The sequence below is a fragment of the Lethenteron reissneri genome, chromosome 28 (genome assembly GCF_015708825.2).
Source record: "Lethenteron reissneri isolate LAM-NWPU_2019-01 chromosome 28, ASM1570882v1, whole genome shotgun sequence".
Classification (NCBI taxonomy): Eukaryota; Metazoa; Chordata; class Hyperoartia; order Petromyzontiformes; family Petromyzontidae; genus Lethenteron; species Lethenteron reissneri.
Genome location: NC_083806.1, coordinates 5112198 through 5184286, shown reverse-complemented (window position 1 = coordinate 5184286; position 72089 = coordinate 5112198). Strand labels below are relative to the sequence as shown.

The following is a 72089-nucleotide window of genomic DNA, read 5'->3' as shown; positions in this document are numbered from 1 at the left end:
ATAAATTTGACTCCCATGGTGAACTGGACTCGCATGGTAAACTGGATTTCCATGGTAAACTGGACTCCCATGGTGAACTGGACTCTCGTGGTAAACTGGATTTCCATGGTAAACTGGACTCCCATGGTGAACTGGACTCCCATGGTGAACTAGACTCCCATGGTAAACTGGACTTCCATGGTAAACTGGATTTCCATGGTAAACTAGACTCCCATGGTAAACTGGATTTCCATGGTAAACTGGACGTCCATGGTAAACTTGACTCCCATGGTGAATTGGACTCCCATGGTGAACTAGACTCCCATGGTAAACTGGGCTTTCATTGTAAACTGGACTCCCATGGTAAACTGGACTCCCATGGTAAACTGGACTCCCATGGTAAAATCGACTCCCATGGCCAGGGTTCGGCAGACCAACATAACAAGAAGAATCAACATTTTATTTTTTTTGTTCGAATTCGAGAACACAACTCAATATTTCAAGAGCCGCAATGCGGTCGTTAAAGGGGATCCGCGGGGTTTGCCGACCCCTGACCCCGAGGGTACGTGGCCTACTCTGGCAGGCTGGCCAGACTGCTTCACCCCACCGTGTGCGACCTACCGATCTTAATTACTGTGGTGTACCCATGTATACTGCTGGGCTTGGGGATGGAGAGAGGCAAAGGTGGTGGGGGGGGGGGGGGGTTGGTGAATGGTGGGGGGGATGGGTGGTGGGGAGGAAGTGGTTGGGGAGGGGGGCAGCCCTTTAAACACCCCAGGGGTTCAGCATCTGTCAATTCTTTTTTTTAACGTCGCGCGCAAGCGTGTGTGAGATAATATGATTTCAAGCTATCGCGATTCTCAATCTCACATTATAGATACATTTTAATTCCCCCCCCAAAAACAAAAGCCTCGAGGAAAGGCACAAAAAACCGATAACGGAAAGTAAAAAATATCTATATATATAACATCATACAGTAGACGCATCACCTTCAAAACCATCGTGAAATCCATCTCGCACAGTGTATTTTGTTTTCCATTCGTCCATTGTCAAACGTATCCCGCGGAACGGGACGGACTAAACTAAAAACTATGATTTTTTTATATTCTTAGGTTTTTTCGGCAAAGTCACGTAGGTAAAACATTAAAATTTAAATTAATAAAAGTAAAATAAAAATAAAAAATTACGACGTTTCGGAGGCAACACAAGCTTCCGTCTTCAGGTGGAACCGTCACAGCCCGACAGCTGTATCAATTAATTTACTTTAGTAAATTAGTAAATTTACTTTGCTTGATACAGCTGTCGGGCTGTGACGGACGCTTGTGTTGCCTCCGAAAAGTCGTGATTTTTTATTTTTATTTTACTTTTATTAATTGTATTTTTTTTACCTACGTGACTTTACCGAAAAAAAACCTAAGAATATGAATCCTTGCAGTCAAGAAAGCTTCAAATCTAGAATGATGATTTTTTATTTATGTAACCAGGTCAGGGCCCACTGAGCTACGTAACTTATCTTTTAAGAAGCGATCTGGCCACAAATGATATTTTGACGAAATGGCTTATTACGTGGACATTGAAAGCAGCCAAATACTCTAAACGTGTGTTTCTAAATGTGGAGTGAAGCCCCTGGAGGACCCGGGGATTAAATGCACGCGACCACGGGGAGAGAGACACGCAAACTCCAAATATACAGCAGCAGGCGTCAGGGTCGGGATCGAACCCACGACCTCCTGTATACCAGGCGATGTAGTTAACATCTCCTAGCCACCGTCATGATTTTTATGAGAGAGACGAAAACTCCAAATATCCAGCAGACGTCAGGGTTGGGATTGAACCCACGACCTCCTGTATACCAGGCGAGGTAGTTAACATCTCCAAGCCACCTTGATGATTATTATGAGAGAGAGACACGCAAACTTCAAATATACAGTAGGCGTCAGGGTCGGGATCGAACCTACGACCTCCTGTATACCAGGCGAGGTAGTTAACATCTCCTAGCCACCGTGATGACTATTATGAGAGAGAGACACGCAAACTCCAAATATACAGCAGGCGTCAGGGTTGGGATTGAACCCACGACCTCCTGTATACCAGGCGAGGTAGTTAACATCTCCAAGCCACCGTGATGATTATTATGAGAGAGAGAGAGACACAAACTACAAATATACAGCAGCAGGCGTCAGGGTCGGGATGGAACCCACGACCTCCTATATACCAGGCGAGGTAGTTAACATCTCCTAGCCACCGTGGTGATTATTATGAGAGAGAGAGAGACACAAACTACAAATATACAGCAGCAGGCGTCAGGGTCGGGATGGAACCCACGATCTCCTGTATACCAGGCGAGGTAGTTAACATCTCCTAGCCACCGTGATGACTATTATGAGAGAGAGACACGCAAACTCCAAATATACAGCAGGCGTCAGGGTTGGGATTGAACCCACGACCTCCTGTATACCAGGCGAGGTAGTTAACATCTCCAAGCCACCGTGATGATTATTACGAGAGAGAGAGAGAGACACAAACTACAAATATACAGCAGCAGGCGTCAGGGTCGGGATGGAACCCACGACCTCCTGTATACCAGGCGAGGAAGTTAACATCTCCAAGCCACCGTGGCGCGCTCTCTCTGGTGGGGTATGTGTTCTAGACAAGGCCGAGAGCAAAGCGCACGCGATGTGGTGGTCGCATTGCGTAGAGTCATGGCGTACGGACGTGCGTCAAGGCTTCCTCCCGACTGGTGTTCGTCCTCTGGAGTTGGGGGTCTCGGCAAGGCTGACATTATTGCACGGGAAACGCGGGGAGTCACGTGACGCGCAAGGCATACGCATAGGAGTCGATGCCTTCCTTTTGGTGTGGGTGCCGTTTGTGGACTGGAACACCTTTAAAATCCCTGGTTGAGCCGTTGACTCGTCCCATCATCCTTCCTCGGTCGATAAATTAGGTACCGCTTTGTTGAGAAGTCACTGTTAGCTATGCACTTTTAAATCGAGATTGAACACTCCTTTCTTTGGAACTGATTTTGTGTCCGGTTTGTTGTCCTTCCCCCGCACCTCCGAGTAGCACGGTTGACTACGTACGGTGCGAAAGAAGTTCACTATAGACACATAATCCCACACAGAGACCCATAGACTCAAACAGAGACCCATCATTTGTCGTCCTTCCTCTGCACCTCCGATTTGCAGGATTGGCTACGTACGGTGCGAAATAAGTGGTTGTCCTACGTATTCTCTCCGCATCCCCCGCCATAGGAACGTGTAATTTCCACAACGGGCTGAGCAGGCTGGTAACCAGGAGGAGATAAACACCAGCGACTCAATGCTCGTGTGAGTAAGAAATCGATTTTAACCCTCCCACCCCACCCCACCCCAACGCTCCGTTTCCCAACGAGACTGGCATTGCGACAACGTGTCGGTCAAGGTCACTTTGGCCAAGGTCAAAGGTTAGGAACCATCGTCAAGCAGCGCAAGGTCACCGGTTTTGTGGAGGTCACAACGGGCCCCGTCATGCTTGTGTGACTTACGCGACCCGTGTGCATTGTGCCGTGGCGCTGGACTTCTTTCGCACCGTACGTAGCCAACCGTGCTAATCGGAGGTGCATGGGGAAGGGTCTGTGGTGATGCCACTGATACCGCTGAGGTGGAAGAGAGTCGGGCCGAGGGCGGGGATCGAATCGAATCGGATTCGGAACAGGTTCGGGTCGAACCTCTCGACTTCTGGATCGCAAGTCCAGCCTGTCAACCAGAATCAGAATATGTATTTATCCCGGAGGAATCCGATGAGCTATGAAGCCCTTTATCGTGAAACCTATCCATTAATCATACTGCCAAACAAAATCAATAACATTATTTTTTTTAAATTAATTATATTGTTGGCTCGGATGTAATAATATTATTATCATTACTGTATTGAAGTTCCAGACCCGTAGTTGTTCTTTTTTTTATAGTCAAGATTTCAGCAACAACAACAACAACAAGCACAAGAAGAGTCATTCTTTTTGCGAATTCGGTAAACAGCCAACATCTTTCAATAACCGCAACGCAGTGCTTCAAGAGCCGCACGCGGCGTCGGAGCCGCCTCCTGGAATAAAGACCAACATTCTGGTAGACAGAGAGAGAGAGAGGCAAAAGACGGAGAGATCTGCATGCAGATATGAGCTACCGTCGGAGGCCGTAGGACTGCGAGGAGGGCTGGGTGCAGATGCAGCACTTGTCGTCGTAGTAAAAAAAACATTTTAAATAATACGTAGAAAACAGAGGGCACATAGACATAGAGTAGGGAGAGAGGGGGTAGAGAGAGAGGGGGGGGGGGTAGAGAGAGAGGGGGTAGAGAGGGAGGGAAGGGGTAAGAAGGAGGAGAGCGGAGCGTGACATCTTTTGTGAAATCTTTCATTAAAAAAAGGAGCGGTGGGGGGGGGGGCACATGCAGCATTGAAGAAACAAACAAAAGAAACCGAAATGATGAACGAAGCAAAGATCCCGACTACACCGAGCATCTTCTTGTTTCCTCTGATCGTAAAAAAAGAAAGAGAGAGAGAATCACCTGGTCACAGCCACGATCCCGTGTCGCAATGTCCCTTTAACCCCCCCTCCCATCTCTGCACTTCCCCTTCAACTCCCCTGTGCCCCACTCAGTGGATGAGTGTGGTAGGTCCAGGTGGGTCAACTGACTCCCACACCACCGCCACCATATGCTGCAATGCGATTCGGCAATCGATGTTATCTCCGAGTCACGGACACGCAAGCGCTTGTTTAGTATTGGCGACAGCCAGAGACGGTCGTCCCCGATGATTCCTATCTGGTTTGTGTAACCGCGGTGAGCTAGGGATTTAATTGGGGCGAGCGATTTAAACTTTAAACTAAACTAAAATTTTGGGTTTGTGGATTTTGCCATGTAGAATACAAAAATAAAAATCATCTTCTTGGTTCTTTCGGTAAAGTCACGTAGAAGGGAAGTAATAAAATAATAAAAATAAAACATAATAAAATAAAATAATGAAATAATATTATTATTATGTTTTATTTTTATTATTTAATTACTTCCCTTCTACGTGACTTTACCGAAAGAACCAAGAAGATGAATCCCTGCAGTCACGAAAGCTTTAAATCGAAAAATAAAAATGTCTGGCTATAGCAAGCGGTAACTCGACGAAGCGGGATTATCACGCGGACATGTATTTAGCAGCCAAATACTTTGAACGCGCGTGGTAATTCTCAGTGTGGCGGGGGAAAATCCCGGAGGACCCGGAGAAAAATTCACGCGGTCGCGTGGAGAGAGAAATTCAAATACGCAGCAGGAGCCAGGGTTGGGAATCGAACCCACGACTTCCTGTACGCCGGGCGCTACGAACCCGCCTCCCCGAGTACGGTCAACACCGGTGAACCGGTCCCAACACAAACACACAAAAAACAAAAAACAAAGATCCACCGTATAATCTTAAAAACCAAAGAATAATCCCCCGTATAGCCTTAACAGACTATTTGGACAAGTGCTGCTAGCGAGCACCTGGAGTTGGGGCCAACACCACGCCCGGCAGCCTTTGTCTCCCTAGTGGCGATGTTTGCACACCGTACCAGGTACTCATTTGAGGCTGAGTCGACCTAGGGGAGGCCCAGGATCGGTTCAGATAATCGTCACTCGTAATGGTTGGCCGTGAGCGGGAATCGAACTCGGGTGCCCACACGTGTGTGTGTGTATGTGCACACGTGACCACACACACGTGTGTGTGGCCACGTGTACACACAACACGTGTGTGTGCACACAACACGTGTATGCACACAACACCTACGTTGCTACATTCTCTTGCATCCTCTCTCCGCCCCGTGTCGCCCCACCGCCTCTCCTCCGCCACCCTCTAACCCCCCCCCCCCTTCTCCCCCCCTCGCTGTCTCCCCTCCCCACCCTCTCTCCCATCTCCCAGTGACAGCTCTGTCGATACAGACCCGAGCGCGGACCTATAACTAATTACTCGGCTGTCGCAGCGTTCACTGCTGCATCGCGTTATGTGACGGCTGCAGGAGTAGCGTGGTTTTGTTACAAGTCCTGCCAAGCCCGACTCTCCCCCCCACCCCTCACCCCCCACCCATCCACCCCCCCCCCCCCCAATTCAACACAACACTCACTCACTCAACCAGCAGCTCACACGAACACGCAGCACGGCACAGCCGCACGTGTCTGCGGAGTTCTAAACGAAGGCAAAGATAGCCTCGTGTTAGCCTTAGGGGCCGTCCATTAATGACGTCACGCAGCTAGGTGGGGGAGGGGGGGTCAGACATTTGTGACGCTGTGTGACGAGGGGGGGGGGTTGAGAAATGTGACGTCACGTAAAAATGCGCAACTTTAAATAAATATAGACAACACGTTCTACTTAAGTAAATAGACTTTTCAATAAATGTTTTCTCCTACATCAGAGTGCAGCGGTAAATTAAATACGCACTATAATGACAAGAGTTTAAAGCGATTTGAAGCACGTTTTATTTTTTTTGAGGGGGGCAAAGCTTTGTGAAGTCATATTTGAGGGGGGGTCTGACTTTTTGTGATGCCGTGTGACGAAGGGGGGAGGGGTCAAAAATCGTCCAAAATCGCGTGACGTCATTTATGGACGGCCCCTTGACACGAGGCTGAGTCGACCTAAGGGAAACACAACAACAACAACAATCGCTGTTCGCCACGGCGCATGTACCAGGCTAGGTGCACTTTTGAGGCCACAGGCACACATAGCCACACGCACACACAAATACAAAGTTCCCATATAGGATTAGCGAACACCTATGAAGGCCGGTGTGGCACACGTGGGGGGGGGGGGGGGGGTTTGTCTCCCTAGTGGCGATGCTTTTACACACCGCACCAGGTACTCATTTGAGGTTGAGTCGACCTAGGGGAAGCCCAGGGCCGGTTCAGATAACCTTCACTGGTGTTGACTGTGAGCGAGAATCGAACTCGGGTGGCCGGGTTCGTAGTGCAGTGCGCTAACCGTTGCACCACCGCTCCCCTTCCATTTCCCACGTCCCACAAACACACACAGCCACCCACACACACAGCCACCCACACACACACAGCAACTCACACGCACAACCACAAAGACAAAAATCCCCCGTATAGCCTTAACAGACTGTAGGGGCAAGTGCTGTTAGCGAGCACCTATGAAGGCCGGCACGGCACACGAGGGGGTGGGTGGCCAGCACCACGCCCGGCCGCCTTTGTATTTCTAGCCAACCGCAAGCACACACACACAACCACACACAACCACCCACACACAGCCACACACACAGCCACCCACACACAGCCACACACACACAGCCACCCACACAATCACTCTCACACAGCCACACACAGAACCACACACACACAGCCACCCACACACACACAGCCACCCACACACACACAGACACACACACAGCCAACCACACACAACCACACACACACAGCCACCCACAACCAACCACACACACACAGCCAACCACACACCCACACACAAACACAAACACACACAACCACACACACACAACCACACACAACCACACACACACAACCACACACAGCCACCCACACACACACAGCCACACACACACAGCCAACCACACACAACCACAAACACACACAGCCACACACACACACACACAGCCAACCACACAACCACACCCACACACAAACACAAACACACACAACCACACACAAACACAAACACACCCACACACAAACACAAACACACACAACCACACACAAACACAAACACACACAGCCACCCACACACACACAGCCACAGCCACACACACACAGCCAACCACACACAACCACAAACACACACAGCCACACACACACAGCCACACACACAATCACATCCACACACAACCACACCCACAGCCAACCACAAAGACAAAGATCCCCCGTATAGCCTTAACAGACTGTAGGGGCAAGTGCTGTTAGCGAGCACTTACACAGCCACACACAATCACACCCACACACAGCCACACGGCACTGTGTGCGCTAGAGACGCGGTAGTTGACCGCTCAAGGACACAGCCACAGACTCGCGACTCGCGGTGCGAGACGCCGCGTGGATGCGCCGGCCCGAGACCTCGCGACCCCAAGTAACAGCGTCAGCGTCGGGGACGAGAGGAGGGGGGGGGGGAGTTGGATGGGGGGGGACGGGGGCATGGGGGGGGGTGAAGGATTGTGTGGGGCAAGAAGAGGTTAAAGCTTTTAAGATGAAATCTTGACTTAAAGCTTAAGTGACTGCAGCACTGGCGGAGCCAGTGGGGGGAGGGGGGGGGCACGGGACCCCCCCCCCCCAATGATCCGATCGAAGTCCCTAATTTCGATCGGATCATTGGGGTTTATTTGTAATAAATCGGCATTTTGCGACCCCCATTGCCACCGTGTAGCATATTGTTACGTGCCATGGACTCTATGAGATGATAGGAGAATAGTCTGAGTCCATAATTGGCAATAAGTAACGGCAAAGCGGTTCTAAGTGACGCACATAATTGTGCGCAGTTGCGTATACAGGACACGACTTCCCTGAAGGCATCAACACCTTCAGCGAGCGCGATGCCGATCACACAACGTGGTTCGAATTCGACCCCTCGATCGATGGCTGCGCCATCGCCACACATGCATCGATTAAAAAGCGGGGGACAACTCCTGACTTACTAACAACTCCTGACGTACTAACAAGTCCTTACTTACTAACAAGTCCTTACTTACTAACAACTCCTTACTTACTAACAACTCCTTACTTACTAACAACTCCTGACTTACTGACAAGTCCTTACTTACTAACAACTCCTGACTTACTAACAACTCCTGACGTACTAACAAGTCCTTACTTACTAACAAGTCCTTACTTACTAACAACTCCTTACTTACTAACAACTCCTTACTTACTAACAACTCCTGACTTACTGACAAGTCCTTACTTACTAACAACTCCTGACTTACTAACAAGTCCTTACCTACTAACAACTCCTGACTTACTGACAAGTCCTTACTTACTAACAACTCCTCTATAATTTTTCATTCCTGGAGGGGATGCCCCCCCCTTACCTGAAAATCCTTGCTCCGCCATTTTGCTGCAGGAATTCATATTATTTGGGTCTTTCGGTAAAGCCACGTAGATAGAAAAATAAATAATAAATAATAAAAATAACAATATCACGACATTCCGATCGCAACGCAAGCAATCGTCATCAGGTGATAAATACAGCGGAAGAGCTGCCGAGGCAGATATTTTTTTCCCCCACGCAACCTCCACCCCACCCCCCCCACCCCCACCTCATTGTCATTGTCGGCGTACGAATCTCCCCCCTCCACGTGATCACGCAACGCCGCTCGGCCTAGTAGGGGGTCAAAGTCAGAGTAAGAAAAACACACACGCACACACAAAACACACAGGACTCATTCGTCGAGGATTTACATGTCGAGTGCAAATCGTCAACGTCTGGAACAATGGCTCTGCATGCGTTTCTACTCTGCCAATGCTGCATCACCAAATAAGAATCATCATCATCATCACCATCACTTGATGACTTCACCGACGTCACCGCCGTCAGCCGGGAAATCCAGGGACAGATTCTGATTTTGGGAGTCGGATCGCGCTCACGATCCGTGATCTCTCCCGGGTGTTACCCCACCCCCCACCACCACGCCCCGCTAACCGAACGCATTGATGTGTTCACCAGCGATCAGCCAGCCATGGTCAATCCACTGCTGGATTAGAAGGCCTCCGCCACCTCTCTTACAATCCGCCCAAGCCCCCTGCACGCGAGCCGATTTCACGGCTCCGTCTCTCTCACGACGGACGTGGAACCCTCCGACGGGTTCAATTCATCTTCTTGGTTCTTTCGGTAAAGTCACGTAGAAGGGAAGTAATAAAATAATAAAAATAAAGCATAATCAAATAATTCTCACGACGTTTCGGCCACAACGCAAGCAGCCGTCCTCAGGTGAAGACCAGGTCTGTCGGGGAGACAGCGTCTGACAGACCTGTTCTTCACCTGAGGACGGCTGCTTGCGTTGTGGCCGAAACGTCGTGAGAATTATTCTATTATGTTTTATTTTTATTATTTTATTACTTCCCTTCTACGTGACTTTACCGAAAGAACCAAGAAGATGAATCCCTGCAGTCACGAAAGCTTTAAAGGGTTCAATGAAGTTCGCCCAAATGGGTCACATTGTATCGATCGCCGATCCATGCTGGTTTAGTTGATCCACAGACTTACATCGATGAGACCCATGGCATTGCGTACAGAGCCATAGAGTTGCATAGAACCCCGCAGGCTTGCGCACACCAAGAGAACCATGTACGTGGACTTAGCTACGCATCCACAGACTTGCCGTTTAGTCGCGGTTCGCTACTAGCGAAATATTAGTTTTGCATTTTGATAGAATTGCACAGACGAGAGACAGGTAGACGTATCAAGATGAACATTAAGGAAACGCTTGTGTTGCAGTCGAAACGTCGTGAGAATTTTATTGTTTTATATTTATTTTATTTTATTATTTCCCTTATACGTGACTTTACCGAAAGAACCAAGAATATAACATTGAAAATTGTTAAACATTTTAAAATTAAAAACTTTTACAATTTTAACAAATTTTAACTAATTTCATAACGTAAAATTCCGAGCAACAATTGTCCATCTTACCTTTCAGAGTTGTTTTGCATTGCTCGCAGGTGAAATGAGGTGCCCAGGATTTGTCTTGATCCCTGACAGGCAAGCTGAAATATGCCTTGTCGGCCTCACACATCTGAGCAGATGCTTCCACAGAGTACTGTTTCGCTCTTGTCTTGATAAATTGGCCGCAGACAGAGCAAAATGCGTCAGCCGGATGCTTGCAGCCTCTTGATGCCATCTCAGATATGTATCCACTTAGGCCGCTGGAACTCAACTGAACTGGTGGGCTTAAGGCCCCTGTAGTTATACTACTACTTATATTACTGGAAAGTTCTACAATGTTCGAGAAGTTACTCCAAGTTTACTCAGCACTGAATCTATCTGGATTGTTCTGTAAAATAGGTAAATTAAAAAATATCACTGTACTGGTCACAAATGCATAGTTAGTGGATAATAATATCCATTGTGTACTTTTGAGGCATAAGCAATTAGGAAATAACACTTACTACCCAGGAACATTTTTTTTTAATTGTTACACAGTGTTATTCTCGTGATTACCCGTGCGTGGTGAGGAGGAGGCTCTGTGTGTACAATGCGCTCTATGAGGCGGATGATGATGATGATGTTGATAATCCAAACACTTGGACTTATTATCTCCGAGTGGTTAAGGATGCCGGTAATTGCAGGGACCGCGCATTTATCTTTCCACATGACTAAATTGGTCAGCAAAAGCGCAGCGGTTTTTGTGTGTGTCTGTGTGTGTAGCAGGGAGGGGTATTGTGTAGCGGTTATCGCTACGCTGTGCTATGAACCTGGCGACCCGAGTTCGATTCCCGCTCACGGCCAACACCAGTGACGATTATCTGAACCGGTCTTGGGCCTCCCCTAGATCGACTCAGCCTCAAATGAGAACCTGGTGCGGTGTGTAGTTAACATCGCCACGAGGGAGACAAAATCGGCCGGGTGTGGTATTGGCCACCCATCCCCTCATGTGCCGTGCCGGCCTTTCATAGGTGCTCGCTAACAGCACTTGCCACTACAGTCTGTTAAGGCTATACGGGGGTAATTTTTTGCGTGTGTGACTGTGTGTGTGTGTGCTCCCTCCCAGTGAGTCACGCTCAATCGCACAGTCTTTACTGGAGAGAGAGAGAGGGGTGGTAGGGAGAGAGGGGGGGTAGGAAGAGACGGGGGGGGGGCGAGGGAGAATGCTAGGGATTGATAATAGCGCGACTGCGGAACGCATTATCTGCTGGGTGAAAATGTCAAATTCGTTTTAGCTCCTCTGACATCAGCGCCGTTTAAGGCTCCGTCTCTTGATGGGAGGTGCAGAGAGACGCACGCTCGCGTCTCTGACCTTCCCGCATTAAAGAGGCGAGCGTGCTGCTGCTACTGCTACTGATGATTGTTATTATGGTGGTGGTGGTAAATGGTGGTGGTAAATGGTGGTGTGGGAAGTGGTAGTGGAGCAGGTAGCGCGCTGCGCTACGAACTCGGCGATGCGAGTTCGATTCCCGCTCGCGGCCAACACCGGTGACAATTATCTGAACCGGTCCTAGACTTCCCCTAGGTCGACTCAGTCTCAAATGAGTACCTGGTGCGGTGTGTAGTTAACATCGCCACGAGGGAGACAAAATCGGCCGGGCGTGGTGTTGGCCACCCACCCCCTCATGTGCCGATGCCGGCCTTCATAGGTGCTGGCTAACAGCACTTGCCCCAACAGTCTGTTAAGGCTATGCGGTGGATCTTTGTCATTGGTGATGATGACGGTGGTGGTGATGATGATAATGGTGTCGCAAATAAATGTGTGAAGATTATGATGGTGCAGATGCATGCAATAATACATGCTAATTATGCAACTAAGCAAATGCGTGATGATACTGATGATCATGCATATTTGATATGGTGCTGATAATGACGATGATGGTATCATCATACTAACATAATTGACAGATGCACCACCACAAACACACACAAAGACACACACAAAGACACACACAAAGACACACACTACCGCTACACTACCGCTACACTACCGCTCCCCCCCCCCCCCCACACACACGTTCACACACGTACATACGTACACACACACGTACACACACGTACACACGTACACACACGCTGGTCGCTCTGTCGAGAGCTCTCGTTCGGTCCCGGCTTTTGTGGGGAGACCCGAACGGACAGAGAGACAGAGAGACAAAGAGACAAAGAGACAGAGAGACAGACAGAGAGACAGACAGAGAGAGACAGAGAGAGACAGAGAGACAGAGTCTCATCAGTTACACGGCTCCCTGTGCCCGAATATCTCTCTCTGCCACTCTGTCGCTCTGATTCTCAGTTGGACTCACTGTGTGTGTCTCTCTCTTTTCTATTTTTCTATTCTGTATTTTCTCTTTTTTTAGATTTTTTTTCTATTCATTTTTTTGCGTTCATTTTTCCCCCCACATTTTTTTGCTTTTTCTATGTTATTTAGTTTTTGTATGAGTCTCCTTTGTTTTCCCATTCTCCCTTTCTCCGCCCTCCCTCCCTACTTCTGTGCGTGTCTCTCTGTGGGTCTCTCTCCGTGTCGTTCTCTCCCTATCTCTCTCTCTCTGTGTCACTGTGTTTGTGTCTCTATCTTTCGGAGTGATTCTCCCCGCGTGTGTGTGTGTGTGTCTCTCTCTCTCTCGACACACACATATAAATAGTCTCCGTCTCTCTTGCTCGACATCGATTCCTCCTCATCACTCTCCTTATTCCCATCTCTCAATCACGTCTCTTTCTCTCCGCATCTTTCATTCTCCCCGTCACCGACACTCTCCATATTTCTCTCTCTCTCTCTCTCCGTCTCGCACTGTCTCCATATTTAACTCTCTCGCTCTCTCAAACGTTCACTCTCCATTTACCCTTCTCTCCATCTCTCACGCCCCATCACTTTCGCATGTCACTCTCTCTCTTACGCTCCCTCCATCTCTCTCTCTCTGCGACCATCCCTCTATCGTTCACACCACAACCACGTGACTTTTCTTTTGTATTGTGCGCGGTGCTTTCAGCGCCATAGCGCGTCGATTTGTAACGTTTGTTTTCTTTTGTTTGCTGGTGACTGTATTTCATATTGAAATCGCCTCCAGTGCTTTTGCTGCTGGCGGCAATAAAAGTTGTTTAAAAGTCAAAAGTCTATCGTTCATCCTCGTTCTCTCGATCACTCTCTCTCTCTCTGACACCACCCACCGTCTCCTTTCATCTTTAGCTCCCCTCGTCGCTACCCCTCTCCCCACCTCCCATCTCCATCGAGATCCGTCACTCTCCCCGATGTACTTCTTCACTTTCTCCCACTCTCCTCACCATCTCTATACCCTTCTCTCGACGTCTCTCCCCTCTCTTCCCATGTCGCCATCTCCCTCCGATCTCCCTCCTCTCTCTCCATCTCCCCCCTCAGTCGCATATCTCCATCACTCCTGCAATGCTGATGAAATTACGCATTTACCGAAGGCCATGTTGGTAGTGGTGGTGGCCATTTCTCCATTGGCATTCATAATGGCAATGGAGGTTATCATCAGATCCTCAAAATGGGTTGCTGGTGGACAGCGAGTCGACTCTGGTTTTCGCCTCCCTCCACTCAGAGCCTACATGGACGACATTACAACATTGACCACCACTGTCCCATGCACCAGGAGACTGCTCAGAAAACTCGAGGAGAACATCAGCTGGGCCCGTATGAAGATTAAACCATCCAAGTCACGCAGCATCTCGATTGTGAAGGGACTACTCTGTGACCTGAAATTCTTCATCGGAGATGACCAAATCCCAACAGTGTCTGAGCAGCCGGTAAAAAGCCTTGGAAGGTGGTATGATGCAAGCCTGAAGGACAACGACCAGGTGCAACAGCTGCGCAAAGACATCAGTAGTAGCCTACAGTCCATCGACAACACCCAGCTACCTGGAAAGTTAAAGGCCTGGTGTCTGCAGTTTGGTCTCCTACCCCGGGTGTTGTGGCCCCTAGCAGTGTATGAGGTTCCAATCTCAACAGTGGAGAAGATGGAAAGAGGAGCCACGAGCTACTTAAAGAAGTGGCTCGGAGTTCCACGATGCCTTACCACCATAGGCCTCTATGGAGATGGTGTCCTCAAGCTGCCCCTCACCAGTCTAACCGAGGAATTCAAGTGTGCAAAGACCAGGCTCCAGATGACACTGAATGAATCTCGAGACCCAGTGGTGAGCAACAACGCGCCGACCTTGGCAACTGGGCGCAAATGGAGGCCAGGAAAAGCAGTCCAGGAGGCAACAGCAGCCCTCAGACATGCTGACATTGTGGGTCATGTTCAGAAAGGGAGAGGAGGCCTTGGGCTAACTAGCCGTGCTGCTTGGAGTAAGGCCACTGCACCAGAGCGGCGGAAGATGGTAGTGCAGGAAGTACGCCATCAGGAGGAGGCTGCAAGGTGGGCCAAGGCAGTCTCTCTTACCAAACAAGGACAGTGGACTCGATGGGACAGTGTGGAGAAGAGGAAGATCAGCTGGAAGGATCTGTGGGCCATGGAAGCGAGGCGGTTGAGCTTTTCCATCAGAGCAACATATGACATTCTTCCAACACCAGTTAATCTTCACCAATGGTATGGTGAAGATCCGGACTGTGCCCTCTGTTCCATGCCAGCCAACCTCAGGCACATTCTCACAGGGTGTAAAACAAGCCTCACCCAAGGACGCTACACTTGGCGTCACAACCAAGTCCTTAAAAACCTTGCGTCTGCCCTGGAGGACAAGCGAGCTGCCACCAACTCCCTACCACCCCCAGCAGCATCACACCCCTTACGGACGACCTTTGTCCGCGAAGGGGCTAAACCACCGAAGAGTGGCTCTACACCAATAGAGCGAGACCAGCTGCGCTTGGCCCGCGACTGGAAAATGCTAGCTGACATTGGCCGGCAATTGTGTTTCCTCCGGAGATCGCAACCACCACCCTAAGACCTGACATGGTGCTCTGGTCCCGTTCGCTCAAGAAGGTCTTCATCATTGAGCTCACAGTACCCTGGGAGGTCTCAGTAGATGAGGCTTATGAGCGAAAACATCTGCGCTATGCCGATCTAGCTGCCGAAGCACGGCATCATGGCTGGAACACAGAAGTCCGACCAGTGGAGGTGGGCTGCAGAGGTTTTGTGGCAACATCTACAACCAGACTGCTTAGAGACCTGGGAATTAAGGGCCAGAGCCAGCGTTCGGCAATCAAAGCTGTATCGGAGGCGGCAGAAGGCAGCAGTCAGTGGCTCTGGATGAAGAGGAAAGACCCCAGCTGGGCCCCAAAGTGAGAGGGCCAGGAGGTATGCAGTCAACAATGCTTGACTCAGGGAGGAGGACGCCCTTGCCATGCATAGTCCCATGGGATGTTGGCTACCAACAACAAGGCAACTCCTATGACTAATTGGGAATGGGACGCAAGCGTAGGATTGATCACCCTGTCGCTGGCCGCCTTTGGGGAGGGTGTATAGTATGAAAGGCCGAAACACCCTAGGAACCAAAGGGTCACTACTGACGATGCGCTCCCCAAATTTCACCAGGCTCACTGTTCATGAACTCTTGGAAGTGCTTGCACAAAGGATAGTAACATCTCATCCTGTGTTCTTTGGAATCTGAGTAGAAGGAGTAAACATCTTAGGTGGACAGACACGTAATTAGAATCTCTATTTATGGTGGAGGAATCCGATGAGCTATGAAGCTCTTTTTCACAGATGTCCAAAATGGGAAGTTGGTGAAATGTCTGGCGACATTGCGTGTCACCCTTCAACTGTGAGAGCGGCATTATGATGCGGTAGTTAGCGTGCACCTGTGAAGGCCGGCACGGCACACGAGGGGGTGGGTGGCCGACACCACACCCGGCCGCCTTTGTCTCCCCAGTGGTGATGTTTTATACACGCCTCACCGGGTACTCATTTAAGGCTGAGTCGATCTAGGAGAGGCCCAGAAAAAACAGACAAAGATTTCCCGTGTAGCCTGAACAGACTATTGGGGCAAGTGCTGTGAGGGAGCACCTATGAAGGCCAGAACAGCACACGAGGGGGGGTTGGTGGCCAACACCACGCCCGGCCGCCTTTGTCTCCCCAGTGGTGATGTTTTAGGGGCCTTCCATAAATGACGTCACGCACCTGGGGGGGGGGGGGGTCAGACATTTATGACGATGTGTGACGACGGGAGGAGGGGTTGAGAAATGTGACGTCACATCAAAATGCGCAACTTTACATAAATATCGACAACACGTTCTACTTAATTAAGTTGACTTTTTAATAAATGTTTTCTCCTACAACATCAGAGTGCCCAACACGACCAGCACCACCAACACCACCAACACCACCAGCACCACCAGCACCACCAACACCACCAGCACCACCAACACCACCAGCACCACCAGCACCACCAACACCACCAACACCACCAGCACCACCAACACCACCACCACCAGCACCACCAGCACCACCAACACCACCAGCACCACCAACACCACCAGCACCACCAACCACCAACATCACCAGCACCACCAGCACCACCAACACCACCAGCACCACCAACACCACCAACACCACCAGCACCACCAACACCACCAACACCACCAGCACCACCAACACCACCAACACTACCAGCACCACCAACACCACCATTACCACCAACACCACCAACACCACCAGCACCACCAACACCACCAACACCACCAGCACCACCAACACGACCAGCACCACCAACACCACCAACACCACCAGCACCACCAACACCACCAGCACCACCAACACCACCAGCACCACCAACACCACCAACACCACCAACACCACCAGCACTACCAACACGACCAGCACCACCAACACCACCAGCACCACCAGCACCACCAACACCACCAACACTACCAGCACCACCAACACCACCAACACCACCAACACCACCAGCACCACCAACACCACCAACACTACCAGCACCACCAGCACCACCAACACCACCAACACCACCAGCACCACCAACACCACCAACACCACCAGCACCACCAACACCACCAACACCACCAGCACCACCAACACCACCAACACTACCAGCACCACCAACACCACCATTACCACCAACACCACCAGCACCACCAGCACCACCAGCACCACCAACACCACCAACACCACCAGCACCACCAACACCACCAGCACCACCAACACCACCAGCACCACCAACACCACCAACACCACCAGCACCACCAACACCACCAGCACCACCAGCACCACCAGCACCACCAACACCACCACCAACACCACCAGCACCACCAACACCACCAGCACCACCAACACCACCAACACCACCAGCACCACCAACACCACCAGCACCACCAACACCACCAACACTACCAGCACCACCAACACCACCAGCACCACCAACACCACCAGCACCACCAAAACCACCAGCACCACCAGCACCACCAACACCTCCAGCACCACCAACACCACCAGCACCACCAACACTACCAACACCACCAACACCACCAGCACCACCAACACCACCAACACCACCAGCACCACCAACACCACCAACACTACCAGCACCACCAACACCACCAGCACCACCAACACCACCAACACCACCAGCACCACCAACACCACCAGCACCACCAACACCACCAGCACCACCAACACCACCAACACCACCAACACTACCAACACCATCAGCACCACCAACACCACCAACACCACCAGCACCACCAACACGACCAGCACCGGCCGTTCGCCACGCAAGTGACAGTGACCACGGCGCGTCTTCGCCAGGCCAGATGCAACTTCGAGAGAGACACACAGACGACGCACAGACGCAGATCAACACACGCGAGGCCCCGCACGTATCTTGCCCGTAGCCTCTTTGTTGTTGTTGTTGTAATCTTGGTCTTTCTGATGCAAATGTCGCCCTTTTCAGGTGCTCCGAGCGCTCGATGATTGCGAATGGAAACGCGGCGTTGCGCTCAGATAGATGCATGGAACAAAAACAGACACACAGCCACAAAGCGACAGGTCTCCATCAGCCCCACCCCGCCTGTATGGCCTTCAGCAAACTGTTGGGGCTGGCACGGCACACGAGGGGGTGGGTGGTGTTTCGATTTAAAGCTTTCGTGACTGCAGGGATTCATCTTCTTGGTTCTTTCGGTAAAGTCACGTAGAAGGGAAGTGATACAATAATAAAAATAAAACATAATAAAATAATTCTCACGACGTTTCGGCCACAACGCAAGCAGCCGTCCTCAGATGAAGACCAGGTCTGTCGGGGAGACAGCGTCTGAATGAAACAACAGCACGCTTGGAGCGTATATTTAAGCTGGAACGTCGTGAGAATTATTTTATCATGTTTAAATTTTTATTATTTTATTACTTCCCTTCTACGTGACTTTACCGAAAGAACCAAGAAGAAGGGTGGGTGGTGGCCAACATCACGCCCGGGCCGCCTTTGTCTCCCCTGTGTTCAAGTGTTCTACACACCGTAGCTGGAAATTCTTTTTTTATGGCTGAGTCCACCTACGAACGGCTCAGATGTTCGCTCTAACTGTCCTTGGTGGCGAGCGTGAATCGAAAATCGTGTCGCCGGGTTCGTAGCGCTGTGCGCCAACCGCTCACCGCCACAACACAAACAACGCGCACGCCTAGCACACGCTGATTACCATACACGTGAACGGATCACATACATATGTATTTACATGTGCGGCGACGCAAGCACGCGCGTATTAATGCACACGCACTCATGCATAAACAAGCTAAGTTATACAGATGCATATGCATGCATCCATGCTCGCCGATACATATTCGTTCGCATGCAAATGCACTCTCGTCACAAAGATAAAGGTCCCCCTGCATAGTCGTAACAGACTGTTGGGGCAAGTGCTGTATGAAGGCCCCGGGCCCCGCACTTTTTGGGGGAAGTGGAGAGGGGGGGCGATCGCCCCGGGCCCCGCGCTTTGTGGAGAGGTGGAGGGGGTGGGGAGATCGCCCCGGGCCCCGCACTTTGGGGGGAGGTGGGGGGGTGGCGATCGCCCCGGGTCCCGCACTTTGAGCGGAGGTGGGGGGGTGGGGGGGCTCGCCCCGGGCCCCGCACTTTGGGGGGAGGTGGGGGGGGGCTCGCCCCGGGCCCCGCGCTTTGGGGGGAGGTAGGGGGGGGGCTCGCCCCGGGCCCCGCACTTTGAGGGGAGGTGGTGGGGGGTGCTCGCCCCGGGCCCCGCGCTTTGGGGAGAGGTGGGGTGGGGGGCTCGTCATTGCAACATCACAGCATTAGATTATCAGCTCAGGCGGTGCCGCAACCCGTCAGGTGGGGCCCCACTATTTGATTTGTCTCGCACGGCCGCACCGAGGCAACCATTATTGTACATCGCCGGTTCCGCTTGCCTCACGAACGCCGTCCGGCTCGCGGTCTCGAACATCCGACGCCATAGGGGGCGGGCTCCGTCTTTCGCGAAGAACAACAACAAAAATCACCGCTGCCGTTCTTTCGCACCGTTCGTTGAAAACGAATCTCACGGTGGGTAGGGGGGGGCAAGGCACCCCCTGCCCCCCACGCGAGTTACGCAACTAGTTTGTAGGGGGTGGTAGTGGGGGGCGGAGGGGGGGATGGTGCACGCAATGCGTGAGTTGCCCCGGGCCCCTAATCCCCCCGGCCCCCCCTATGACCAGCCCTAATGACAGCTGCCTCCATTGCAGAGCAACGCGTTCGCTGTGCGGCGCAGTGCTCGTGCCAACAACGACAACCTCGACAACCACCAAGGCAGAAATGGTGCGGACTCGCTTGCGATGTGTCAGCTCCCCCCCCACCACCACCACCCCACTCCCCGCTCAATTGATGTCACGCATTTTGCTGGCCCCGTCTCAGTGCAAATCGTCTGTCTGGCTGTGCGTGTCTCGAGGCTTTCATTCAATTACCTCATAAAAATCAAATGAAAAGCCCACGCGTTATTCCGTAACGGCGTGCGGGAGCTTATTTGGCTTCCGTTGCGCCGGGGATATTGCGCGATTTCTTCTCATCAGCATGGCACGTTCATCACTTTGGGCTATAAAACACACAAAAAAAACCCCCGGTAACGTCGCCCGCACGACGAGCCAGCTGCCGTCGTTGCATCGCCTGTGGCTCCGCTCTCTCTTGGCTGTCCCTCACACGAACGGCCGTGTGTGTGCTCGACTCGGCATCGCGCGCGTTTCCAGTTAATTTGGCCGCTATCAACGTCCACGTGATGATGGGCCGCTTCGTTGAGCTATCATTTGTGGCGAGGACGCGTCTGAAAAGGAGCTGCACAGCGCAGCGGTGAAAACAGGAATGACGGGTGACCAGCATTGATTCGAGACAAGTCCTGACTCTGCTGGTTGCTGGTGAGACACTGAATATCGAAACCAATCATTGCCTATAAACATCTCTCAGTTCACCAGGATTGATTCTAGACAAGCCCTGACTCTGCTGATTACTGATGAGACAGTGAATGTCGAAACCAGTCCTTGCAGGAGGGAGTGGGTAGATCGGGGGGGGCGGGGTGGGGGTTACTCAGAACCGGTTCAGATATGATTCGCCACTCATGTTTGCCGTGGTCGGGATGCAACGTATTACTGTGCACGCGTATAAACCGCGCTGACGTTGGGCTGATGAAATGTGCCAGGGTGGTCAAATCAGCACGACTCAGAATCGGCCTCGAAGTTACTCGCCAGGCTCTCAAAAAGCGCAACCGCTGCGCCACCGCTCCGCGCTGACACTTCGCACGCGGACAGCATCAACGGGAGCCGCGCGGAGCTCACCGCGAGATGCCGCCGGAGAGAGCTTGGAGAGAGGAGCGCAGCGGTGATACAATGATGACGATGATGATGAGTCTTATTAAGAACAGTGGGGGGCGGGGAGGGGGGAGTGGGTCGACTGGGGGGGGGGGGGGGACACGCATGTAGGCTCAAGACACGAAGACTTAGATCTCCCGCGTTGTTGTGCCAATAATAGCGAGCACGCAACGAAGACCGGCGCGGCACACGAGGGGTTGGTGTTTGTCTCCCCCAGTGTGCGATGTTTACGCACAGCACGAGCTGTTCTTTTGAGGCCGAGTCAACCTAGGGGAGATCCAGGACCGGTTCAGATTATCCGTCGCTGGTGTTGGCCGTGGGCGGGAATTGAAACCATCAGCACACCCACTGCACACGCTCACACACATGCACAGGCACACACACACACATAGGTACAAATTGATGAACGCATACAGACGAAGATCCCACGTATAGCCTTTGACAGGCTGGAGGGGCAAGTGCTGTTCGCGAGTCGCACCTACGAAGGCCGGAACGGCACGCGAGGCGATGGGTGGCCAGCACCACGCCCGAACGCCTTTGTCTCCCACGTGGCGATGTTTGCACACCGTACCAGGTACTTATTTGAGGCTGAGTCGACCTAGGGGAGGCCCGGCACCGATTCAGATAATCGTCACTGATGTTGGCAGTGAGAGGGAATCTAACTCGGGTCGCCTGGTTCGTAGCGCAGCGCACTAGCCGCTATATTACCGCTCCCCGCTACGCACACACAAAGTCAAAGACAAAGATACTCCATATAGCCTTAATAGACTGTAGGGTCAAGTGCCGTTAGCGAGCACCTATGAAGGCCGGAACAGCACGAGGGGGTGGGTGGCCAGCACCACGCCCGACCGCCTTTGTCTTTACTACACACCGCACCAGGTACTTATTTGAGGCTGAGTCGACCTAGGGGAGGCCCGGCACCGGTTCAGATAATCGTCACTGGTGTCGGCCGTGAGCGGGAATCGAACTCGGTTCGCCTGGTTCGTAGCGCAGCGCGCTAACCACTACACCCACACGCTCACACACACACACCACGCTGCACACGATGGGGGGGGTGCTAACAATCAACATCAACCGCATTGGCCATCTCCTGGCCATGACGCCCGTCTCACCCAACGCGTCCTACGACACCTGGCAAGCCCTCCCACTGCTGCATGGATGGCGGCTCACCCAATCCGAAGTTGCAGTGCTCACCGCCTGAGCACTTTGTCCCGGCTCGCGTGCTTGATGAGCACAATTGGGCCGCGGGCGAAATTGCATTTAAAGATCGGGCTCCTTCATTAGCGGTGTGCTTCCTTGGTTTTTTTGTTGTTGTTTGGGGTTTTTGTCTCCGCTCATCGCTAATGGGGCAGAGGCAATTAGGGCGCCAGATTAGCAAGCGTGGCCTTCCAGTTAAGGAACTCTGGCTGCAAATATTGAGCCACAGAGCCGAGTGTCTTGGTCACGGATTTGTTTATCTGTGCTCCTCCGCCACCATCCCCCCTTTAGGCCTCCTCGCCTGCACGCACAGTCGTATGCATGCGTGTACGTACGTAAGTGAGACTCTCTCTCTCTCTGCGTGTGTGTCCGTCTGTGTGAATCCGTGTCTGTGTTTTGTCTCTCTCTCTCTCAAATTTAGCAAGCTTTGAAAGAACGTAACCAACCAGGTGGGGTGTTGACTGATGTGTTGGCCGACTCTCTGTGTTGTATTGCATTTTATTTCCAAGTTTACTATGTTTGTTTTCTCATTCATTTGTACCTGATGATGGTTGCTCGTGTTGTAATCGAAACGTGGTATTCTATTATTATTATTAAATTTCTTTCTACGTGACTTTACCGAAAGAACCAAAGAGTATGTAAGAATGTTGAACTTCTGTCGCGCTATACGTAGCCAACCGTACTATTCGGAGGTGCGGGGGCAGAACAACAAACTATAGGTCTTCGTGTGAGTCTATGGGTCTCTGTGTGAGTCTATGGGACTCTGTGTGAGTCTATAGGGCTCTGTGTGAGTCTATGGGCCTCTGTGTGAGTATATGGGTCTCTGTGTGAGTATGTGGGTCTCTGTGTGAGTCTATGGGTCTCTTTGTGAGTCTATGGGTCTCTGTGTGAGTCTATGGGTCTCTGTGTGAGTATGTGGGTCTCTGTGTGAGTCTATGGGTCTCTTTGTGAGTCTATGGGTCTCTGTGTGAGTCTATGGGTCTCTGTGTGAGTCTATGGGTCTCTGTGTGAGTCTATAGGGCTATGTGTGAGTCTGTGTCTCTGTGTGAGTATATGGGTCTCTGTGTGAGTATATGGGTCTCTGTGTGAGTCTATGGGTCTCTGTGAGTCTATGGGTCTCTGTGTGAGTCTATGGGTCTCTGTGTGAGTCTATGGGTCTCTGTGTGAGTCTATGGGTCTCTGTGTGAGTCTATAGGGCTATGTGTGAGTCTATGTGTCTCTGTGTGAGTATATGGGTCTCTGTGTGAGTATATGGGTCTCTGTGTGAGTCTATGGGTCTCTGTGAGTCTATGGGTCTCTGTGTGAGTCTATGGGACTCTGTGTGAGTCTATAGGGCTCTGTGTGAGTCTATGGGTCTCTGTGTGAGTATATGGGTCTCTGTGTGAGTCTATGGGTCTCTGTGTGAGTCTATGGGTCTCTGTGTGAGTCTATGGGTCTCTGTGTGAGTCTATGGGTCTCTGTGTGAGTCTATGGGTCTCTGTGTGAGTCTATGTGTCTCTGTGTGAGTATATGGGTCTCTGTGTGAGTATATGGGTCTCTGTGTGAGTCTATGGGTCTCTGTGAGTCTTTGGGTCTCTGTGTGAGTCTATGGGTCTCTGTGTGAGTCTATGGGTCTCTGTGTGAGTCTATGGGTCTCTGTGTGAGTCTATAGGGCTATGTGTGAGTCTATGTGTCTCTGTGTGAGTATATGGGTCTCTGTGTGAGTATATGGGTCTCTGTGTGAGTCTATGGGTCTCTGTGAGTCTATGGGTCTCTGTGTGAGTCTATGGGACTCTGTGTGAGTCTATAGGGCTCTGTGTGAGTCTATGGGTCTCTGTGTGAGTATATGGGTCTCTGTGTGAGTCTATGGGTCTCTGTGTGAGTCTATGGGTCTCTGTGTGAGTCTATGGGTCTCTGTGTGAGTCTATGGGTCTCTGTGTGAGTCTATAGGGCTCTGTGTGAGTCTATGGGTCTCTGTGTGAGTATATGGGTCTCTGTGTGAGTCTATGGGTCTCTGTGTGAGTCTATGGGTCTCTGTGTGAGTCTATGGGTCTCTGTGTGAGTCTATGGGTCTCTGTGTGAGTCTATGGGTCTCTGTGTGAGTCTATGGGTCTCTGTGTGAGTCTATGGGTCTCTGTGTGAGTCTATGTGTCTATGTGTGAGTATATGGGTCTCTGTGTGAGTATATGGGTCTCTGTGTGAGTCTATGGGTCTCTGTGAGTCTATGGGTCTCTGTGTGAGTCTATGGGTCTCTGTGTGAGTCTATGGGTCTCTGTGTGAATCTATGGGTCTCTGTGTGAGTCTATAGGGCTATGTGTGAGTCTATGTGTCTCTGTGTGAGTATATGGGTCTCTGTGTGAGTATATGGGTCTCTGTGTGAGTCTATAGGTCTCTGTGAGTCTATGGGTCTCTGTGTGAGTCTATGGGACTCTGTGTGAGTCTATAGGGCTCTGTGTGAGTCTATGGGTCTCTGTGTGAGTATATGGGTCTCTGTGTGAGTCTATGGGTCTCTGTGTGAGTCTATGGGTCTCTGCGTGAGTCTATGGGTCTATGTGTGAGTCTATGGGTCTCTGTGTGAGTCTATAGGGCTATGTGTGAGTCTATGTGTCTCTGTGTGAGTATATGGGTCTCTGTGAGTCTATGGGTCTCTGTGTGAGTCTATGGGTCTCTGTGTGAGTCTATGGGTCTCTGTGTGAGTATATGGGTCTCTGTGTGAGTCTATGGGTCTCTGTGTGAGTCTATGGGTCTCTGTGAGTCTATGGGTCTCTGTGTGAGTCTATGGGTCTCTGTGTGAGTCTATGGGTCTCTGTGTGAGTATATGGGTCTCTGTGTGAGTATATGGGTCTCTGTGTGAGTCTATGGGTCTCTGTGAGTCTATGGGTCTCTGTGTGAGTCTATGGGACTCTGTGTGAGTCTATAGGGCTCTGTGTGAGTCTATGGGTCTCTGTGTGAGTATATGGGTCTCTGTGTGAGTCTATGGGTCTCTGTGTGAGTCTATGGGTCTCTGTGTGAGTCTATGGGTCTCTGTGTGAGTCTATGGGTCTCTGTGTGAGTCTATGTGTCTCTGTGTGAGTATATGGGTCTCTGTGTGAGTATATGGGTCTCTGTGTGAGTCTATGGGTCTCTGTGAGTCTATGGGTCTCTGTGTGAGTCTATGGGTCTCTGTGTGAGTCTATGGGTCTCTGTGTGAGTCTATGGGTCTCTGTGTGAGTCTATAGGGCTATGTGTGAGTCTATGTGTCTCTGTGTGAGTATATGGGTCTCTGTGTGAGTATATGGGTCTCTGTGTGAGTCTATGGGTCTCTGTGAGTCTATGGGTCTCTGTGTGAGTCTATGGGACTCTGTGTGAGTCTATAGGGCTCTGTGTGAGTCTATGGGTCTCTGTGTGAGTATATGGGTCTCTGTGTGAGTCTATGGGTCTCTGTGTGAGTCTATGGGTCTCTGTGTGAGTCTATGGGTCTCTGTGTGAGTCTATGGGTCTCTGTGTGAGTCTATAGGGCTATGTGTGAGTCTATGTGTCTCTGTGTGAGTATATGGGTCTCTGTGTGAGTATATGGGTCTCTGTGTGAGTCTATGGGTCTCTGTGAGTCTATGGGTCTCTGTGTGAGTCTATGGGTCTCTGTGTGAGTCTATGGGTCTCTGTGTGAGTCTATGGGTCTCTGTGTGAGTCTATAGGGCTATGTGTGAGTCTATGTGTCTCTGTGTGAGTATATGGGTCTCTGTGTGAGTATATGGGTCTCTGTGTGAGTCTATGGTTCTCTGTGAGTCTATGGGTCTCTGTGTGAGTCTATGGGTCTCTGTGTGAGTCTATAGGGCTATGTGTGAGTCTATGTGTCTCTGTGTGAATCTATGTGTCTCTGTGTAAGTTTATGGCTCTATGCGTGAGTCTGTGTGTCTCTGTGTGAATATATGGGTCTCTGTGTGAGGCTATGGATTTCTATGTGAGTCTATGCGTGTTTGTGTGAGTCTATGGTTCTCTGTGTCTCTATGTGAGTCCATGGGTCTCTGTGTGAGTCTGTGGGTCTCTGTGTGAGTCTATGGTGGTGGTGGCGTCACCACCACCAGAGCTTGTGCAAGGCTCGGTGCATTTTGAGTTCCGTCACACACAAAAGGCAAAAGGCTGTCGCGGCGAGCGGTGTTTAGCGACACACACACATACACCCAATCAAAGACAAAGATCCCCTTCATAGCCTCAGCAGACGCAGACTTTTTGGGGCAAGTGCTGTAAGGGAGTAGCACCTATGAATGCCGGCACAGCAAACGATGTCGTTGGATGGCCAGCAACACGCCCGTCCGATGTTGTCTGACGAGTGGCGATATTTACACATCGCACCAGATACTCGATGTTTTGTTTTTTTTACCAGGTAAAACCCAATAAGCTATAGAGCTCATTTTCAGCAGCGACCTGCCCACAAGTGATAGCTCAACGAAGATGCTCGTCAGGATAGCAGCCAGCTTATCTAAACGCGTGTTTCTAAATGTGGACGGAAAACCCGGAGGACCCAGAGCAAAAATCCACGCAACCGCGGGGAAGAGCGAGCACCTGAAAACTCCAAATATACAGCAGGCGTCAGGGTCGGGATCGAACCCTACTCACTTGAGACTGAATCGACCTAGGGGAGGTCCAGGATCAATTTAAATAATGATCACTGGTGTTGGTGGCCGTGAGCCAGGATCGAACTCTGGTGGCCGAGTTCATAGCGCAGCGCTAGTCACTGCGTCCGTGCCAGCGACCCCCCCAAAAACACAGACAGATAATCCTCGTATAGCCTTAACAGACTGCTGGGGCAAGTGCTGTTAGCGAGCATTCTATCAAGGCCGAAACGGCGCACGAGGTGGGTGGAGTGGCCAGTACCACGCCCGGCCGCCTTTGTCTCCCGAGTGGCAATGTTTGTACACGCAAACATTCACATACAAACCTATAGACATGTGATAAAAAAACCCCGTATAGCCTTAAGAGACTGCTGGGGCAAGTGCTGTTAGCGAGCACCTATGAAGTCTAGAACGGCGCACGAGGGGGTGGGTGTCCAGCACCACGCCCAGCCGCCTTTGTCTCCCCAGTGGCGATGTGTTTTACGCACAGCACCAGGTACTCATTTGAGGCTGAGTCGACCTAGGGGAGGCCCAGGACCTGTTCAGACAAATCGTCACCGGGTGTTGGCCCTGAGCGGGAATCGAACCCGGGTCGCGAGGTTCGTAGCGCAGCGCGCTAACCGCTACATCACCCCCCCCCACACCCCCCCCACACCCCTCCCACCCCCCCGCCCCCCCCAACCCCCCGCCCCCCACACACTGAGTAACATGCACTCTCTGCGTAATGTTCACGCTCGGAGGCAATTAACGTCCTGCCCTCGTCTCTCGCCTGCAAACCCTTAAGCGTGTTATCACGTAATTAAATCAATTACATAATTAGAGATCGTCCGTCCAGCAAGGGAGCTCAGCCATCCGCTTCTGCTAATTATTATTTTTTTGGTTCCAAGGCGGGGTAGGGGTAGGGGGACGGGGAGATAAGTCACCACGTGGCAGGTCTAATGAATTAAGTGTTATGACGCGAATCGTGACAATGTGAAGATTACAACAGCAACAACAAAAATCCGCAGCATTAAAATAAACATTCACTCATGGACACATGGGGAAGGGTGGGGGGGGGTGGTGGAAAGGTCAAAGGGTCAAATTCACATTGTCACAAAGACAATGATTAAGGTTCCCCGGATAGTTGTTAATGAACTGTTGTGGGGAGTGGAAAGTGCCGTCATAGCGAGCACCGATTCTAATTAATGACGGCACGGCACACGAGATGGGATCTAGGGGGGGCGGAGTGTGGTAAGGCTCACGCCCGGCCACCTTTATCTCCCTCGATTGCGATTTCAATAATTGTTTCGTGTATCTTTACACACAACGCCAGGTAGTAGTATTTTTAAGACTTAGTCGACCTGGAGGGAGTGGGGGGGCATTCTACCCGGGTCAGATAATCCCCGCTGTTTCAGTTTTCGGCTTCATGTATTAGGTGTAGCCCTGTGAGCCATGCGTCTCTTGACTCGGGTGCAACCGCAACAAACAGAAACATGAACAGAGAACATTTTAAAGTGACTACTTGTAACAAAAAAAATCCAAGAAAAAAACAGTAAAGTCTTCTCGAAAAAAGCACCGCATATCAACGCTGTGTGCAAAAATCCCAGTGGGATGAAAGTCAAACAATAACAACCATAAGACAATTCATATTAAAGTTATCAAGCTAACTCTGTACTTTCGCCAAGCGCCTGGCATCGGAGCACAATGCACTTCAATCGCTACCTTCTGGAATTTCTTAAACAAATCTCTTGCACTCTTACCACGATGTCCATCTAGTTTGCCCCCCAAGCGAAGACTTCATCACTGTCCATTGAGGCTATGGGTCGCGTCCACGTGGGCCAGAGGACGTCACGTCCCCCAAGGAGATGGAGCGGGGATATTCGGCTCGTGTGGATGGATCATCGCACGGAGTGACCTTGAGGTATCGGCGGGAATAAGCTGTACTTATACAATTTGTGTTTATGTACCCCGCACAACCACATACAGCCTGCGGCGGGCCTGAACAACCACAGCCTGCGTCACCCCCCAACAACCACAGCCTGCATCACCCCCCAACAACCACAGCCTGCAGCACCCCCAACAACCACAGCCTGCAGCGTCCCCCAACAACCACAGCCTGCAGCACCCCCAACAACCACAGCCTGCAGCGTCCCCCAACAACCACAGCCTGCAGCACCCCCCAACAACCACAGCCTGCAGCAGCCCCCAACAACCACAGCCTGCGGCGGGCCTGAACAACCACAGCCTGCGTCACCCCCCAACAACCACAGCCTGCATCACCCCCCAACAACCACAGCCTGCAGCACCCCCAACAACCACAGCCTGCAGCGTCCCCCAACAACCACAGCCTGCAGCGTCCCCCAACAACCACAGCCTGCAGCACCCCCCAACAACCACAGCCTGCGGCAGCCCCCAACAACCACAGCCTGCGGCACCCCCCAACAACCACAGCCTGCAGCACCCCCCAACAACCACAGCATGCAGCAGCCCCAAACAACCACAGCCTGCAGTACCCTCCAACAACCACAGCCTGCGGCACCCCCCAACAACCACAGCGTGCAGCACCCCCCAACAACCACAGTCTGTAGCACCCCCCAACAACCACAGCCTGCAGCACCCCCCAACAACCACAGCCTGCAGCACCCTCCAACAACCACAGCCTGCGGCACCCCCCAACAACCACAGCGTGCAGCACCCCCCAACAACCACAGTCTGTAGCACCCCCCAACAACCACAGCCTGCAGCACCCCCCAACAACCACAGCCTGCAGCACCCTCCAACAACCACAGCCTGCGGCACCCCCCAACAACCACAGCGTGCAGCACCCCCCAACAACCACAGTCTGTAGCACCCCCCAACAACCACAGCCTGCAGCACCCCCCCAACAACCACAGCCTGCAGCACCCTCCAACAACCACAGCCTGCAGCACCCCGCAACAACCACAGCCTGCGGCACCCCCCAACAACCACAGCCTGCAGCAGCCCCCAACAACCACAGCCTGCAGCAGCCCCCAACAACCACAGCCTGCAGCAGCCCCCAACAACCACAGCCTGCAGCAGCCCCCAACAACCACAGCCTGCAGCACCCCCAACAACCACAGCCTGCAGCAGCCCCCAACAACCACAGCCTGCAGCACCCCCCAACAACCACAGCCTGCAGCACCCCCCAATAACCACAGCGTGCAGCACCCCCCAACAACCACAGCCTGCAGCACCCCCCAACAACCACAGTCTGCAGCACCCCCCAACAACCACAGCCTGCAGCACCCCCCAACAACCACAGCCTGCAGCAGCCCCCAACAACCACAGCCTGCAGCACCCCCCAACAACCACAGCCTGCAGCACCCCCCAACAACCACAGCCTGCAGCACCCCCCAACAACCACAGCCTGCAGCACCCCCCAACAACCACAGCCTGCAGCACCCTCCAACAACCACAGCCTGCGGCACCCCTAACAACCACAGCGTGCAGCACCCCCCAACAACCACAGCCTGCAGCACCCCCCAACAACCACAGCCTGCAGCACCCCCCAACAACCACAGCCTGCAGCATCCCCCAACAACCACAGCCTGCAGCATCCCCCAACAACCACAGCCTGCAGCAGCCCCCAACAACCACAGCGTGCAGCACCCCCCAACAACCACAGCCTGCAGCACCCCCCAACAAACACAGCCTGCAGCACCCCCCAACAACCACAGTCTGCAGCACCCCGAAACAACCACAGCGTGCAGCACCCCCCAACAAACACAGCCTGCAGCACCCCCCAACAACCACAGCCTGCAGCACCCCCCAACAACCACAGCCTGCAGCACCCCCCAACAACCACAGCCTGCAGCACCCCCCAACAACCACAGCTTGCAGCACCCCCCAACAACCACAGCCTGCAGCACCCCCCAACAACCACAGCCTGCAGCACCCCCCAACAACCACAGCTTGCAGCACCCCCCAACAACCACAGCCTGCAGCACTCCCCAACAACCACAGCGTGCAGCACCCCCCAACAACCACAGTCTGCAGCACCCCCCAACAACCACAGCCTGCAGCAGCCCCCAACAGACTGGTCAAGTAAATCCTCACGATCCACTCGCACAGCGTGCGGTGGGCCTTTATCCAGCAGTGGATTTAAGCACCAAAAAACACTCGAATACTAATGTAATGGACAGAGCACGGCTCTCCCTCAGGGCAGCAGTGGAGACAGCGCGGCTCTCCCTCGGCCAGCAGTGGAGAGCACGGGGGTTCTGCCTCACTCACCCATCTCCACTGAGCTGCATGCGATTGTGCGTGAGTGAGTGTGAGTGAGCTGTGTGTATAAGTGAACTGTGTGTATGAGTGAGCCGTGTGTGAGTGGATTGACCGTCAGCTCTCCGTGGCTGCGTCTCCGGCGCTGTGGCCGTGAAGTTGCTGCTTCTCGGGCCTCCGAGGTGCAGGGGCGCATCATAACAACATGAATTGGGCCGCTCGCGGTCACGTGACAGCACTTCGACCAATCCGGGGGCGTTAATCACAGTCACAGAATGACAGAAGGACAGATCTGGGCTATTATATATGTGTATTTATATTTGTTTTTTGTGACCTACTTACCTTTTCTCTATTTTGCACTCCGATCGTTTTTTGCGCGTGTGTATTGTTTGTTGATGTAACTTGCTGACCTGCTCCTCGGGCACTATGGTGGCGAGAGGTTAACTACCTCGCCTGGTATACAGGTAGGGCGTGGGTTCGATCCCGACCCTTAAACACCTGTTGTATATTTGGAGTTTGCGTGTCTCTCTCTCTCTCCCCGTGATCGTGTGGCTTTGTCTCCGGGTCCTCCCGGTTTCCCCCCTCCACATTTAGAATCAACATCACGCTTTTAGAATATTTGACTGCTAGAAATGTCCACGTGATGATAAACCACTTCCTTGAGCTATCATTTGTGACACCCAGGTCGCTTATGAAAAAGAGCAAAATAACAGTTCAGTGGGCCTTACGTGGTTAATTTAAACATATTTTAGTTTACTGGACATCTGTGCAAAAGAGCTGCATGGCTCATCGGATTAGAACGACGCTCTTAGACTATTTAGATTATCTTGAAGCTGTACATGTTCAAATGCTGAGCCCCTTTGTTGAGCTATGATGTGTGGCCAGGTCGCGGTTGAGCAATACGTTAATACCTCAGTGGGCTTTGTCTGGTAGGATGGCGATGGTTTTGTGCTGTGCTGTGTTCGTACGTTATGAGATCTCTTTTACCAGTGGCAAAATATAGTAGTAGGTTTTTACCCTTTTAAACTGGTACAAAACTGACACCTTTATTCAAGGCATCATGTTTGCAATAACCACAACACAAGTAGTCAAAAAAGCAAAAAAAAAGAAGCAACTCTGATAATGATAATAATATGCACTGTCCTTGAAGTTGATTGGTCCACACCCGAGACGGCTTTCTTTAGAGCCTAGTCCCCATTGGTGTTGGACCAGATGACACCAGAAGGCGTACAACTCAAACACAGTGCAATATCAGAGTCTTGAGAGCTCGGGGTAAGGATTTACACTATGAGATCTCTTTTACCAGTGGCAAAATATAGTAGTGGGTTTTACGTGTTGGGTGATTTGTTCAAATTGCTTGTACTTTGCACTCCTATCATGAATTTTGCATTGATTGTTGTTGTGACGTTCTCACCCCGTGCCTCTACTGGACATCTGTGCAAACAAAAATGGCTTCAGAGCTCATAGGATTCCTCCAGTATAAAATAAATAATCATTGGAAAGATGTGATTAACCATGCAAAAAAGATTTAACTACACTTATTTGGCCAATCTTATTTGACAGATAACTATTACAGGTTTACCATCTTTAGTGGTTGTCTCCTTGTCACAGATTGAGTCACAACCCGTACCTCTCCATAACAAAGGCTCACCCTCTTAAGCCTCACCTTACCATATGAATAAAAAGTGTGCTGTACTTGGCCCTTCCCCCCCCTCTCCAACCATTATATAAACGGAGTGGTAGCTCCTGCAATCTCTCATTTACTTGATACAGCTGTCGTGGCTGTGACGGTTCCACCTGAAGACGGAAGCTTGTGTTGCCTCCGAAACGTCGTGATTTTTATTTTATTTTACTTTTATCAATTTTAATGTTTTACCTACGTGACTTTACCGAAAAAACCTAAGAATATAAATATTCAGATTCTAAATAAAGCCATGATCCTGATATCACATCTCTCCATGTGAGCCGCGTCCTTTCTCAAAGACGTGCGGCGATTATCGCCTCCCTTTGCTTCCAATTCAGCTCTATCTTTCTATCTCTCAACGATATTCATTCTCGAGACTTATCGTCCCCAGTGGCATCCAATTGGTTCGAATCGCTCATCGCGTAGCTCTGTTCGCCGTCTTCCCCGCCTCCGTGTGGTTACGAACAATATCCCCAGTTGAAGCGATACACCATGAGAACAATCGCCAACGTAACGGAATAATGGAAAGTGTACGTTTCCCAACTTCTCGTAATTGGCGCAACCGAGATCCACCGGATACATTGCGCCTTGTAAATTGCAATGATTATTATTATTATTAAGATTTAAGTCTTCCGGGAAACAACTCGGTTCGAACAAATCGCACAGAAACTCACAACCGTTGGTGCAGTTCCTTTAGAGCCATCAGCAGTTCCTATAGAACTGAAATGCGGTCATGTTGTCTTAAGGTCACCGTCGCATTTACTTTGACAGCTTGGGTGGGAATTGGAGGCGGGGGTGGCTATCATCCAACGGTGGATTCATTGAGGACTCTACTGCTACTGCTGCTGTTGCTGCTGCTGATGATACTGATGATGCTGCTGCTGATAATGACGATGACACACTACACTACATTGTCAACTCACGCACTCCTCACGCACTCACTTCTCGGAAGCCTCGCCAACTTGTTCCTCAAAGGCGCTCCATCGATCTTTACGGTGGGGTTCACGCACACAAAAAAGAAACACATTCCCATGCATTTAAATGTTTCATTAGAGATTAACGACGCAGGGCGGCTCCTCCGGGACCGTGACCCACTCCCGTCGCAGGGAGGGGGGGGGGGGGTCACTATTCTACGGGACCGTGACCCCCCCCCCTCCTCACTGCACGTGGGGGTGGGGGTCTGTCTCTCCACTCGGAGCGCATGAGTACACGTGGTTACTAAACCATGTTGATGGACGTGTGGCAAGTCACTCAGAAGCTGGTGGGTTCAAACTCCAGTTAAACTAAATGTATTTATTTATCTTCTTGGTTCTTTCGGTAAAGTCACGTAGAAGGGAAATAATAAAATAAAAAAAATAAAACATAATAAAATCATTCTCACGACGTTTCGGCCACAACGCAAGCAGCCGTTCAGCTGCGGACGGCTGCTTGCGTTGTGGCCGAAACGTCGTGAGAATTATTTTATTATGTTTTATTTTTATTATTTTATTACTTCCCTTCTACGTGACTTTACCGAAAGAACCAAGAAGATGAATCCCTGCAGTCACGAAAGCTTTAAATCGGTATTTATTTATTTTTCAACAGAAGACCCCACTGAACTCTGTAGCTCTTTTTTTCAGAAGCGACCTGGCAATCGCAAATGATAGCGACTCAACGAAGTGGCTTGTCACGTGGAAATGTACAGCAGTCAATAGGTGAGTTTTAAGACCGTGATTAAAAAAGAGCGAAACAGACTCAAAATCCCCAATTTGAACCGGAGAAGGCGATTCGACAATGGCAGGAGCGTGGCTGCTGAAGGCTCCGTCTGGTTTGCGTTGGGTTTGTGGCTCCCCCTTTGGTGATATCTGCAACACCGCGCCAGGAAATCGCTCAGGGCTGCATCCACCTTCAGGGGAGAGGCGCACGACCGGTTCAGATAATTATCATCACCAAATGATCGTCGGCCGTGTGAGCGCGAATCGAACTCGGGTCGCTGTATTGGTATATTGGTAGGGTAGTTCAGCGTGCTAACCACTGCGCCCATACACAAACAAAGACAAAGATCCCCCTTTAGTCTTAACATACTTTTGGGCCAAGTGCTGTTAACGACCACCAAAAACAGAGTTTCCGAGCGAGCGCTGTTCGCGAGCACCTGTGAAGACCGGCACGGTAGACGACTTGGTTGGTGGCCAGCCCCACGGCGATGTTTACACGCCGCACCAGGCACTCGTTTGTGTGTCTGGTGAACTTCTTTCGCGCCGTACGTAGCCTGCCGTGCTCGCTGGAGGTGCCGGGGTGGTGGTGGGGACAGTTTGAGGCCGAGTCGACCCAGGGGAGCGCCGTGACCTGTTCACACACATACACACACAGACACACACATTTACAACAACAACCGCCATACGCCACTATGTGGCGGTGACGTCACCACGACGCTTGTGCCAGGCCATGTGCACCTTGAGGCCACGTGAAGTGTCGAACGCCCGCTGGCAGGAGGTCACGGGGCAGACCCAGGTGCCACGGGTCGCCTGACTGAGATGACTGAGATGACTGGCTGATGCACCACCTGTGCCCCCTACTGTGCCAACTTTCTGTGCTTTAGCCACCCGGCGCTCCGCTCGTTGTTGTGAGCGTCGCTCCTCTGCCCTCCGTTGTTGTTGGAGGGCGACTGCCTCCAACTACCCAGTTGCGTCCTTCACGAGCCTCCTCCACTGAGGCCAATCTTGACAGCGCTGGTACCAGTCATCGGCAAGTCCGCTCAGTTCCACGTCCTCCTGTACCACATCACTCCATCTCTTCTCTAGCCCGTGCTGCGCCCGTTTATCCCCCTCGATCCGGCCGAACAAAAGCTGTTTAGGCATGCGGTGGCTAGGCATGCGGGCTACATGACCCAGCCAACGCAGCCTTGCCTGCCGGAGGAGCTCACCGATGGGACTTTGCCCAGATCTTTCAAGAATTTGTGAGCTCCTCACACAATCCAGCCTGGTTAAACCCAGAATGGATGGTAGGCAGGCCAGCCTAAATGTTTATAACCGGCGAAGATGCTCCATTAGGGGGGTCCACGTTTCGCAAGCGTACAGAAGGGAGGGAATGACTGTGGCCGAGAAGACCTGAAGCTTCGTGCGGAGCGACAGACCAGGCAGCTTCCACACAGCGTTACGCAACCGATGAAAAGATATTGCCGCTCGACTGATTCGGAGTGAGACCTCTGCTGCCAAACCGGAGCTGATCATGAGCACACTGCCCAGGAATGGGAAACTCTCCACTTTCTCCACAACTGTTCCATCACCGATTGGGAGTTGTGGGGGTGGAATGTCCGATGGTACAAATACCCAGGCAGGTGTTTAGTTTTGGTGGGGTTGATGTTAAGGCCCAACCTCTTAGTGGCAAGTTCCAGTCTCAGCAGCAGCGTCTCCAACTTCCTCATCTGAATGAGCAGCTATTACCAAATCATCGGCATACATAACGTGGTTGACCAATAGGGAGCCATCCCTTGACCGCACCCGGGCATCGATCAGCCTCCCATTATATCTGTACCAAATGGAAATTCCCCTAGTACAGCTATTGAAGGCTTCACGAACTACGTGGTCAAAATAGTTAAATAATATGGGAGCCAGAGGACATCCCTGTCGCACCCCAAGATGTAGAGGGAATGGCTCTGACTCCCGGCCACATAGTTTTACCCGGGCCCGCTCACCATCATGAAGGTCCTTAATTATCATGAGCAGACGGTCAGGGACTCCGAAAGCACGAAGAAAAACCCAGAGCCCAGGCCTACTGATGGTATCATAGGCCTTGACCAGGTCAATAAAGCAGAGATGTAGGTCTTGTGGGAATTCTCTACACCTCTACTGTAGCACCATCTCGCTTGGAAGATCATCTCTGCCCGGTGCCTTTCCTGGTCTCAGACTCTGGATTGCCTTCAGTACTTCCTCAACAGATGGCACCTCAGTCAGCCACTCACAGGGGGTGACTTCTTATTCCAATATTTGAGGCACTGCAGCCTCAGCAGGGTCATCCCCACTTTGTGCCACAATGTGTTCCTGGCTGAGGGATTTTCCCTCCCCCAGGACCTCACAGAAATGCTCAGCAAATCTGCAAACCTGTTCCTGGAGGTCAGAGATTGGATGACCGTTTTTTCTCCTAATGATGGTAATAGGTATGGCGTTGCCGGTTACTTTTTGATGGAGTTAAATAGGGATTTGTGATCGTGGGCCACTGAGGAAGACTCCATCTCCTTAGCAACCAGCGACTACCACCCATGCTTGCAGCACCTCACGGCTCTCCGAACCTCCGAGCGAAGGCTGCGGTAAGCCTCCTCATTTTCTGATGTGGGATGCTGTAGACGATTAGAGTGGGCCTGTCGCTTTTTCTCAACCATCCTGAACACCTCTTCTGTCAGCCAGGGTCTCTGGGGTGGTCTTGACCGGATACCAAAAGCAGCCTTTGCAGCTGCATGAATCACAGTCCTAAACCTCGCCCATTTACCCTCAACGACAGGAGGAGTGGGGGACGATGCCAACCCCAGCCGCAAGCGATGATGAAATTCTCACTTGCAACTTTCATCAGCTAACTGAGACCAGGCCACCTTAGGTTGGAATGGGGTCTTGGGTGTACACCCATCACCGGAGTGGAAGAATGGCAGGCGCATCTAACAGATGACTAGTCGATGGTCAGAGGGCAGATCAGCTCCGCCGTAGGTCCTGGTGTCAAGGGCTCGCATCCGCTGATCCGTCACTATGTAGTCCAGCAGATGTTCTTGCTTGGACCCGGCATGCATCCATGGTGTTGTGTGGATGCGCCAATGCTGGAACAGCGTGTTGTAAATTACAAGCCCATGGGCTGCACAAAAATCTAGCAGCCTCCTACCGTTGTTATTGAGCTGATCTGGCCCATGCCTTCCAATCACTCCAGACCAGGTGCCAGCATCATGACCAACTCGGGCATTGAAGTCACCCAACAAGATGACTCTATCCCGAGGGGCCACTTTAGCCAGCACCTGTGACAGGAGGTCACATAAGGAATCTGACTCGTCGGCCTTGCATGCATCCCTCCACGGATGTTCGTCTTCGGTGGGGGCATAAGTAACCATGACCACCACTCCTCGCATCCGGTTGATGGGAAAGCGAGCCCAAAGTAGCCTGGGGCTTACAGCTTCCCACACCTCACCACCACGCTCCCACGCCCCCTTCATTATTTTGTTCAGAAGAAGAGCCACACCCTGTTGTTTGGCAGTCTCCTGCCCCCAGTAGAGGACTGTCCACCCCTCATGGATGACAGGAGCCAGTGCCGGTCCATCGGACCTCCTGAATGCCACAGAGATCCAGGTGGTACCGGTCCAGCTCCCGACAGAGGAGTGGCAGCCTCTCCTCCGCAGTGAGCTTTCGAAAATTCCACGTGGCCATCTGTAGTGGATTGTCGTTCTTTCTGGAGGAGCCCCGAGGGTAAAGATTCAATCTCCTGGCTCTGCCAGATGGGGTTTGGCCAGGAGACGTCACAGATTCCTGGCCCTCCGGGGCCTCCGGCACAAGCTTATTAGTTAGATTTTTTAGTCGTGGTTAGGTGGTAATTTATTAAAGGTGCAGGGGTTACCAGCCCCTCGCACCCATCCAGAGCCCCCATTTAGCCACTGTAATGGTCACAGACGCCATGAGGAGAGAGGGCCAATCGGAATTGGCCCTCCCCCCACAACACTGTCCACGACAGCGTTTCCCGTCCGGCACCGCGAGGAGGTCGGGGGTTGTGTTTGCACTCCGATCATACACATACACACAAATACACACATACACACACACACATGCACACACATACATACACACACACACATACAAAAAAAGATCCCCCGTGTCGCCTTTACAGACTGTAGGGGCAAGTGCTGTTAGCGAGCACATATGAAGGCCGGAACGGTACACGAGGGGGTGGGTGGCCAGCCCAACGCCCGACCGCCTTTGTCTCCCAAGTGTTGATGTTTACACACTGCACCAGGTACTCATTTGAGGCTGAGTCGACCTACACACACATACACACATACACATAGCAATCGCCATTCGCCACTAAGTGGCGGTGACGTCACCACGACGCTTGTGCCAGGCCATGTGCACCTTGAGGCCACGTGAAGTGTTGAACGCCCGCTGCCAGCGGGCGTTCGACACACACGCGCACACACACAGATACACAAACAAAGATCCCCCGTATAGCCTGAACAGACTGTAGGGGCAAGTGCTGTTAGCGAGCACCTATGAAGGCCGGCACGGTACACGAGGGGGTGGGTGGCCAGCACCACGCCCGACCGCCTTTGTCTCCCTAGTGGCGATGTTTACACACCGCACCAGGTACTCATTTAAGGCTGAGTCGACCTAGGGGAGGCCCAGGACCGGTTCAGATAATCGTCACTGGTGTTAGCCGTGAGCGGGAATCGAACCCGGGTCGCCAGGTTCATAGCGCAGCGCGCTAACCGCTACACTACCGCTGCCCACATATACACACACGCACACACACAGATACACAGATACACACACATATACACACACACGCGTACACGGGCACGCACACAGATACACACACATATACACACACACGCGTACACGGGCACGCACACACAAATACATACATCACCGTGACTTATTCACGCCGAAATTGCCTCCGACAGCGGCGAGCGAGACATCTGTCATTACATCCGCATAATTAAGGTGGTGATGGCTCAGAGCTGTTTCATATCGCTTCACAAAGACGGCGACCGAGCGAGCGAGAGGGGGGGGGGGCGAGCGAGAGAGCAATTTAAACGCTCACTTTAGCTCCATATATAGATACCAAAGAATGTTATATTTTTTTATTTTTTTATCACGCGGCGGTCCAATCCACCACCCACCCATCGCCTTAGCCGCAATAAAGAGATGTAATGTGATTTTAAATCAGTTCACGTAACAGCAGGTGCTGCGTGGCTTACTACATCTGCAGGATCGTGAGGAGGGCGGCGGAGGCTTGGGGTGGACTTCATCCAGCAGTGGGTTGATCATGGCTGCTGCTGCTGATGATAATAATAATAATGAATGTGGAAGGAAAACCAGGAGGTGCCGGAGAAAAATACACGTGACCACGGGGAGAACATGCTATGAGAATAGTCAGCCACCCTCTCTATACGTGATGCAGGGACTCCTCTGCTTACGAACATTCGACTTACGACCCTTCAGGGATACGAACAAACCTGTCCCCCATGTCCAGTTGCCTGTCCAGACCGCGAGTCGTAAGTTGAACTGTCGCGCAATGGATGGCTGTTGTGACATCTACGTCTGCAGAACGTGAAGAACCAGTGCCATCTATATGTTCCAGAGATTATATAGCTTCTAAATCCATTCCCCCGTGTTTAGTGTACACACCGTACAACATGGTTGGAATCTACATGGGTATAGTTGGACTTACGAACAAATTGACTTACGAACAGACCTCTTGAACCGAACTCGTTCATAAGTCGAGGGGTCCCTGTGTATTTACGTGCATAAGCGATTGATTTGTTTTCTGTGTTGAACCGTTGAGGGGTTGGTGCAGTGGGGGGAGGGCATGTTTTCTACGGAGTGCTCTTGCCAAGAACATCTGGGGAACCCAGCAGCGGCAGCATCGGCGGCAGCAGCAGCGCGCCTTGAACTCGCCCGACTCTGCTGGCGATGATCCAGTCAACATGCAACGGAATGAAAAACTCACCCACCGCCGGGTCTCCTGCACACTCCGCGTGGCGCAAGGAGCCAGAGCCGCCCCCCACCCGACCTCCAACACCCCACCCTCCTCCCCCCTATCGAGGAGTTACCCACAGTTGACCCCGCTTCACTCGACCCGAGCGAACGAACGGAGATGCGGGGTACGCCGTGCAGGCGACGGGGATGTTGGGCAAAGCGGGGAGTTGTGAGTGGCGGGTATTGACACTTTGACAAACCGCGTCTCGATGTTGCAACCGCCGCGCCCGGAGATCGAATCCACCCGACAACCTTTCGCGACATTGCGCAGTCCCACGTGCCCCAAACTGTCACCGTTCTCCCCTGCTGCAGGTTCCCTCGCCCTCGTGTCTGGCAGTGAAGGTGGTGGGGGAGGACTGGGTGGGCGTGGGAGACGGGGCGAGGGGGGAGGAGGGTAATGTTGGAGGAATCTGTTCATCTAAAAACCCGAACTCGTCGCGTCTTGTGACGTTTGGTCGTTCAACAACAACAAAAATACATATATAGAGAGAAAAATATAAAGAGAAAAAAAATGTAGAGGAACAAAAATATTTAAAGAGAAAAAATATAGAGAGAAATAAAATAGAGAGAGAAAAACATATATCGAGAAAAAAATATATAGGGACAAATATTTCTTGAATAAAAAATGTATAGAGAGAAAAAATAGCGAGCCAGCCGTAGTAGATACGTCTCGACCCCGCCGTAATGCCCCGGGGTCACGGCGCGCGCTCGCTCGCTCGCCCTCGCACCCACAGCCCTGCCACGCGTGGGTGAACACGTTCAGGGGCCCGCGTGGATCATCGCTGCGGGAGGCGACGGGGATGGGGACACGTGAGGGTACAGAGGTTGGAACAGCGCGGCCGTAGCAAGGGGAGCCACGGTGCCGAGATGTTCACGACGTCGCCTGGTATACAGGAGGTCGTGGGTTCGATCCCAACCCTGACGCCTGCTGTACATTTGGAGTTCGCGGTGTCTCTCTCTTTCTCTCCACGTGGACGCGTGGATTTTTTTTTCTCCAGGGGCCTCCGATTTTTTCTTCTACCTCCACATTCAGAATCAATGTCCACGCGTTCGTAGGATTTGGCTGCTGCTTTTCATTTTTTTAAAATAATTTTCATACTTTATATTGGTAACAAAAAAAAATGCCGCTGTACATTTCCACGTGTCAAGCCACTCCGTTGACCCATCGTTTGTGGCCAGGTCGCTTCTAAAAAAACAAGAGCAACGTATCTCAGTGTGCCTGAACTGTTCGTTTTTGTTGTTTTTCAAATGTCAATTGTTTTTTTCGGGTTGCCTGCACACGTAGCGCGTGTGAGGGCCAAGTAAGTTAAGCGAGTGCATTGGTGAAGGCGCAAATCTCATAACACGAGGACGACGCGGGCTCTTGGGGGACTTGCAATCGTGACGTTGTTGCGTTAAGGAGTCACCACGTGCTCCTGAAAATTGACGGGTTGATTTTGCCGTTGTTACTTAATTCGATCATTATTAACGTTCGATTAAATGTTGCCACTTAATCATACTTTGGTTGTCGACCCCTTGACTGAGGTTATCATGAGTGTACCCTTGTACTATTAAAATCATTATTATAATCAGCCAGCTATATATATAAAATCTATGCCTCGAGTTTGCTGGCTGCCTGCCTGCTGCCTGCAGGGTTCCGATCCACTACAACGACAGATCTATTGCTAGTGGATGTTGCGGACCGTTGCAACGGAAGCTAGCTGGGTAACTGGCTGCACGGGATTTGTTTTTGTTTATTTGTCAGTGTAGCGATGAAACATTGAGTCGAGGTGACCCCGCGGGAAAAAAAGATGAAAAATAATAATAAGTTCGGAATACGTTTAGTAATAATCATCATCATGATGATACGAGATTGAGAGATAGACCGAAGAGGTCGGAGTAACGAATACAGGAGGATGACTCACGGTTCATTTCCAATTTTCTCTCCACTTAGCAATTTGTTCGATCCTATTAATGTAATTCTGTCGCCAGGATATTCATTAAAGTCTAGGGGATATTAAAACAACCTCACAATACACATTATATTTGCATCTGTATTATGACACCAGAGACAGAGAGGACGACTCAGAGAGAAATAGAGCGACCCAGAGAGAGAAAGAACGACCCAGAGAGAGAAAGAAAGTCTCAGAGAGAGGACGACTCAGAGAGAGAGAGGACGACTCAGAGAGAGGACGACTCGGAGAGAGAGAGGGGACGACTCAGAGAGAGGACGACTCAGAGAGAAAGAGAGGGGACGACTAAGAGAGAGGACGACTCAGAGAGAGAGATAAGACAACTCAGAGAGAGGACGACTCAGAGAGAGAGAGGGGACGACTCAGAGAGAGGACGACTCAGAGAGAAAGAGAGGGGACGATTCAGAGAGAGGATGACTCAGAGAGAGAGAGAGATGAGACGACTCAGAAAGAGGACGACTCAAGAGAGAGAGAGGACGACTCAGAGAGAGAGAGAGGACGACTCAGAGGCGCGAGGAGGAGGTTGCACAGACGACGAGCGGGGGAGCCAGCAGCAGCCACGCGGTGAGCAGCCAGCGGTCAAATCCCCCCCCCCCCACCCCAAGCTCTGCGGTTCTCTATATATGAAGGTGTTGTTGGTCAATAAATTAATTGTTTAGTCACGTGGAAGGAAACCGGAGCGAGGGGAAAACACTCTATCTCGTACAAATGGAATAGTTGGAGCCCACGTTGTTGTTGTTTTTGCTGTGTACCGTTTTGTCCTGGCAGAGAACAGGGGGCTAACGACTTCCCCTCCACGCTCACGGGAAGGGAGTTTCACAGCCCATCCGTGTGTGAACCGCCAACCCTGGCTGCATGCACAGTCCCGGATCACAAGCGGCCACGTGCGTAGCTACCACCACCGCTAACCGGCTGCATTGTACTCCACACACGCCTTCTTGGTTTTTTTTGTAATCCACTGCTGGATGATTGCCTCCCCGCGCCACTGATGTTAGCCGTGGCTGGAAATCGAACCGAGGCAGTCGGTGTCATCAGCGGATCGCAGGGCGGGTGGGGGAGAGGATTGTGTTTGACCATGCAAGCAAAGTCCAATCTTCCGGAAAGAAAATAAAATATATATTTTTTTCCCGAACTCAGCCACAGATTCACGCGTCCTCTCGATCGGCCTTAACGCCACACTCCGCGTGATTGTTCCTGGATGCGACGCGTTGCGTCCTATTTGACGGCCGACGAGAGAACGTCACCTTTTTACTCGTCGCCGTCGTCAAGGTTACGGATTAACCCGTCGAGGGCTCTTGGATGGGTCCCTAGCAACTCAGAGCTCCTCCAACTGCCATTTGGACCATTCCGATGTCCCGCTGGGTGCTGTAGCCTCGCCAAGAGACCCCCCCCCCCTACTCCACTTCCTTCACTCCCCCCCCCCCACCTCCTCCACCGTGGCAACTATTAAAGACAGCACTGCACACGTGTCCGCCCAGGGCTCACCGAAGTGCATTGGCTTCCAGTTGCCGAACGAATACATGATAAGGTTGCACTCACTCCACACACACACACAAATAAACCACAAACACATTCCTGCGGAGGGAGCTGGTAGGAACGTTGGGTTGCTCGGTCAATGGGCAGGGTCAACGGCGGCGTGGTGTATTCCGCAAATATGCCCGACTGTGAGGGCGGGCACAAGCCGGCGTGGGTAGGTTAAACGTTGAGTTTTATAAGGGCACCACGAGGTGACCAGCCCCTTCCCACCCAGCCCCACCCAGCCCCACCCAGTTCCTTCCCACCCTCCCCCCCAGCCCCTCCCCACCCTCCCCTCCCCACCCAGCCCCTCCCTCCCCACCCAGTCCCCTCCCTGCACGACGAACGGACACAATAATCCCCTGTGGGCTGGTGTAACCAGAGGTTCCTACCAGTAAAACATTGCTGATTTCGGCAAAGAGCATGAGCCCACAATCAGGCGAAACTCCGGTCGTCTTCCTCGCAGCAACAGCAGCAACAGCAGCAACAGCGGCAGCTTTTGGCTGCTCAGCCATCGAAACAAAGACGGTGGCCACCGCATCGCGCTCCTCTCAGATGCGCTTCTGCGGCCGTCTGGAATGCTCTTCCGTGCGATATTGGGAAGCCCCTGGGAGCCATGCAAACTTTTCAATCGTCATCTACGTTGAACGCTCATTTCTTTAGAACTGCCTTATGTGTCCTTACCACCCCACACATTCCATTAGCACGGTTGGCAACGTACGGTGCGAAGGAAGTTCAGTTGTACACACATAAAAGAATAATCGCACCACCAGCCTTGCGAACGGGGAATCGGTGTTGTATTTCGATTTAAAGCTTTCGTGACTAATAAAAATAAAACATAATAAAATAAAATATTTTATTTTATTATGTTTTATTTTTATTATTGTATTACTTCCCTTCTACGTGACTTTACCGAAAGAACCAAGAAGATCAGTGTTGTATTGTGCGTGTGTTTTTGTTGTTATTCCTGCGGTTGTTGTTGTTGTCATTCACTGTGATGATCTAAAGGTGCTTTGTCTATTTGCCAGACAGCCTCGCGGGGGGTGTGTGTGGGGGGGGGGGTGTCTATTTCTCAGCTGCGCGCGCTGTGGGAGAGGTGGGGGGTCGTGGTGGTGGTGGTGGGTATCGTGAGAGGGGGTGGAGGAGAAGTCTCTATTCTGCGCTTTGTTCAAGGGGATGAGAATACCGCAATTCGCGTGCTCGTCCGATGAAGGCACTCAGCCTGGGCGAGCCAACGTGGGAACGGAAACGTTTCATGGACTGCGAGTTCATGCGAAAGTGTCGGAGTGAGGCTGGGCAATGTCTGGCTAAACAGCACTCGTCCCGACAGTCTGTTAAGGCTATACGGGGGATATTTGTCTGTGTCTTTGCTGTGTATGAGGGGGGGGGTGGTGGGGGGCAGTGGTTATCACACTGAATTCGATTCCCCCACGCGGGCAATGCCAGTGACTCTAGATTTGAAGCTTTCGTGACTGCAAGGATTCATATTCTTATGTTTTTTCGGTAAAGTCACGTAGGTAAAAAAAAAAGTAAAATAAAAATAAAATAAAAATCACGACGTTTCGGAGGCAACACAAGCTTCCGTCTTCCGGTGGAACCGTCACAGCACGATAGCTGTAATGTTTTACCTACGTGACTTTACCGAAAAAACCTAAGAATATGAATGCCAGTGACGATTATCTGAACCGGTTCTGGGCCCTTCCCTAGGTCGACTCAGTCTCAAATGCGTGGCCGGTGCGGCGTGTAAACATCGCCACTGGGAAGACAAAGGCGGCCCGGGCATAGTGACGGCCACACCACCCACACGTGTGCCGTGCTGTCCTTAATAGGCGCTCGCTAACGGCACTTGCCCCAACAGTCTGTTAAGGCTGCAGATCCGAGGTTAGATGAGGGGGAGAAGAGAGAAGGATGGAGAGTGCCAAAGTGAGGCACACGGAGGAGGAGCGGCGTCTGTTTTCACAGTGGGCGTGGTGCTGGGGGAGAGGGGAGGGGTTCAGAGTGGCCCACACAGAAGTCACGTGATTGAAGTGAGGCTTGAGCTGATTTAGAGAGAGAAAGAGACATCCGGATTATTTATATAGAGAAATATGGCCCGAATAGCCACTCTAACACGCGCGTGGCTGTACGTCCCCGTGTCAAGCTGTTCTCTCGCTGGAGGTGTATAAACTCTCTCTTTTTATTTTACAAATGAGCCCTAGGTTTGACAGAACGGGCTTGTGTTTAAGAGTGGTGGTGGGGGGTGGGGAAGCGATTTGTTTGAAATTTACATTCCAACGTTGGGCGCGACATTGTGTGAACATTGTGTGTGAAGAGGGCAGCAGTTATGGGGCTTTATGGGTAATCAAAGAGGGCTCGTTAAACGACAGCGATGGGGTTTTGCTCTGCGCCAGCCGGGAACGAGTTTAGAGAGCGCAGTGCGCGTGAGTCACTCAAGGGTGTCACGCTCGCGCGCTCACGCGCAGACACACGCGCGCATAGATAAAGCACCCCCGTGTAGGCTGCACAGGCTAGCTCGGGCAAGTGCTGTTAACGAACGAACAGCAGCCATCAGTTGCTTCTAAACTAAAACGTAACATTTCAATTTAAAGGTTTCGTGACTGCAAGGATTCATCTTCGTGGTTCTTTCGGTAAAGTCACGTAGAATGGAAATAATAAAGTAATAAAAATAAAACATAATAAAATAATTCTCACGACGTTTCGGCCACAACGCAAGCAGCCGTCCTCAGGTAGAGAACAGGTCTGTCGAGAAGACAGTCTCGACAGAGAAGACAGAGTCTCGACAGACCTGTTCTCTCCGACGCCTGCTGGATTGGTGGGGGGGGGGAGCGGCTAGGACAGAGGCTGACACGGCAGCCCTGGAGTTTGCCCCATCGGTGCGGGAAGCCCACGGGGCTGACTTGACGAGCAACACGTGAGATCGATCACGTCAAGAGGCGTAAGCGCAGGGTGCGCGTTCTGGACTCATCGTTTGTAATTGCCTATACGGGGCTCTATACAACGGCGAATTTGGGGGGAGCGACTAAGGGGGGGGGGGGCGAGCGGGGGGGGGGGTTCGTTTATCAAAAGTCTATTTAAAGCAGGGGTGGGAAACCTTTTTGTTTGCCAAGGGACATTTAGATATTTATCACATAATTCGCGGGTCATACAAAATGATCAACTTAAAAATTATCCTGTTATATTTGGTCAAACATTTAATTAACTCACACCCCTAATGTGATGGCTGGAACTGCGTCTCTTTGGCGAGGCGTGTGATGATGTTAGCTGGTATTGATGATGTTGCTGCTACTCGCAACTGCTCTTCCAGGTTTGCTCCGAGATTGATTGAATTTCGAGTCCCGCCTGCGCTTGCCTTGGCAGGGCCACACCAAATGATTTCGCGGGCCTTATACGGCCCGCGGGGCCGGACGTTCCCCACCCCTGATTTAGATAAACTGATATACAGCGATATTTATTTCCTGCACCTCCGATTAGCATGGTTGGCTACGGGCGGTGCGAAAGAGGTTCAACATACATTCACATTTTGAATGCGCAGCGCACAATACACGCAGTGTACGGTCGCGAATTCTTGTTGTGTTGAACATTGCCCCATCGTGAACGTGGAGTGCTGTTGCCTACAACGTTTGGCAACCACACGATGTTGTATTACTAGTGCAGCATCATGTTTCTTAACAAGCCTGCCGTAGCCGACGAGAGTGTGTCTCTTCAAACGAATCCTAGTGCCTGGCGCTGGTCTGGATTGCCAACAGGCTGATGGACGAGCACAATATTTGTATTTATTTATTTTTGTGGAGTGAAGAGCGACGGTCTGGTCGTTCCTTTGATGACAACTCACGCTGGCATGCAATACAGGGGTCATCTCGCTATCGGCTCTGGTGTCTAGACGGCTTCCAAATCACCTGTTCACTCACTCACCCAGACGCACAGCCACCCAGCTTCTAAGCCACCCAGCCACTCATCCAGCCACCGAACCACACAGCTTTCTAATCACCCAGACACACAGCTACTCAGCTGTTCACTCATCCAGCCACCCAACTACTCAGTTGTTCACTCACCCAGACACACAGCTACTCAGCCACCCAGCCTCCCAGCTTCTAAACAATCCAGCCAATCACCCAGACAGTCCACTCAGCTGCTCATCCAGACACAAAACCACTCACCAATCTAGGCACCCATGTCTCTCTCTTTCTCAACCCCGCTTTCCCATCCCTTCCTCTACCTCCAGTCGGCAAAGGGACCCACCCCTTAAGTGGTCTCTGACAGCTGCTGTCTCTCGCTCGCATTGATTGGCGTGTGCGCTCGTGGCTTGTACACGTCTCCGCGTCTCCGTGCGTCTCTCTGCGTCTGTCTCACTCTCTAGTATCTTGCTATCAACGTGATGTCTCCCCCCGTGTCTATTCGTCTCTCTCTCTCTCTCTGTGTTTATTTGTCCATGTCACCACCTCACTGCCCCTCACTGTGATTGACAGACGCCCCACGTGGCTGCTTAAGTGGAGCGCGTCACGCGCCCACGTGTCTCCCACTTCTGAATAATCAACGCATTCATCCTCATCGTTAATACGCGGCGCACAGCACGTGCGCGTTAATCTCTCCATTACCCAGTGACATCTCCGCCGCCGCTTAAATCAAAATCAGAATTCTTCGTGTATCCTGGAGGAGGGATCCGATGCGTCATATGAAGATGTGTTTCACAGATGTGCTGTGGAGGCGGGTCAGCGAGTTACAGGAACAAATGTATTAAGGCACCAAGGCCCTTTTACAGAGAAAATGGTTCCGTGTGTATACATTAATTTCTATTTAAACGCTATTCACGTCCTTGTGGAGAATATACTGAGTCTCAAGACTCTTTTGCGAGGATGGTCTTGCCAAATATTTTTTTTGCAGTGAGCGATGTTGCTGCCGCTGCTGCTGCTTGTGATCCCAATTGAGTAATTAGCAGGAATTTTTTTTCAATTCAGCGTTGGGCTGTTTGTCCAACATCAGTTACATCGCGCGAGTCTTTATTTATTGTTTGCTAAAATAAGGGAACAATATAAACAAGTACCGGATACAATTCGTCTCCGTCTCATATCGGTCACCTGCGCCTAAACAACATTAAACCTGGGTGTTTTTACGTTTTAAATCCTTTATATTAAGTTCACTTGCTTGCTTGCTTGCACGCTTACGACCGTGCAAATCTTTCGGTCGTTTTTTAACCCACTTCCCGTGATCCAATCGAGCTGACATTTTGCACACAGACTCGTTGTGCGTGACAATTTATTTTCGTGAAATTTTTTTTCCAAAATGTTACACTTTTTAGGAAAAAAGAAATTATATTTAATTACCAATTGCTTAATGGTGGCAGGCAATCATCTGACCCATAGGTGGCAGCCATCTCAAGCCAGAGGACGAGAGGACTCTAGCCGCCACGCATATAAAGGATTTATAGTGAAAAACTTTGTTTTTACGGGTTAATTTCTACTTTTCATCCTATCAGCCCTCTTCGGCGCAAGCAAATCTTCTGCACCGGTTTTCGACGTCAAAGCTAATGTCGGTGAGCTGTCAGATGTTAAAAAAAATATTACTCTGCTGATGAGGCACTAAGTGTCGAAACCGGTCCAGAGGTTACTTGTGTAGTGACATAGAATGAGTCGCTAGAGTACGTAGCATTGGATGCTCGGTGAGAGGATGATTATGGGTACGGCAGCCCTGTCTGCCAGTGAGACACGTGGGCAGAGTCTGGAACCTTCTGATGAGAGCCAGAAGGAGGCGTGGCCTAGAGCAGAGCCTGGGCGTGGCCGAGGGACGGAGCCAGGCCTCGCCCGGGAAGAATAAAAGGGAGGCTCCGACACTCAGTCGGGGCTGTCGTCTGGGAAAATAACTCGTCCTGCTGCCCTCGTCCTCGGCTTCATCCTCCTCCGCGTCGCTGGCCGGGTAGCGTACGGACTGTGTGTATATATATATATATATCTCCTGTGACTATATGGAACGGATTAAAGGATGTGCCTCCAAAGCTTAGTGTGTCCAGATTGATACACGACACGTGTATTGAAACACTGCTGCTCATGATACACGTGGTGAGACAAGCTGTCTGGAGGCGTTGTTTGTGTTGCACTTAAACACTGACGCCCACGTCCCGACCGAAGATCCTCGTGGGTCGTTCCTTCCCGCCGCGTTGCCGATGATTCCCAAAAACCGTGAAGCTGAACGCTGCGTTAGGGATGTAACGATTCGCAGCCACGAATATGCCAACCATCCCAACCATCACCCCATGTCTGGGAGATTCTATTGATTTTCACATTCAGTGGAGCGATTCCGTTTGATTATAATCGATTGTTTTATTTGTGCAGAGCGGCTGCAGGAGTCAGCAGTTCGTGCTGTCGACGACTCCTCGCCGCTGTTCATACATCCAAGCTCAAATCTCCCCATCATCATCATCACAATAATAATCATCATCAACAAATCGACAGTATGTAGCATCATTATTAGTCATGGTCTATCCACTGCTGAATGAAAGTCCTCCTAGCATATCCATCATTATCATTATCATTAAATAAACAGCATCCATCATCATCATCACGAGCCATAATCTATCCACTGCTGAATGAAAGTCCTCCTAGCATATCCATCATTATCATTAAATAAACAGCATCCATCATCATCATCACGAGCCATAATCTATCCACTGCGGGATGAAATCTTTCTCATCATCATCATCATCATTGTCGTCGTCGTCATCAAATCATATCAGCACCATAATCGTCATCCCGACACGCTCATCACTATCATCCCATCAATGTCTGTGCACTAATCGCCTTCAAATCCTCGCCCCACTCCTCACCGCCTGGCAGATTCCCCCGTCTCCCCCAAAACCCCTCCCCTCCTCCCCCCCCCCAACCGCCCGCATCTCCCGTGATGCATAACACCGTCACCTCTCAAGGTGACTCTTCCAAAAACTCCTGGTCCCCGTCTCGCCGACGCCGACGCCGATATATTTTCATATTCGCCGCGCTCCGGTCTTCCCACCTGTCCCGTGTCCCCCCCCCCCCCCACTACTGCCTCAGATTAATGCGGCCTTGGGTCTCCTCGTCCGGGGAGCATCGGGACACGTGGCTCAGCCCGCTCCTCCCTGATTGATGCCCCCCCCACCCTGCCCGCCTGCCCCTCCACCCCACCGCCGTCACTCGCTGGAGCCAGTGCCGGATTATCCCAGGAGCAAAAGTAGCAGCTACATATCTAGTGGCTTACGGGTTCTGTACTTTCAAGGGCCCCGCGCTAAATGCTTCCGAGCTATCAATTCCGGTTCAGTGATTCTGCACTAGCTCTATTGCTACAGTACTATACCGCCTTCACCTTTTATAAACGACTCGGTGTTTAAGGTTTGTTATTTGTTATATTATCTGGCTGTATAGCGAGTGAAAAAAACAATGACTTTACTATGCAAGTTAAAAAAGAATGTGTTTTAATATTTACATGTTTTTTTTGTTTATTTAGGGACCCTTAATAACATATGCTACAGGCCCCGCACTAGCTTAATCCGGCACTGGCTAGAGCGCAGCAGCAGTGGGGGCGAGGGCGATCGTTGTCACCCAGCGAGTGCGCCCAGGGCCCCACCGCGGGGGGAGTCCAGTGGCTCAGGCACCGAGAGGCCTCACCGGCCACTCGGCCACCACGGCGGTGGGTGTTGAACCCGGACACTCGCAGGGCCAGGCTTAACGTCACCCTTCGGGGGTTCGGCGTTAATCGCCGCTGGCACTTCAGAGCGAGACGAAGGCTCCCTTACTGCAAAACAAGAGCGACCACGCGGACAATTAGCCTCCTCCGCACATCTGTCAATCCAATTGTATTTTTGTATGCGGAGAGACGGATTTTAGCGGACGGGGTGGGGGGGGGGGAGTAGGTGTGGGGGGGGGGGGAACCAGGGCGCAATTCCGTGTGGAGTGGAAGTCCGCACCGGACGTACAGAATCAGAGTGTGTTCTTTATAGTGGAGGAATCCGAAGAGCTGTGAAGCTCTTGTTCACAGGAGGAGGGCAGGGCTCAAGGTGAGCGGCAAGGAGAGAGGAGGAGGAGAAGGGATGACCGGGACAAGATGTCGGGGTTGATGAGAGGGTGATGATAATGATGAAAGGATGATGGTGATGATGATGAGAGAGTGATGATGATGATGAGAGAGTGGTGGTGATGATGAGAGAGTGGTGGTGGTGATGATGATGAGAGTGTGGTGGTAATGATGAAAGGATGATGGTGATGATGATGAGAGAGTGATGATGATGATGATGAGAGAGTGGTGGTGATGATGAGAGAGTGGTGGTGGTGATGATGATGAGAGGGTGATGATAATGATGAAAGGATGATGGTGATGATGATGAGAGAGTGATGATGATGATGATGAGAGAGTGGTGGTGATGATGAGAGAGTGGTGGTGGTGATGATGATGAGAGTGTGGTGGTAATGATGATGAAAGGGTGATGATGCTTGGGTGATGGTGATGATGATAGGTGATGGTGATGATGCTGAGAAGGTGATGATGATGATGATGAGAGGGTGATGATGATGCGAGAAGGATGATGATGATGAAATGGTGATGATGAGAGGGTGGTGGTAGTGGTGGTGATGATGAGAGGGTGATGGTGGTGATAATGATCATGAGAGGGTGATGGTGATGATGATGAGAGTGTAGTGGTGATGATGATGAAAGGGTGATGATGCTTAGGTGATGGTGATGATGATAGGGTGATGATGATTATGATGATGATTAGAAGGTGATGGTGATGTAGAGGGGAGGAAAGCCAGGGAGACTAGATAAGGAAGCAACGAGCTGAAGTGAGCTGCAGAGCAGCGTCTGTTTTTTAAAGTGGGAGTGGTTACCACTTTCATAAATCACGTGATTTACTGGAGGCTTGAGCTGATTTAGACATAAAAATTCGTGTATATATATACGGATGCTTTGTAAAGAGAATATTAAAGTTTAATACATACATCACGTACCTGCGCGCGCGCGCGAGCCCCGCGGGGGATAACAGACGAGGGCACGTGGCCGGCGCGATTAAGCCGTGGATCACCTTCAAGAGGCGACGCTACATTCTCAGCCTGCTCCCCGCCCGGGACCCACGCGGAGTAATGATTGGGGAGGAAGTTGGCCTCACGCCGCTTTGTGCTGGGAGCGGTGGCGCAGCGGTTGTCGCCAGGACGCCATTGTCCACCCCGGTGGCGATGTTGTACACACACACACACAGCGCCAGGTACTCGCTTGAGACACACTCGACTCTGATGGAGGCCCCAGGTAGCGGTTCAGATAATCGTCACTGGTATTGGCCGTGAGAACGATCTCGTGTCGCCGGGTTTTTAGCCCCTTCCATAGGAGGTCGTGTGTTCGATCCCGATCCTGACGGCTGCATATTGGGAGTTCGCACGAGTATTGCGTTGCTATATATATCCACGCGATGAAAAGCCACTTCGTTGAGCCATCATTTGTGTGGCCCAGTCGCAAGCTTCACCGTTGTGAAGCTTGCTGCGTTTGCAGGGGGTCCTTCCTCGTCAATTCTACCCCCATTCAAAACCCCGTTCGCCAGTTGGTGCTTAATTTCACGATACATTTTGTGATGTTCAATTCCTCATCATCCACTGGGACCCGCAAAGCTTTTGCCGCCGTTCGTGACAAACCCCCGTGGGAAATGTTTGTTTTTGTGTTGTTGTTGTTGATGTTGTTGTTTACTTGTTCCGATTCTGAACGAGTAAACGTGCGCATGCTGCGTGCGCGGCAAACGTTGGACGAACGTTCGCGAACGCAAGACCCGCGGACGTGACGCCAATCGGGTTCATTGTAGGGGTCACGTGGGCCGTGCGCTGTGTGGATATGACTCGTGGGGTTTTTTTTTGTTGTAGCACCCAGATTTACGTTGGAGCTCGTTGAATAGCATCGACTCGCGTGGAATCCCATAAACTTGAACAGGATCAATAGACTTACATAGAAGCCGTAGATTTAAATAGGAACAATATATTTGCATGGGGGCCTGAGACTAAAATGCATGGGGCCCCATAGACTTACGTGGGATCAATGCTGCACACGTGCATATATATATATATATATATCTCGCCCACATAATTACATAGAGACCCAGAGACACACATGCGGTGTTTTTTCTGGAAGACTTTGTTATTTTTTCCAGGATTTTTCTGTTGCGTGTAGTCACTTTAAGATGGTTTATGTGTATGTTTTGTAGCGGTTGCACCCGAGTCAAGAGCCGCATGGCTCACAGGGTTATTACCTAATTAATGAAACTGAAAAGTGAAACTTGCGTAAAGACCAGCATACTCACATAGGATCGATCTACTTACGTAGATTTGCACAGGACCCATACATTTACATGGGGACCATAGACTTAACAATAGGACACGTAGACTTAGGTGAGACCAATACACGTGTAGTGATATGGAATGTGTCACTGTGGCGCATAGCGCTGGTTGCTGACACAGAAGGGATCGGCAGGTGTAGCAGCCCTGTCTGCCAGCAGGATGTGATGAGCCGGAGAGAGGGAGGTGAGGCAAGGGGGGCAGAGGGGATAAGCGTGGTAAAGTCAGGACCTCCGCTGGCAACCTAAAGAAACTTCAAAGACTACAAAATAACCTAGCACGCGTCGTTATTGCCCACACTCATCCCCGTCTCGACTCACTAGCTTATCTCCGTGCTCCCAACTGGCTCCCCATCGCCAGTAGGGTCACATACAAGATCGCCTGCCTCTGCCACAATGCCTTCATATCCGCCTGCCCGCCGTACCTTTCTTCATTATTGACAACTTGCAGCTCAGCACACGGCAGATGGCCTGCGCAACGCGACTCACGACCTCCTCTTGATACCAAGATCCAGGATGGTCATCGTGTCTATGCACCGCTTCTCGGTGGCAGCCCCAACAGTTTGGAACGATATCCCTTTGCACATTCGCAGCATCACCTCAATCGCCTCCTTCAAGAGACACTTAAAAACTCACCTCTACAATCATGCTTTCGAGCGACTCTGAGCTTGGCTCCGCGCCTCTGAGTTGCGGCCACTACGTCTGCAAATTTGCGTGCGTTACAAATTGAACTATTATTATTATTAAGTGTGGTAAAGCCCGTGTACCTTCTAGTGGGATCCAGAAGAGGGGCGTGGCCGAAGGCGGAGCGAGGCCACCCTGGATGGATAAAAGGAGAACCCCGAGGGGGGGTTCGGGGCTGTCGGTTGGAGTTGAACCGTCGTGCTGCTGGAGTGGCCGTCACCGTCTTCACCTCCTCGGCGTTGTTGGTCAGGCAGCGTGTTAGCTGTCCTGACCGTAGTGCAGTTACTCCTTGTGCCTGTGAAGGCCGTAATAAATACAGTGCCTCCTACTATTAGTGTCTCTGAGTGATTCACTACACACAGTGGACGGCACGTGGCATTTATAGTAACACACGACCTGCGCAGATTCACACTCAAGAGAGGCAGGGTCAGGGTTGCAGTCTCCGCTTCCGTAACAAAGACAGCCGGTCAATCAACCTACCTGAGCGGTACCATCCGCCCATAGGTACCATCACGACACCCACGTGCTCATTCCACCATGGAAGTGGTTTCTCAACCTTTATTTTGGCTACCGATACCCCCCCCCCCCTCTTGTTTTTATTTGGTTTCAACCAGTTCTGAGAAATACACGTGTAGTGTAATAGCGGCGGCTGGTGGACAGCAGCGGCAACTGTGTTGGACAGACAGCGCACACGTCGGTGAGGGTGTGGGCACGGTGTGTGTTGGCAGAGCGGAGGAACTAGGGCAAGGGTCACGGAGGACCCCGTCTGGAGGCCCCTGGAACCTGCTGGCGGGTTCGAGAAGGGAGGCGTGGCCAGGGAGGAGCCAGGGCGCGCTGGGAGCATAAAAGGAGACGAGAGCGGGAGCTCGAGGCTGCCGGTACTGGGAGTGGACTCGTCTCGTCGTTGCCATCGTCACGTCGCTGTTCACCATTGGAACCTCATTTGCCAGTAAAAAATATGATAATTGTTTTTTTTTACCCTTTTATCTGGCAACAAAACTGACACCTTTTTTCACGAGGAGTCATGTTTGCATAGACCACGATACCTGCAGTCATAATGCAAACAAAAAACATAACCCCGAGCTCTCATACTCTGATGGTGCATTGTCTTTGAGTTGTGTGCCCGGGTACGGGTAGGGTACGGGTATCGGGTGCCTGATTGCGACCTCTGGGATGAAGCCATGTTGCAGGCGCGGGTGGGTTGATTCTAGGAACTTGAATTGTGAGAAGAGACAAGACGTTGGGAAATGAGTGACAGTTACTCACCAGTGACTCACGGTCTACCCGTAGCCGTACCCGGCCGCACCAGGGTCGCAAACGGGTACCCATACCCGTACCCGGCCGGGTACGGGTAGCCGGGTATCAGGTAGGGTACGGGTATCGGGTGCCCGATTGCGACCTCTGCCAGGGGCTCCCTGGAGCGATTGTCAAGCTCCTGCAGCCGACCTCAACTGATAGATCCCGGGCTCGCCGTGCGTTCAGCTGGCTCGCGAGGAGAGCGACTGGTATTCCGCTCATGTGCCTCCTCTATCTTCTTCTCCCACGATGAGGACCGCCTGCTTAGTTCCTCTAGACCAGAGGATGATGTCCGGTCTGAGGCTTGATGCTCTCTTGACCCTGAGGAAGTGGATGAAACAAGGTGGCCTGGGTTTTTGAACATCAATATTTAAAACCAATTGTTTCTTTTGTGAGGTTATATCCTAACTAGCTAGCAACTGCAAGCGAAAGAAAAAAATCAACGGACGCTCTGCATGCGTGTCGTCAATTGTTCGCGCTCGCTGGTTACTCTTGGAAACCCGCGCTGTTTAACGATCAATGAATTTATAAGGGTCGTTAATATCGTTCTAGATTACCGTGTGGATAAAAAAATATTTTATCGTAGTCATTTTATATTGGCAGATTCATATATGAGTATTCACCAATTACTCTCACGCATGATACAATTTCACGCGTTCATAAATCAACACCTTACCCCCCAGGGGTCTGCGTACGCCCGGCTGAGAGTCACCGTGCTACGGTGAACCTGCCGAGTGAAATCCACTCGGCGACTTAGGGAGACAAGAACGGCGGTGTTCGTCTGCAGGCCCCGTAGTCTGGAACAAGTCCGCCTGACAACTCGTCTGCTCAACCGTGACAATTTGTGCTTTTAAGAGCGAACTAAAAAAATATATATATTTTTTCATCTTCCGTTTGGTTTTAATTTAGGTTTTGTTTTCTATCGCTGCCATCCGTGCTTCTGTCTCAGCATTATTTTTTTTGCTGCATATGCCGCGTTAGAAATGTGGTATTGATTGACTGATGAATAGACATCGTAAGGTTGACATGAGCCTGCCCTTGTATCGGAGCTCCTGACTCCCCCCCACACACTTCTCTCCCGCCCCCCAGCCCCCGCAGCCCGCCCCTACCCCCCACCCTGGGAGAGAACCTGCCGTCCTTCATCCTGACTGCATTGCGAGCCCAATGATTCTGGGTCTGCATAATTGTCGTGAACACAGGGAATGCGTATTAATCAGTGGCGAGATGCTTTCTCCTTTGTCTCGTATACAGGAGGTCGTGGGTTCGACTCCGACCCTGACTCCTGTATATTTGGAGTGGACGTGTCTCTCTCTTTTTTTTACGATCAAAGGAAACAAGATGATGCTCGGTTCTCGATTTGAAGCTTTCGTGACTGCAAGGATTCATATTCTTAGGTTTTTTCGGTAAAGTCACGTAGGTAAAACATTACAGCTGTCGTGGCTGTGACGGTTCCACCTGAAGACGGAAGCTTGTGTTGCCTCCGAAACGTCGTGATTTTTATTTTATTTTACTTTTTTAATGTTTTACCTACGTGACTTTACCGAAAAAACCTAAAAATATGATGCTCGGTGTAGTCGGCCTTTGCTTCGTTCATCATTTCGTTGTTTTTTCGGTTTTTTTTTCAATGCTTTGCTTTATGTGCCCCACCCCCCTTTTTAAATGAAAGATTTCACAATCTCTCCCTCTCTCTGGTCGTGTGCATGTTCTCCGGGTCCTCCCGGTTGTTCCCACCACATTTAGAATGAACATCACCACGCGTTTAGAGCATTTGGCTGTTATTCATTTCCATGTCATAAGCCACTCCGTTGAGCTATCATTTGTGGCAAGGTCGCTTCTAAAAATAGATATATGCTATGTAGCTCAGTGGGCCTTACCTGGTAAAAAAAAAGATAGTTAATAGTTTATAAACTGCAATCCATCAGAATATGCATCATGCATCTGGCTCGCTCGGTATGCAAAGCGGGCGAGCGAGCAGTCGGCCAGGAGACTCAACGGATCGTCAGTTCAAATGCTGGGTAGAGGTTTCAAGCAGCCCATGATGTCACCCTCGCAGGGAAAGTCAACGGTGTTCTGTGGAGAGACTCGCGCCCCGCCATAGGAATGTGGAATTTCCACCACGAGCTCGGGGCCAGGCGAGAATTTTGCAAACGAGCTCAGTGAGTGCGCGTGTGTTCGAGTATACCTGTGCGTTGGGAACGGTAGTGTAGCGGTTAGCGCGCTGCGCTGTGAACCTGGCGACCCGGGTTCGATTCCCGCTCACGGCTAACACCAGTCACGATTATCTGAACCGGTCCTGGGCATCCCCTAGGTCGACTCAGCCTTAAATTAGTACCTGGTGTGGTGTGTAAACATCGCCACTGGGGAGACAAAAGGCGGTCGGGCGTGGTGCTGGCCACCCACCCCCTCGTGTGCCGTGCCGGCCTTCATAGGTGCTCGCTAACAGCACTTGCCCCTACAGTCTGTTAAGGCTATACGGGGGATCTTTGATCTTTGTGGGGAACGGAGACGCAGTGGGTAGCGCACTGCGCTACTGAACCCGGCGACCCGAGTTTTGATTCCCGCTCACGGCCATCAACACCAGCGATGATTATCGGAATCGGTCCTGGGCCTCCCCGTAGATTGACTCAGCCTTAAATGAGTGCCTGATGCGGTGTGTAAACATCGTCACTGGGGAGACAAAGGCGGTCGGGCGTGAGGTGCTGGCCACCCACCCCCTCGCGTGCCGTGCCGGCCTTCATAGGTGCTCGCTAACAGCACTTGCCCCAACGCTCTGTTGAGGCTATACGGGGCGGGGGGGGGTTCTTTGTCTTTGTGTTGGGTGGGCTATACGTACTCGAACAACGCCGTGGAGAATATTTCTCCGATGTCACTAATTTGAATCATTATTACGTTTGGTTTGATAACGTCTAAGGGGTGGGGGCGGATGAGGGGATTGATGGGGGGGAATTGAACGGGGCAAGAAACATAAAGAGGATTGGGGAAGAGAAGGGGGAGAGAAAGGGGAGAGAAGAGGAGAGAAGAGCAAGAAAAAAATAAAATAGAAAACAGGGGGAACATAGACATAGAGGATGGAGAGAGGGGGTAGCAAGAGAGGAAGGGGGTTAGAGAGAGGGGGTACAGAGAGAGGGAAGGGGTAAGAAGGAGGAGAGCAGAGCGTGAAATCTTTCGTGAAATCGTTCATTTAAAAAGGGGGGGGCACATAAAGCAAAGCATTGAAAAACATAGAGAAGGGGGAGAGAATGGGGAGAGAAGGGGGAGAGACGGGAGAGAGAAGGGAGAGAGAATGTCCCTGAAGCGCATTGACCTCGTTGCCGGAGTCTTGATCAGGGCCAGAGCGCTCGATGCGAGGGAAGATGAACGGAGGAGAGACGCTGGGATCCCGGTCCCCTGGTGCGCGCTCGTCAACTAAATGAGCACGCGCGTGGGGGAGCGGTGGTGCAGCGGTTAGCGCTAGGCCGGGCTACGAACCCGGCCACCCGAGTTCGATTCCCGCTCACGGCCAACAACCACCACCGGCGACGATGATCTGCACCTATCCCGGGGCCTCCCCTAGGTCGACTCAGCCTCAAATGAGTGCCTGGTCCGGTGTGTAAACATCGCCACTGGGGAGACAAAGGCGGCCGGGCGTGGTGCTGGCCACCCACCGCCTCGTGTGCCGTTCCGGCCTTCATTAGGTGCTCGCTAACAGTACTTGCCCCTACAGTCTACAAGGGGGATCTTTGTCTTTGCTCGTGGGGAGCGGTGGTGCAGCGGTTAGCGCTACGCTGCACTACGAACCCAGCCACCCGAGTTCGATTCCCGCTCACGGCCACCACCAACACCAGTGACGATTGTCTGAACCGGTCCCGGGCCTTTCTTAGGTGGACTCAGCCTCGAATGAGTGCCTAGTGCGGTGCCTAAACATCGCTACTGGGGAGACAAAGGCGGCCGGGCGTGGTGTTGACTTCCCACTTCCTCGTGTGCCGTGCCGGCCTTCATGGGCTCTCGCTAACAGCACTTGCCCCAAAAGTGTCTTAAGGCTGTAGGGCAGGGGTCGGCAACCAAAATAACAAGAAGAGCCATTTCTTTCCAATTCGGTACAAAATTCAGTATTTCAAGAGCCGCAATGCATCTATGTACACTACGTACATATCGTCAAGAAGCAGCCCGTAAAGAGCCGCATGCGGCTCCGGAGCCGTAGGTTGCCGACCCCTGCTGTAGGGGGATCTTTGTCTTCGTGTAAGGTAAACAAAGGACATTGTTTAAATACGTAACCTTGCGCATCTGCAGTTTCATCTTGGAATGCAACTACCCACGCCTGCTGCATCAGTGTGCATATATATATGCGTGCACACACAACGCAACCAGTCACTAATTTGAGGCTGAGTCGACCTAGGGAGGGCCCAGGACCGGTTCAGATAATCGTCACCGCTGTTGACGGTGAGCAGGGGAATCGAACTCGGGTGTCCGAGTTCGTAGCGCAGCATAGCGCTAACCGCGCCACCACCGCTCCCCATACGTGTACTCACACACACACACGGGGAAATGAGCAAATGTTTGTCTTTAAAAGAGATCATTCACCCCGCGGGGAGGTTGCTCGGTCTACATGCGAATTGCTGACATCGGCTCTTCGTAAAAGCGGTGTGCATTGTGTACAAAGGTATATCGAGATATATATATATATATATTTATATATTTACTCCATCCCATTATTGTCTTAGACTCATTCTCGGACTTAATTATTTCCCGCGTGCGATACCCCATTGAGCTCTAGCGGGTTTGTTTCCGGGACAGTGTCTATCGTGTGCCTGTCGAACTTCTTTCGCACCGTACGTAGCCAACCGTGCTAATCGGAGGGTTACATGCTGACTTGAAGATAATCAGAATCTGTATTTAGACTGGAGGAATCCGACGAGCTATGAAGCTCTTTTTGTCGCAGGTGTCCAGGTATGAATTCACCCACTCACTCACTCGTTCACTCCTTCACTCACTCACACACTCGTTCACTCCTTCACTCACCCACACACTCGTTCACTCCTTCACTCACTCACTCACTCGTTCACTCCTTCACTCACCCACACACTCGTTAACTTCTTCACTCACTCACTCACTCGTTCACTCCTTCACTCACCCACACACTCGTTCACTCCTTCACTCACTCACAAACTCGTTCACTCCTTCACTCACCCACACACTCGTTCACTCTTTCACTCACCCACACACTCGTTCACTCTTTCACTCACTCACTCACTCACCCACCCACTCACTCACTCGTTCACTCCTTCACTCACTCACTCGTTCACACACCCACACACTCGTTCACTCATTCGTTCACTCTTTCACTCACTCACTCGTTCACCCACGCACTCGTTCACTCATTCACTCACTCACACACACGTTCACTCCTTCACTCACCCACACACTCGTTCACCCACCCCACTCACTTACCCACTCCTTCACCCACCCACACACTCGTTCACTCCTTCACTCACCCACACACTCGTTCACTCCTTCACTCACCCACACACTCGTTCACTCACTCGTTCACTCTTTCACTCACTCACTCACTCGTTCACCCACCCACCCACACACTCGTTCACTCACCCACTCACTCACTCACTCGTTCACTCACCCACACACTCACTCACTCGTTCACTCCTTCACTCACTCACACACTCGTTCACTCACCCACTCACTCACAAACTCGTTCACTCCTTCACTCACTCACTCACTCGTTCACCCACTCACTCGCTCGTGTAGGTGCCAGCGAGCGCTCGCTCGCCTGCTGACACAACTCGAGGTTCGACTTAATTCCTCCTCCACGGACACCCCCCGCCGCCCCCTCCCTCGCCGCCCCCTTCCCCTCCGTTCCGTCGCGAGATTGTCACGCTCAAAGGATGAAGGCGCAGCCCTGCAACTGCCCGTGTCCGCCACTGCTGCTGGCGCAAGAGGCCCCTTCACGTGCGGGAGACCTTAACAGCCCCCCTCGCGATCGACGGGGCTGTGACATTGGTCTACTCTTCCACGCTGGCCTCGTAAGAGGTGGCGTTACCCACACGTTACCCCACCCACGCGTCGCCTGCCGATCGCATTAACAGTGGATAGGGGGCGGCGGGGTGACGGGATGGGGGGGGGGGTGCTTTGTAAGAAACTTGCTCCATTGAGTCAGCTGCCGATCCGGGAGATCGAATCTGCAACGCGCTCATCGTTACATCACGACCACTAGCAGCCCAGAGCAATAGCCTACGCGCAGTATTTGGTAATAGGCGACGTTTCGGGCAATGGCCCTTCTTCACGGCACGTAAGAAAGACAACACCGGTCTGCAGGGACCATTCGGGTTTAGTTTGCTCGTTGGGGCAAGGTTCGTGACGATCGTGTTGAGTGCGGTAAAAAATAACTCGCATTCTCCTCTCATCCCACCTTCTCCTCCCCTATCTCCCGACCCCCCTTACCCCCCCCACCTCCTCATCCTCCTCCCCTTGATCTTCCACCTCCTCCTCACCCTCTCCATTCCCATCAACCTCATCCCTCCCTCCCTCCCTCCTCCTTCCTCCCTCCTCCTCCTCCTGCTGCTCTTCATCATCCTCCAATAAATTCTCCGAGTGGCGATGTCGCCCCGTGTTGGAGTTTGCGCGGATTGAGTTTCGCGCGCACAGCCGGGGGTTGCTATCGCGAAACGAAATCGAATTTGGCTCTTTATTCCGTACGCAACATTGAAACAACAACAATAACAACAACAATAACCGGAGCAAAGTTATTTCGTCAAGAAAACATTGACAGAATAAGACGGCACGGAGAAAGCGACGAGAAGAAGAGGATGCCTCGAGAGAGAGAGAGAGAGCAGAGAGAGAGGAGACAATTTGAAATATATTTTAAATCAATATTAACGGTGGCAATTGTAGCTGACGTGTAACGCTTTCTCGTGGAAACATAACCTCACCCATTGTTTCCACTGAACCTAACCAACTGCCTGAATACAAATATGTATGTAAATATATAGATATTGAAGGAAGTTGATGAAGAACATCGTCAAATGAATGCATCTATACAGCATGGCCGTAATTATAACAAATATTGGGGGGGTACACATCTCCCCCAAGATTCAAATATGCTCAAAATGTTCCTCCCCAATATATTGCTATGAAAAATAATTGCTATGCTATGTAAATAAAAACAGCAATTTGTTTAACCTTGGCCACAATATCTGGACTTGTCTTCATATAAATCAATGCATAGATTTCTGTTCATATGATGATTGTGGTTATGGTTAGAATTTATTAATCCCTAATCTCTGTCATTACATACAATGAAACAAGAAATGGTACAAAAATATATAAACAGAGAAATGTAATACAATACACTATTAGACATTATTGTAAAAAATAAATAAACATTCCATTCCATGTATTAGTGCATTTTTTTTATTTTAGGTAGGGAATGAGTTTTCAAATTTATATATTTTTTCTTAGTTAGGACCCCCAGACACCCTAGAAGATTTGGTCCCCCCCCCAATGTTGACTCCATGGCTACGGCCTTGCTATACAGGCACACGTCTGAAATGTTCACAGGTCAGTTTGAGTGGATACTGCCAATGACTCCAAAAACAAAGACCGCCCGTATAGCCTTTAGAAGACTATTGGGGCAAGTGCTGTTAGCGAGCACCTACGAAGGCCAGAACGACGCACAAGGGAATGCATGTGACCAACGCCACGGCCGGCCGCCTTTGTCTCCCTTGTGGCGACGTTGACACGTGTACACGTCGCGCAAGATACTCGTTTGAGGCTGAGTCGACCTAGGGGGGAGGCCCAGGACATTGTTCAGAAAATCGTCACCGCTTTCGGCGCCCCTGAGAGCGGGAATCGAACTTGGCTCGTACAGATTCGTGGCGCAGCGTGCTGACCACTACGCTACCGCTGCTGCCTCTATACCCAATACCACCACGGCGCCTGTGCCAGGCCAGGTGCACTTTGAGGCTATTAAATGAAGTGTCGAAGGCTCGCTGGCTAGGACGGGGTCACGGGACAGACTCAGGTGCCATGGGTCGGCTGAGATGATCGGTAGATGCACACCAGCTATGGCCCCTACTGCTGTATTTTAGCCCGCACCGGCGCTCCGCTCGTTGTTGTGAGCGTCGCTCCTCTGCCCTCAGTTGTTGCTGCAAGGGCGACTGCCTCCAACTGCACAGTAGCGTCCGTCACGAGCCTCCTCCACAGAGGCCGATCTTGACACCGCTGGGACCGGTCGTCGGCATAAGTCCACTCTGCTCCATATCCTCCCGTACCGCATCAGCTCCATTTCTTTTCACCCCCCCCCCCCCCCCTTTATGCGGCCAAACAGAAGCTGCTTGGCCATGCGGTCGCTGGACATGCGGGCTACACCAATCACACACACACAAAGATCCCCTGTCTAGCCTTAACAGACTGTTGGGGCAAGTTCTGTTAGCGAACACCTATGAAGGTTTGCCGGCACGGCAAACGAGGGGTGGGTGGCCAGCACCACGCACGGCCGCCTTTGTCTCCCTCGTGGCAATGCTCACACATCGCACCAGGTACTCATTTGAGGCTGACTCGACCTAGGGGAGGCCCAGGACCGGTTTAGATAATCGTCACCGGTGTTGGCCGTGAGCGGGAATGAAACTCGGGTCGCCAGGTTCGTAGCGCAGCGCGCTAACCGCTACACTACCGCTCAGACACACACATACACACCCACGCACAGGTACACACACACATACACACACACACCTCCATACACATACACACACACACCTACACACATCTACACACATCTACACACACATACACACACATATACACACCTACACACACACACCCACACACACACCTACACACACACACCTACATACACACATACACACTTACACACGTGGCCGAGCCGTCAATTCACGCGGCGTGCACCGCGCGTGACCATTTCCATGTGAGCGCAGTGCAACCAAATCGCTCTCGCGTCACTCACTTGACTTCTGTTGTTGTTGTTCCGCAACCGTTATAAGACAATTTTCGCGGAAACACGCGTCCGACTGGGGCTGCCTTATCACCGTGCACTGATTTTCTTTGTTTATTTCTTAGCAGCAGCAGCGGCGGCAGCAGCAGCGGCAGCGGCAGCAGCAGCAGAAGAGCAAAACAGTCGGGGAAACTTTAATTGCGATGGGCCAGGCCGAGGCGAGTAATGCTATCGCTGTGCGAACACCTGTGCACGAGAGCCCATCGCGAGTCCGTCTGTCGCCTCCGTGACATTGCTCGAGGGTTGTTGCTGCTGCGTGGTGTGCGAGCCCACGCACGAAGACGAACACCGCTACCCACGCCACCCACACGCACAGCCTTCAACAGACTTGTTGGGTGGCAAGTGCTGTGAGCGAGTGGCAGCGAGCCAAGTGAGCCCGGCACGGTCACAACGGAGCAGCAACCGGGTACCTGATACCCGTACCCTACCCGATACCCGGCTACCCGTACCCGGCCGGGTACTGGTACGGGTACCCGTTTGCGACCCTGGTGCGGCCGGGTACGGGTACGGGTAGGCCGTGAGTCACTGGTGAGTCACCGTTTGTCACTCATTTCCCAACGTCTTGTCTCTTCTCACAATTCAAGTTCCTAGAATCAACCCACACGCGCCTGCAACATGGCTTCATCCCAGAGGTCGCAATCGGTTACCCGTACCCTAGCCGGGTATCGGGTAGGGTACGGGTACGGGTACCCGTTTGCGACCCTGGTGCGGCCAGGTACGGGTACGGGTAAGGAATCAAAACCCGTTTGCGACCTCTGGCCTACACATGAGCAGCCGTTTGCTGTGTGTGTGTGTTGACACGTGGACATCGCCACGTAGGGAGACAAGAGACGGCGGAGTAAGGAAGGTGAGGAATCGAGCGTCGGACGACGAGAAGTGACAAGAGTGGAGAGGAGCTTGCCAACACTCACGAGACTGCACAGACTGTTGGGGCAAGGGCTGTTCGCGAGCACCGGTAACCTAAGGAAGCCAGGCACGGTCACACGACGCCTGCAAATGAGTAAGCCGCTTGCGGTGTGTAGACATCGCCACTGGGGAGACAGAGGCGGCTGGGGGTGGTGCTGGCCACCCAATTTGTCGCGTGGCGTGCCGGCCTTCACAGGTGCTAATTCTAGATTTGAAGCTTTCGTGACTGCAAGGACTCATACGCTTAGGTGTTTTCGGTAAAGTCACGTAGGTAAGAAATAAATAATAAAAAAAAATAATAAAGAATAGAAAAAATTATAGATACAGCATTTGCGCTGTAACGGTCCCACCCGAAGACGGAAGCTTGTGTTGCCTCCGAAACGTCGTGAATTATTATTATTTTATTTCTATTATTTTTTTACAGGTGCTCTCGAACACCACTCGCACCAATAGGCGATCAAGGCCACGTGGAGAATCTCTGAGACGAGGCTCCCCCGTGTCACCTTAACAGCCTTCTGGGGCTACGACTCCAACGAGTGCGGTAGCCTCCTGGCACGGTGTGTTCACATCACCACTGGAGAGACAAAGGCGGCTGGGGGTGGCACCGGGCAACCCAGCTCCTTCGCCTGCCGTGACGACCTTCATTGGTGGGTCGCTGCCCGCAACGCAGCACTTGCCGCTGACAGTCAGTTCAAGGCGATAAGGGGCGGGAGCGTTGTCTGTGGAGTTCGTGATGGCTGTTAGCCAGGCACATTTCCTTCCCGTCGAATGGATGACTGGCCCCATACAATCACTTGAGCAAATGTGGGGGGGGGGGGGGGGAGTGGAGTGGTGATGATGTTCGAATCGGAACGATTCCCGTTGAAGCGCGCAACCGCTCTTCCCCGTGATCAGGTTGTCCGAGCGCTACGCGCTAATTTTTTTTATTCATGGGGAGGAAACGTTGCTTAAAGGATCGTCTTCGGAGACCCCCCTCCTGAAGCTCTCTGGTGTCAGCAAGGCAAGAGATTATTTCTTCATTAAACGTCGCGGGGAGGAGAGCGAGCGATAGTGCGCGCGGGGGCGGGCGGAGGGGGATGGAGGTTTACTGCGTGGGTATGGCGTGTGTGTAGATATAATTAGTGTGTGTGCGTTGGTGTGTGTGTTGTTGTGTGTGTGGTTGTGTGTTGGTGTGTGTGATATTGTGTGTTGGCGTGTGTATGTTGGTGTGTGTGTTGGTGTGTGTATGTTGGTGTGTGTGTTGGTGTGTGTGTGTTGGTGTGTGTGTTGTTGTGTGTTGGTGTGTGTATGTAGGTGTGTGTGTGTTGGTGTGTGTGTGTGTGTGTTGGTGTGTGTGTGTTGGTGTGTGTGTGTATGTTTATATAATTAGTGTGTGTGTGTTGGTGTGTGTGTGTGTGTGTTGGTGTATGTGTATGTTGGTGTGTGTGAGAGGTGGTGTGTGTCTGTTGGTGTGAGGAGCGGCAGTGTATCGGTTAGCGCGCTGCGCTACAAACCTGGCGACGATTATCTGAACCGGTTCTGGGCCTCCCCTAGGTCGACTCAGCCTCAAATTAGTACCTGGTGTGGTGTGTAAACTTCGCCACTGGGAAGACAAAGGCGGCCAGGCGTGGTGTTGGCTACCCACCTCCCCGTGTGTCGTGCCGGCCTTCATAGGTGCTCGCTAACAGAACTTGCCCCAACAGTCTGTTAAGCCTATACGGGGGATCTTTGTCTTTGTTTTGTGTGTGTGTGTAGTGGGGAGCGGGAGTCTAGCGGTTTACGCGCAGCGCTACGAACCAGGCGACGCGAGTTCGATTCTAACTCACGGCCAAGACCAGTAACGATTATCTGACCCGGTCCTGGGCCTCCACTAGGTCGACTCAGCCTCAAACGATTACCTGGTGCTGGCCGAGGTGGTGCTGGCCACCCACCCCCGCGCGTCCCTTTCCGGCCTTCATAGGTGCTACTCGCTAACAGCACTTGCTAAAAAAGTCTGTTAACGCCATTCGGAGGGTGGTGGAGTGGGGGATCTTTGTCTTTGCGTATTGTGGGGGGCTCACCTAGGTCGACTCAGCCTTAAATATACCGTCAGCGAGCACACATTGCGATGGCGTGGCCAGCATCACACACGTCCAACAACCCATCAGCAATCTCCGCGACGCTGATATTTTCCCCGCCGCAACAGGACGATCTCGCTCGTTCCTTTAAGGCTGAGTCGACCCTAACGCGCGCACAGGAGGAACGCGACAGATGGTCCAGCCGCATCCTGTGATCATCCCTGCAGCTGGGCGCATCTGCCAGTCTCGTCCCGTTTGCATTTTCCTCCTCCTCGACGCATTTTAAAGGACCCCCCCCCCCCACAACTATCTTGAAAAATATCCTCAAATGTGTATCCGGAGAGAGTGCACTTGCTAAAAACAACCCCTATGGTTTCGATTTAAAGCTTTCGTGACTGCAGGGATTCATCTTCTTGATTCTTTCGGTAAAGTCACGTAGAAGGGAAATAATAAAATAATAAAAATAAAACATAATAAATAATTCTCACGACGTTTCGGCTACAACGCAAGCAGCCGTCTTCACCTGAGGACGGCTGCTTGCGTTGTAGCCGAAACGTCGTGAGAATTATCTTCACCTGAGGACGGCTGCTTGCGTTGTAGCCGAAACGTCGTGAGAATTATTTTATTATGTTTTATTTTTATTATTTTATTATTTCCCTTCTACGTGACTTTACCGAAAGAACCAAGAAGATGAATCCCTGCAGTCAAATAATAAAAAATAAAAAATAAAACATAATTAAATATTATGTTTTATTTTTTTTATTTTATTATTTCCCTTCTACGTGACTTTACCGAAAGAACCATGAAGATGACCCCTACAGTGTCTCTTCCGCTGCATTGGCGCTGCGCTTTGTTGTTATGTGTTTATTTGTGTGTCGTCGTCGTCGTCGTTGTTGTTACTGCCTTTGTCATGTTGGTGACATCCAGGTCACGCTTGCAAAACGAGACTCCATCCTAGGCCTCTAGAGTCTTCACCTGGGGTGAAACACATCACGCTCACACCTCGCGGTTCACCAGCGGTGAGCTAAGCGAGCCCGACTCCTGCTGATGAGACACCGAACAGTCGAAACCAGCCCTTGTCCATACGCGTTTGGCAGTTTGCCAGCGGTGATTCGAGACGAGCCCTGATTCTGCTGACAAGGCACCGGGTTTGAAGGCAGCTCGTGCTGAATCAATGCCACTGAACTTAGGCACTCTTTGAAGGCACTGCAGAAGCTCATTTGAGGCTGAGTCGATCTAGGAGAGGCCCAGAAAAAAACAGACAAAGATTTCCCGTGTAGCCTGAACAGACTATTGGGGCACGTGCTGTGAGGGAGCACCTATGAAGGCCAGAACAGCACACGAGGGGGGGTTGGTGCCCAACACCACGCCCGGCCGCCTTTGTCTCCCCAGTGGTGATGTTTTAGGGGCCGTCCATAAATGACGTCACGCACACAGGTGGGGGGGGGGGGTCAGATATTTGTGACGATGTGTGACGAGCGGGGGGAGTTTGAGAAATGTGACGTCGCATCAAAATGCGCAACTTTAAATAAATATAGACAACACGTTCTACTTAATTAAATAGACGTTTTAATAAATGTTTTCTCCTACAACATCAGAGTGCAGCGCCACACTAAATACGTACTACAATGACAATAGTTTAAAGCGATTTGAAGCATGTTATATTTTTTTGGGGGGGGAGGGGGGCAGAGCTTTGTGACGTCATATTTGAGGAGGGGGTCTGACTTTTTGAGACGCCGTGTGACGAGGGGGTGGGGGGGGGGTAAAAATCGTCTAAAATCGCGTGAAGTCATTTATGGACGGCCCCTAAGTTGCGTAAGAAACACTTTTATTTGTTGATGCATCTTCGTTTGCGTGCAGAGACGGGTAGGCGACAGGTGGGAGACGGTACACTGTCTGCGTATTTATATAATTATTTATCGTCCTCCATGATGACGCTGCTGATTATTTTGAGTTATGTATTAGAGGAACTCGGTGATTCACAACCACCGTATGTGCTGGAATTTAACCCCCTTCTACGAGAGAGGGGGGCGGGAGTGGGGGGGGGTTGATGGTGGAGGTAATTGAGGGGGTACAGGCGGTGAGCTAGGCTTTCTGTGTGTGTGTGATAGGGGCGGGGAGCGGTGGCGCAGCGGTTAGCGGGCTGCGCTCCGAACCCGACGACTCCGCGTGGTTCGGTTGCCGCTCGCGGCCTTCAACACCCGTGACGAGTATTAAAACCGCTCCTGGGCTTCTCCTAGGTCGACTCAGCCTCAAGTAAATACCTGGTGCAGTGTGTGTAAAAAATAAGTAATAATGGGGAGACAAAGGTGGCAGGACGTGGTGTCGGCCTGCCTTCACTAAGACAACTCCCCCCCCTATGGCCTGGATAGATTTTCGGGACGAGTGGTGTTAGAGAGCACCTGTGAAGGCCGGCACGGCACGCGAAAGAGTGGGTGGCCAGCACCACCCCCAGCCGCCTTTGTCTCCCCAGTGGCGATGTCCACACACCGCAAGCGGCTACTCATGTGCAGGCGTCGTGTGACCGTGCCTGGCTTCCTTCGGTTACGGCTGCTCGCAAACAGCCCTTGCCCCAACAGTCTGTGCAGTCTCGTGCGTGTTGGCAAGCCCCTCTCCACTCTTGTCACTTCTCGTCGTCCAACGCTCGATTCCTCACCTTCTTACTCAGCATACCCAACCACACTGGACATCTGTAGATGTATAAAAAGGTTCTGATGTTGACTGCGCGCCTCCCCGAGCCCTCCTTGTCAGCATGCAGCTGCCATTGCCACTCCGCGTGTGGCGATCATCGACGAGGAGATCTTCACCCGCCCTTGAATCCATCTGTGTGGAACCTACGGTGTCAAAACAACCCCGTGCGTGGCCTGGATGGATCTTCCCCGGTGACTAGGAGATGTTAACTACCTCGCCTGGCATGCGGGAGGTCGTGGGTTCGATCCCGACCCTGACGCCTGCTATATATTTGGAGGTTGCGTGTCTCTCTCTCTCTCTCATCGTCATCACGGTGGCTAGGAGATGTTAACTCCCTCGCCTGGTATACAGGAGGTCGTGGGTTCGATCCACGACCCTGACGCCTGCTGCTGAATATTTGGACTTTGCGGTGTCTCTCTCTCTCTCCCCGTGGTCGCGTGGACGTTTCTCTGCAACCTCCGGTTTTCCCTCCACATTTAGAATCCACATCACGCGTTTCGAGTATTTGGCTGCATTACATTTGCACGCGATAAGCCCACTTCGTTGGGCTATCATTCGTGGTCAGGTCGCTTCTTCAAAAAAGTGCAAAAAAAAGCGCGGTCGGCTTTAACTGATAAAATAAAATAAATAGTTGAGATTAGTGAAATAAAATCGTTTTCAAATTCGCATAGCGCATCCCGTGGGACGTGTTTAACAATCATCAGGCGCGTGCAGCGTGTAACGGCTTGACTTTGAATGGGGAGGAGTGAATTATGGTGCAATGTGGGAATCCTCTGGTCTTGAGACTCGCAGAGGCTTTGCCGTTGTATGTAATATGACATGATTGTTGTTAACATGGAGGCTGTCGCGACCAATATAATCCATGATACAAGTATTTGGGGGGTTAGATCTCGTAAATATATAAATGTGTTGTTAAAACCGCCACCAAAT

The 72089-nt window shown here is 51.5% G+C and overlaps 1 long non-coding RNA gene across 3 annotated transcripts; it reads right to left on the bottom strand.

Moving 5' to 3' along the window:
• Window positions 1-16542: 16542 nt before the first annotated feature.
• Window positions 16543-40966, bottom strand: LOC133348863 (uncharacterized). 3 transcript variants are annotated; one of them, XR_009755845.1, is made up of 5 exons: window positions 40720-40966; window positions 39968-40048; window positions 35177-35370; window positions 33988-34033; window positions 16543-16707 (listed from the first exon to the last, which is right to left on the bottom strand). It is a non-coding gene; the product is annotated as an uncharacterized LOC133348863 (long non-coding RNA). The 3 variants fall into 3 exon arrangements; XR_009755844.1 differs by lacking the exons at window positions 16543-16707; window positions 33988-34033 and adding an exon at window positions 34640-34930; XR_009755846.1 differs by lacking the exons at window positions 16543-16707; window positions 33988-34033 and adding an exon at window positions 34640-34930 and having other exon boundaries at window positions 39968-40045.
• Between the last annotated feature and the right edge of the window lie 31123 nt (window positions 40967-72089).